The sequence below is a fragment of the Rutidosis leptorrhynchoides genome, chromosome 4, assembly GCF_046630445.1.
Source record: "Rutidosis leptorrhynchoides isolate AG116_Rl617_1_P2 chromosome 4, CSIRO_AGI_Rlap_v1, whole genome shotgun sequence".
In the NCBI taxonomy this organism is placed as follows: Eukaryota; Viridiplantae; Streptophyta; class Magnoliopsida; order Asterales; family Asteraceae; genus Rutidosis; species Rutidosis leptorrhynchoides.
This window is the reverse complement of record NC_092336.1, coordinates 561,642,960-561,715,048: the sequence shown is the minus strand read 5'-3', so window position 1 is coordinate 561,715,048 and position 72,089 is coordinate 561,642,960. Positions and strand designations below refer to the sequence as shown.

The 72,089-nt window shown below is 32.5% G+C and overlaps 2 protein-coding genes across 2 annotated transcripts; one reads left to right on the top strand and one right to left on the bottom strand.

Annotated features, from left to right (window-relative positions):
- The first annotated feature begins 26,412 nt into the window (after positions 1-26,412).
- Positions 26,413-41,005, top strand: LOC139845310 (MADS-box transcription factor 23-like). Its single transcript, XM_071835565.1, has 8 exons — positions 26,413-26,594; positions 27,141-27,219; positions 38,312-38,373; positions 39,210-39,309; positions 39,688-39,729; positions 40,472-40,555; positions 40,668-40,792; positions 40,875-41,005. Exons 1-8 carry the CDS (start codon positions 26,413-26,415, stop codon positions 40,900-40,902), a joined length of 702 nt encoding a protein of 233 aa, XP_071691666.1. The 3' UTR covers positions 40,903-41,005.
- Positions 41,006-42,287: 1,282 nt separating this feature from the next.
- On the bottom strand, positions 42,288-48,472 carry LOC139845311 (meiosis-specific protein ASY1-like). The gene is made up of 22 exons (XM_071835566.1): positions 48,426-48,472; positions 48,275-48,331; positions 47,268-47,364; positions 47,105-47,173; positions 46,916-47,008; positions 46,632-46,758; positions 46,441-46,510; positions 46,284-46,325; positions 45,818-45,944; positions 45,648-45,742; positions 45,320-45,359; positions 45,179-45,220; positions 44,943-45,067; positions 44,824-44,836; positions 44,638-44,714; positions 44,454-44,558; positions 44,132-44,282; positions 43,707-43,783; positions 43,559-43,613; positions 43,323-43,480; positions 43,086-43,223; positions 42,288-42,538 (listed from the first exon to the last, which is right to left on the bottom strand). The coding sequence occupies exons 1-22, from the start codon at positions 48,426-48,428 to the stop codon at positions 42,491-42,493; spliced, it is 1,809 nt and encodes a 602-aa protein (XP_071691667.1). The 5' UTR covers positions 48,429-48,472; the 3' UTR covers positions 42,288-42,490.
- Between the last annotated feature and the right edge of the window lie 23,617 nt (positions 48,473-72,089).

The following is a 72,089-nucleotide window of genomic DNA, read 5'->3' as shown; positions in this document are numbered from 1 at the left end:
ACCTATGGTGGCCGTGATTTTGAGGGGAGGGGGAGGGAGACATAACTTTACTTTATGGATAATGGTTGTCTAAAGTGTGTACTAATGCTAGAATCCCATGTGACAAATAGATAATCCTTATCCATTATGCTAGTATGACTCATTAATTAATTAATTAATTAATTTATTTATTTATTATTATGGGTCACTAGTAATAATACTTGGGCTAATTAATTGGGTCACTAGCTAGAGTAGGGTGGGCTTGAGCCCAACAAGGTAGAAAGTCCAACAAGACTAACTATTGGGCTTTAGCAATTAAATAAATAAAATTAAGCATCCAAAGGCCCAAGTAATTATTATTATAAAATAATAATTAATATTTCGCTGTCCAAATATTCCGGTTCCGACAAAAGTCAAACGTGCGCGCAGTCCGCGGTTTATTCGTAACGGCAAGTAACACCAACGGTTATAAAGCATCCGGTGGACAAGTTAAGCATTCTACATACACCAAGGCATGTTTTAAAGTATATATGAATATAAAACACATGTGCCAAGGTTCCAGAGTAATAAAGTAACACAGTACGCACAAATACGCAGTTTCGCAAAAATACAAGGCATAAAAGCAAGTCGAAAAAGCCGGGTCGTTACAGTCAATCTCTAGGATTGAGTAATATCAGGCTTAAAAGCTGATTTTTAATCTTTAAGGAGATTATCCTTTTCTGGGGGTCTGATTCATTAGTCTTATCAAGCTAATTTGCACGGCGCCCTCCCCATTTTACGAGACAGATCCTCTCATGGTTAGGATAAGTCTGACCACTTGGCGACCCTGTTTGATGCTAAGGTCTATGGATTTCCTGCTGATTTTAGAGATGACTTTTCTAGATTTTTCATCAACCTACAGCTGGTCTGGACGACAACTTCTTGACCTAAATCAAGAAGCGCGTGTCGTTTTCGGAAGACTTTACTTCCTTTTAATGATGGAATTGATTCATCGTGTAGATCCATCTTTTCTTTTCTTTCATCGGGTAAAACAGTTAATTTAGTCCAAAACAAAAGCATCTTCAGTTATTTGTACAAAAATATGTGATATATGTTTTAAATAACTTGGCAAATTTTTCCACACTTGGCTTTTATTTTCATTTCTTTGTCTTTTTATTGTCCTCTATTCCATTTTGAATGAATTCTAACATTTTGGTTTGTTTCTCAATTTATGTCCTTTCTGAGGTAACAATAATTTCGGTGTTAACACCTAGTTTTATCGTTCATAAATATGTATAAACATGATTTTGAGTTCATTTAATTGAAAATTTTAAAAATTTTTACTAGAATTGGGTAGTCAGTATATAAGACTAGGGCTGTTCTTTATTATCAGAGAGCACTAGATTCTAATACAACTACTGCGTTACTAGTATTTTTAATGGTAACCAAGTGTTTAAATTAATTTTTTTTAAAAAATTCTGAAAGAATTTAACCTCTTCTCACACTTAAGATATTGCAATGCCCTCATTTGCAAGAAATCAGTAACAATTTAAATTATTGAGGGTGATTGGCGTAGAAAAATGATTAAATTTTACCAAAGTTTCCAAACATATTGTTGTTTGTTTGTTGAATGATAAATGGTGCACATCATTTGTTCATTCCGTTTGTTATTTCATCACATTTATTTTGCATCTTGTCTTCAAAATTAGTAGCTTTTGCTGAACTTAATGCCAGTCTTTGAAAATGCGTTGTTTTACCCTGTTGTGTACATAAGATAAACTGCAAACATATATACATATTTTTGAAGTTTGGTATATTACCCCACATTCAAAAATTATTAAAATATAATAATAAAAGTTAGAAAATTATAAAAACTAATACAATACCAACATAAGTATTAAATATAGCAACATTACAAATAAATAAGATAAATAAGACTAAGTAAACTAGGGTTGATTCTGAAACCAGTAGGGGTTCCATGGTTCATTGTATCTATCTTGATATGCTTGAAATGGGTCATAGGTAGGAAAAGGTGGTCTCGTATCCTCGATCCACGGAGGAAAATAGACTGGCTCAGTAGGAATGTAGTTCCTACCTTGGGAGGCTAAATAGGCTTTGATATATTCTTGATGATATTGCCAAGTCTGAAACTCTTGTTGCATAGCCCGTTGGTATTCAGTTTGGGACATTATTCTTTGTATATCGGTCATTTGGTTTCCTCCTCCCATATTACCTTGTTGTTGACCTCTTTCTACCTGTGGATGATTCCCTTGATATAGAAGTGCAACATTATTTCTTTTCAACAAAACCTTTGTATCAGCATATACCCGCATATCAATCCGATCACGAGGAATGGGTACTTGTACTAACTCCCTTCCCCGAGTAATATCCACACCGAGGTACTCGGCAATTAAAGTCACAAAAATATCACCTCCTATAATACTATTGTTTCGCATTCCCTTTATCATATCTGATAAATAATAGCCCACACAATAAGGAATATTTACAAAGCTCTGTGGGTCTCTAATACACATCAGATAAAATAAATCATCTTCAGTCACTTTATCTTTATTTCTACCCCTTTGTGTAATAGAGTTGGAAATGAATCTATGGATTACCCTAAGCTCAGCTCTATGTATATCAGTATAAGAATAATGACCTCCACGAAAACGATTATGGCTAGTCATTATACTCCACAACTCATTCTTATCAAAATCATAATCAACCCTTCTACCATTACTTATCAACTGTCTACAATCATCAGTTAATAATTCTTCAGCCGTATAAATACACAAAGCTTCAGCCATATCTAATAAAGACATACGGCGCATCACACCTCCTAATAGAAATCTAATAAAACTTCTATCCGTTAAACTAGTTACTTCATCATTTAGTTCAATAGTACTTACTAACTCAACGCACCATTCCTTATACACAGGTCTACGTATAGTGAATAGATTAATCCAATCATTGAAAGTAGAATTATCATACCTTTGTGTAAGTAATTCTCTTGTTGGCTCGGCCAATCCCACTGTCTCTAATCGTGCCCAATCTATCACCCTGGACACTTCAACATCTTTGGGATAAAGAATGCTCAAGTTCCTCTGATATTTTGGATAGTCTATCCAAAATCTGTCAAATCGTAACTTAGGGTGTAGATTTGCTTCAACTGCTCGCGACAATGAAATAAAAGGGTGCGGTTGATTCTGTTTGTATTGTTCACTGAGATCTTGATCCTCGTCACTTTCATTATAAGTATTCAAATTTTGTGGCGCGGATGAAGATTCACCTCGTTCATTCTGCTAAACACATTAAACAAAAAGGAATTGTGCATCCAAAAATGCATTGGTAATAGCAAAATAACAATTAAAAATAACTAACATGATATGTTTAATCCATATTAAACTCATGCTCATTTTCATATTTTTTACAATTCTACACTTTTTCAAATAAGCATATATGAAAATGTTTACCAAGTTTATAAGCTTTCTACTCAATTAACATGTCAAAATAATCATTACTAGCAATTAAACAAGTTTCAAATGGCTTTTATATCAAATTAATCAAGTTCATGAATTTTAGACTTAAAAAGTCCACTTTAATTCTCAAAAATCATGTTTAGGATCAAAGTTTTGATCATTTAGCTACCTAAACATGTTACACTACTTAATTTAGCAATAATTCATGATAAAAATCGGCCATAACCTGTTTATATCAAAAAGCCCCAAATTGCTCAAAAACACAAACCCTAGATTCCTAAAAATTTTGAAGTTTTTGGCTTCAAATCATGTTAAATAGCATCAATCTAGGTTATATATGCATAATATATCAACAATTTAACACTAATTACACTAAAAATTAACAAAAATCAAATTAAAAAATTAGCTCAAGAACACAAAAAAAATTCGAATTTAAGAGTGTTAGGGGTGTAGAAATTACCATTCTTCTTGAAAGAGATCTAGGTAGGAATCTTCACATCAATTTTTAGCAACAAATTTGATGAAAAACGGTGCAAAATGGCGATTTGTGTGTGTTTTTTTGTGGATTTTTTGCAGAAATATAATGAATTGGGGATGGAGACTGGTCTGTCTCGACCAGTTTATCCTTTCTGATTTTTCTATGCTCCGCGATCTCGAAGGAGGACACCCTCCTGGCTCCGCGATCTCGAAACCCCTTTTTTTTTAAAAAAAAAACCTTTAACTTTTAAAATAGAAATTACATAATTTAAAATTTTTATTTTTCTTGTTATTTAGGACGAGGTCGTTTCGGATCGTTGTCCTAGTCCGTCCCTCGATAAAATTTTAAAATTTGTCTTTTTGAAGCGATTGTTTTAAAAACTAAGATTTTTGGGTTTTTTAATTTTTTTGGCATACTTTAAGTCAATAAGATTAAAAATAATGATAATAAAATTCTCGTCCCTCCCTTGGGTAGAGCAATTTCGGTTCAACGACCTAGTTTTCAACTCACGACGAATTTTAAAAATCACATTTTTAACTTAACGAAATAAAGTAAATTTTTGCTTTTAAATTCACACCAAACTTAAATTTAAAATGCATAAAATTAAAAATTCATATTATTAAAATTCACACCAAACTTAAATTATATTTTTGTTTTTAAAACATACAAATTTATATTAAAAATATTAATTTTTCAAATATTTACAAACTTAAATATATATTAATTTAAAAAGTTTACAATAATAATTTAATATTAATATATTAATTTTAAAAATAAAGTAAAAATTAAAAATTAAAAATCTTTTTGGTCTTTTATCCCACTTTAATCAATCAAATATTATCAAAAAATATACACCCCTCTTTTCGGTAAAGTAATTTCAGCTATATTACCTAGTTTTACTCCTGACGAATTTCTGAAATATTTTGGGTTGATTGATTAAAGATATTTATACCTTAAGAATAAACGGTAAATTTCGCAGTGATGTAATAAATTTTTGTATGATATCAATAATTTCGGTCGCAAAACCTAATTTTATTGAGTATCAATTTAATACTTTATAGCGAACAATTTAGCGTTTATTATCAAAAGGTTAAAAGCAATAAAATAAAAATAAAAATAAAAACTGTACGTACTTACCTGTGAAATAGAATTTTCAGTGACCTGCTTTAGCCCACTCATAAGATAGTCGGACTAATTGGTTTTTCATAGCTACATAGGCATAACCTCAAGCATTCAACGATTTTTCTTCGAAACATATGAATGGTCCTTCTCTGCATAAAGTAACAAATTCGGTATTTGAATATGTTTGATTCGTCGAGCATTTTCCTTCGTGTGACCATTTTCCACATTTGTGACATCTTTCAAGGTGTCGTGCTCTTCTTTTCGCTGCGGATTTTGATTTTCCTTTACCAAAATGTAACTTATTATGATCGTTTCTGAGTTCTTTTCTTACTCCGTCCAATTTGGCTCTTATTACTGATACCAGGTCATTCGGGAGTGTATCATTGTTACGTTTAGTGATCAAAGCGTGTAGCATTAGACTATGGTTCAGTTCACAAGAATTCTTCATCTCGTAAAACCTAAAAAAAATAAAAATTCAGAATGGGGGGAGAAGACTAGTTTTTTAGGGTCTGCTAGGGAAAGACCATTCGGATTCCATTCTCGGAAACTACATGAAAACAGAATATTTAACTCTAACAGAAATATATATTACCCTAAAAAGATTCGAACCTCCCCACACTTAGTTAGATGTGGTGTTGAAATTGTGATTAACGTTATTTTCAATTGGATCATCAACAATTTGTATATCTCTGAATTTTGCTTCAATCCATTTGTTGATTTCCTCTGTAGCTTTCAAAAATTCAACTAACATCGCCTTTTCTTTTGGCGATAAATTGGATACTAATCGGTTACATAACTTAAGGTTTCCCTTAATCTTAGCATCGTGAATCTGTTTATAAAGTTTCATCGTTGAACTGTTAAAAACGGGTTCATCTAATTTCTTATCATCAACGGGGTTCTTTGTGATCGGATCATCATTAAGTGTTTCTTCATCTTCCCTGCACTTATGCATTTTTATTGGTTTAACAGTTTTAGTTGGTGGAGATCTAAACTTTCGGTTCACAAAGGTGATCGATTTATCACCATCCCTAAGTGTCATTCTACCTTCTCTTACATCAATGAATGCCTCGGTGGTTGCTAAAAATGGGCGACCTAAAATTAGAGGAATATCAAGGTTTTCCTCCATATTAATCACTATGAAGTTTGCAACAAAGGTCAAACTTCCCACGTTAACAAGTAAATTACTTGCTATTCCAACCGGTTGTTTAATGGTTAGGTCAAATGATTGAACACCTATTTTGGTTGGTTTTAATTTACCCATACCTAATCTTTTGTATAAGGAAAGAGGCATAATATTTGCACTTGCTCCTAAATCTGCGAGTCCATTATATACAGCACCATCATTAAGCAAGCAAGAAATGATAAATTCACCCGGGTCTCCTGCTTTAGTAAGTCGAGTTGGTTTGTAAACCTTTTTCGGTTGTTCTTTTCTTGGTTCTTTCACTTCTATTTGAACTTCTTGTTCACATTTTTCTTCGTTTCTTGGAATGGGAGGTTTGTATAAGAATTCTTCTTCATCACTCCAATTTGAATCCTCCCTATTTTCCAATTTTGATTTTTCATATGTTGTTGATAACATATTTATGTTTTCATTTTGAAGGTTTTCTTGGGTGGTGAAATTATGATTGACTTCATTGTCAACTTCCATTGGACCATGTATGTAATGTTTAACTCTGTGACCATTAATTTTAAATTCAATCCCATTTGAATTTATTAACTCTATTGTTCCGTATGAGAAAACTCTTTTGACTATGAAGGGTCCACACCATCTTGATTTCAATTTTCCAGGAAATAGCTTGAATCGTGAATTGAAAAGAAGAACTCTGTCTCCTTCTTTAAATTCTTTTGAACTTCTGATTCTTTTATCATGCCATTTCTTTGTTCTTTCTTTATAGATTAACAGATTTTCGTATGCTTCATGTCTTAATTCTTCTAATTCGTTTAATTGACTTAACCGTAAATGTCCGGCTTCATGTAAATCAAGATTACATGCCTTCAAAGCCCAAAATGCTTTGTGCTCAATTTCTACTGAAAGGTGACATGCTTTTTCGTAAACGAGTTTAAAAGGTGTGGTACCAATTGGAGTTTTGTAGGCTGTTCTAAAAGCCCAGAGTGCATCCTCCAATTTAATGGACCATTCCTTCGGATTTGATCCTACGGTTTTCTCTAGAATACGTTTTAAAGCTCGGTTGGTATTTTCAACTTGTCCACTTGTTTGTGGATGATAAGCGGTTGAGATTTTATGAGTTACTCCATATCTTTTGAGAACTTTCTCAAGTTGATTATTACAGAAATGAGTACCCCGATCACTTATTAAAGCTTTCGGTGTTCCGAACCTTGCAAAAAGACGTTTTAAGAAGTTGACTACAACTCGTGCATCGTTAGTCAGGAGAGCTTGTGCTTCCGCCCATTTAGATACATAATCAATGGCAACGAGAATGTAGAGATTATTATGAGATTTTGGAAATGGACCCATAAATTCAATACCCCAAATGTCAAATACTTCACATACTTGAATGACATTTTGTGGCATTTCATCACGTTGACTTATTTTTCTGGCCCTTTGACAAGCATCACAGGATTTGCAAAGAAGGTGTGCGTCTTTGAAAATTGTAGGTCAATAGAATCCAGCATAGTAAACTTTTCTTGCTGTGAGCTGAGGCCCATAATGCCCTCCTGTTGGCCCTGTGTGACAATGGTTTAAGATTTGACTAGCTTCATCTCCGAATACACATCGGCGTATTATTCCATCGGGACAACCTTTAAACAAATGTGGATCTTCCCAAAAATAGTGTTTTATATCACTAAAGAATTTCTTTCGTTTTTGGTACGACAATCCTTTTTCAAGAAATCCACATACTAAGTAGTTTGCATAGTCTGCAAACCATGGAATTTCATTATAATCTATCTTCGATAGATATTCATCAGGAAAGTTGTCTTGTATGGCCGATTCATTTAGAACTTCTAATTCAGGATTTTCAAGACGAGAAAGATGATCAGCGGCGAGATTTTCTGCTCCCTTTTTATCTCGGATTTCAATATCGAACTCTTGTAAGAGTAAGATCCAACGGATTAATCGTGGTTTAGCATCTTGTTTCAAAAATAGGTATCTAAGAGCAGAATGGTCGGTATAGACCACCGTTTTTGCTAGAACGAGATATGAACGAAATTTGTCAAAAGCAAAGACAATAGCAAGGAGTTCTTTTTCAGTAGTTGTGTAATTCGTTTGTGCTCCTTGTAACGTCTTACTAGCATAATATATAGGTTGAAATCGTTTTTCAATCCTTTGTCCTAAAACGGCTCCCATTGCAAAATCACTTGCATCGCACATAAGTTCAAACGGTAGATTCCAATTTGGAGTTATCATGATCGGCGCATTAGTGAGTTTTTCTTTAAGAATATTAAAAGATTTGATACATTCATTTGAAAAGATGAATGGAGCATCCTTTTCTAGGAGTTTATTCATAGGAGTGGCAATTTTAGAAAAATCTTTTATGAAACGTCGGTAAAAACCGGCATGCCCTAGAAAACTCCTAACTCCTCTAACATTGGTGGGATGTGGAAGTTTAGCAATTACATCTACTTTAGCTCTATCCACTTCAATTCCTTCATTTGAAATTTAATGTCCAAGAACGATGCCTTCTTTAACCATGAAGTGGCATTTCTCCCAATTAAGTACTAGATTTGATTGTTCGCATCTAATAAGCATTCGTTTAAGATTAACTAGACATGATTCAAAAGTATCACCGAAGACTGAAAAGTCATCCATGAAAACTTTCATGCATTCTTCTATCATGTCGTGAAAAATCGCCATCATGCACCTTTGAAAGGTTGCAGGGGCATTGCAAAGTCCAAATGGCATGCGTTTATAAGCAAAAGTACCATAAGGGCACGTGAATGTGATTTTCTCTTGGTCCTCGGGTGCTATTGGAATTTGAAAATATCCGGAAAAACCATCAAGAAAACAATAGTAACTATTTCCGGCTAATCTTTCTAACATTTGATCAATGAAAGGTAAGGGAAAGTAATCTTTTCTGGTGGCGTCATTTAATTTTCTATAATCAATACAAACATGCCATCCTGTTACAGTCCTAGTAAGAATAAGCTCATTTTTTTCATTTGTGATGACAGTCATGCCACCCTTCTTAGGTACGCATTGAACTGGGCTTACCCATGGACTATCAGAGATTGGATAATTAAACCTGCATCTAGCAGTTTAATAATTTCTTTCTTAACAACATCTTGCATATTCGGATTTAGTCTTCGTTGGCATTGCACATACGTTTTATGACCTTCTTCTATAAGGATTTTATGTGTGCAATACGAAGGACTTATTCCTTTAATATCATGAATCTTCCATGCAATAGCTGGTTTATGAGCTTTTAGCACAGAAATAAGTTGAGATTTTTCATTTTCAGTAAGAGAAGACGATATTATTACAGGTAATTCAGATTTACCATGTAAATAAGCATATTCCAAATAGTTTGGAAGTGGCTTTAATTCTAATGTCGGTGGTTCTTCTATCGATGACTTATATCGATATCTGTCTTCTTCTTTTAGCATTTGAATTTCTTCTGTTTTTGATTCATATCCATTAGCCATAAGTGTAGCTAACATTTCAGTTTCATCAATTGGTTCAGTTCCTTCTCCTAAAGAACATTCTCCTGTTCCTTGAAATTCTGGAAATTCTTCTAACAATTCTGCATGTGATTCTATAGTTTGAATATAATAACATGTATCATCTGCAGATTGCGGTTGTTGCATTGCTCTATCAACAAAAAAGGTAATACTCTCGTCCTCTATACTTAGGGTCAGTTTCTTACCAAACACGTCTATTATTGCTTTAGTCGTGTTTAAGAATGGTCTTCCTAATATGAGAGGAACTCGAGAATCTTCTTTCATGTCCAGAATAACAAAATCTACTAGAAATACTAAAGTACCAACTTTAACTAGCATGTTCTCCATTATCCCTCTAGGATATTTTACTGATCTATCGGCTAGTTGTATACTTATTCGTGTTGGTTTCAATTCTCCAACGTCTAGTTTAGCGTATAGTGAATATGGCATTAGATTTAAACTAGCACCTAAGTCTGCCAATGCTTCTATTGAACTAAGACTACCTAGAAAACATGGAATTGTGAAACTTCCTGGATCAGATAATTTTTCTGGTATCTTACTCAATAGCACTGCAGAACAATTAGCATTCATAGTAACAACCGAGAGTTCTTCCATTTTCTTTCTATTTGTGATTAAATCTTTCAATAATTTAGCATATCTAGGCATTCCTGAATTACATCAATGAAAGGAAGATTGACATTTATCTGTTTAAACATATCCAAGAATTTGGATTGCTCGGCTTCAAGTCTCTCTTTTTTTATTTTACTCGGGTAAGGAAGTGGTGGTTGGTATGGTTTAACAAAGGTTTAGCCTTAACTGTGTTATCTTCATTAACCTTTTCAACTATCGGTTCTTTTTCCTTATCTTGATTAGATTGTGGTTCTTGTGGAGTAGGAATAGCTTCATCAGAAATTACAGGTATTTCAGGTGGTTTAAGTGTAATACCACTTCTTGTGGTAATGGCTTTAGCTGTTTCATTCCGGGGGTTAGCATTTGTATTACTAGGTAGACTTCCCGGTTTTCTTTCACCTATCAACCTTGCTAGGTTACTTACTTCTTGTTCCAAATTTTGAATAGAAGCTTGTTGATTTCTAAATGCTTGAGCATTTTGTTTATTGGTTTGTTTCTGAGATGTGAAAAACTGTGTTTGAGATTCAACTAGCTTTGACATCATATCTTCTAAATTTGGCTTTTTATCATCGGTTTATGGTGGTTTGTTTTGAAAATTAGGTCTTTGCTGATTGTAAGTATTATTGAATACTTGTTGATTGCTAGGACCTTGTTGGTTGTTGTATGGAACATTTCGGTTATAATTCTGGTTTTGATTGTACATTGGTCTTGGCGGTTGATAATTATTCTGATAATTATTTCCAGGCCTTTGGTTTATGTATGAAACATTCTCTCTTTGTTCCATTGTTAGTTCAATACTGAGACAATCTTTTGTCTCCACACTGCTCACTACTAATTCGTATTGAGTGAATATCTTTAGTCATCTTTTCCATTCGTCTCTCGACAGCATCTATCTTTGCGGAAATGGAATCTAAGTCATGGCTAGAATCGGCTCTAGCTGCTTTAGATGATCTAACGATATCTTTTTCTTGGTGCCACTCATGTGAGTGGGAAGCAGTTTTATCAATAATTTTATAAGTGTCAGTTGCTGTTTTCTTCATAATGGAATCACCAGCTACTATATCGATATCTTTTCGTGTAGTGATGTCGTATCCTTGGTAGAATATTTGTACTATTTGACAAGTGTCTAAACCATGTTGCGGACATCCTCTCAATAACTTTCCAAATCTTGTCCATGCCTCATATAGAGTTTCATTTGGCTTTTGTGTGAACGTAACAATTTCTCCTTGAAGTCTCACGGCTTTAGATGCCGGAAAGAATTGTTTAAGAAAATTTTCAACTAAAACATCCCATGTATCAATCGCCCCTTCAGGTAACGATTCTAACCAATCTTTGGCTTCTCCCTTTAAAGTCCAGGGAAATAACATGAGATATATCTGTTCATCCTCAACTTCTCTTATTTTAAATAGAGTGCAGATCCTATTAAATGTACGAAGATGTTCATTTGGATCTTCCTTCGGTGCACCATTAATTTGGCATTGATTAGTCACCATGTGTAGGATTTGTCCTTTGATTTCATAATCTGGCGCATTAATGTCAGGTTGAGTAATTGCATGACCTTGGCCAGTGCGCTTAGCTCTCATTCGGTCTTCCATACTTAGAGGTTCCAGATTCTCCATGATTGAATTTGTTGAATCTGAATCACTAGAGGATTCTGATTTAATGGTTGGTTCCTCTACAATCTCTGTTTGAATGGTTGGTGGTTCCGGAGGAAAAATTAATGGTTCAGGATCTCTGAATTGTCCCTGAATATCCTACGGGTTCTCAATTGTGAGGTCGGGTTCAAAAAATGGATTATCGGAAATTTGAATTGGAGTACTTGGTCGACTGGATGACGATTCTAAAGAAAAATCAACGGCGACAATATTGGCTAGATGTCTTGATCTGGTTACAGGTGGTGAACGTACAAAAGGTGGTGAACGTTTTGCTCGGTGCATTCACTGAATATCCTATTAGTTATAAAAATAAGAAAAATTATATAAGTTATCAAATTAATAGACTTTTCTGATTTTGCCCACGTTTCGAATAGCCAAAAGATGCAGCAGAGGGGCAGGATTCGTTTGGTCTCAATATAATTGAGTACTGTTTGGCTCCAATAACCCGGTCCACGTACAAATCCAACTATTACTACGAACCAGAAAATTTTGATGTCTATCAATTTAACCACTTAAAATAATTTTTCGTTTGAAATTTTAGAGAAGAAATAGAAAAAATTCTATGTCCTATAAACTAGAGCATCGAGAAATAAGAAAGAAAAAGATTGCGCGTCCAAAAAAAATGTCGAAAAATAAAATGTTGAAAAATAAAAAGAAAGTAGCGTGTCGTAACTTAAAAGGCACTAAAATTTTAAAACGGCGTAGCAAAATTCTAAAGCACCTAAATTTTAGTCTAAAGAAATAGCACTTAAGGGATTTTACGGCAAAGCATAAAAATCTAGAAATAAAAATAAGCTACGGCTAAATACTAAATTTAAAACTAATTACGAACGACAAATATTACGAATTGAACAATATACAATTTATAAAAAGAAGCTAAAAAAGATAAGATTATTTATTTTTATAAAAATATTATCTTTATATTGATTTTATAAAAGTATTAATTTTTATATTTAATAAAACTAATTACAACTTAAAATACAAATTAATTTAAAAAATAAACTAAATTATTATAATAATAAACCTAATTAGGGTTTAGAAATAATAATAATAATTAATACACCGTAATTAATGCGATTTCAGGCCAAACCAGGCGTGTCAGGGTGTGCTACGCGATCTCGTAACTTTGTGGCTTGTCTCCTCCGAGATTACGGAGTGCAATTTTACCAGATTAAAAACTGGGCTAAAACAGTTCGGCCCAATTTAATATTTAAATAAAAACAGTGTTGGGCTTCGACGGGTTTCGGCCCAATTCATAGTTTTAATTATTATTTTTTTAATGATTTTAAGTTTTATAAAATATTAGATATATAAAAATAAAAATATATTTTAAAAACTTAAAATAAAAATACTTATTAATTTTATAAATAAAAATCTTAAAAATAAGTTTATATATATTATTTTTTTTATTTTTGATATTTAAAAATGTATTTTTTTACAAAAAATAATTAAAATTTAATAAAAATCTTTTTTTTTATATATAGCGTTTCGCTTCGGCTGTTCCCCGGCAGCGGCGCCAAAAATACTTGATGTTATGCGAGGGGTATATGAAATAGTATTAATTTTACAAGGATATACTATTAAATACGATACAATTTTACACAAGTGATTTATTTATTTATAGAGTGGATATACCTAAACCTTGCTACAACACTTATAGGCAGTGTACCTAATCGTACAGTAGTGTAGTTTTTAGTAAGTCCGGTTCGTTCCACAGGGATCTTTTAAACAAGCTTAACGCTATATTTTTAACTTATAATTGTAAAAAATACAAAAATATATATAAGTAGTATTATTATTATAAAAGAGGGTTTTTACCGTTTAATGACCGGTTTGTCGATTTTAAAACTTTAGTCACAGTTAAAACCTAATGTAAAATATTAAAAATAAATATAACTTAATTTAAAGCGTAAAGTAAATAACGATAATGAAATTGCGATAAATAAAATTGCAATAATTAAAAAGTACGATAATTAAAAGTGCAATTAAATAAAATGACAGTAAATAAAAGTGCGATAATTAAAAGTGCAATTAAATATGAAATATATAAATTATGCTTATTTAAACTTCCGTAATCATGATGTTTGACGTGTTGATTTTAGTTTTATTATCATGGGTTAATTGTCCTTTGTCCTGGATTATTCGATATGTCCATACGGATTTGTCCATAATAGTCCATCAGTCATAATCATAAAGTGCGAAAGTCTTCGTCAAATTATTCTTATTACCGAAGTCAAATATTCCGACTAATTGGGGATTCGAATTGTAACAAGGTCTTAATACTTTGTTTAATGAATACACCAGGTTATCGACTGCGTGTAAACCAAGGTTTTACTACTTTGTTAACAGTTACACCAATTACCCTTGAATGTAATCCACCCCTGTTTCAACAAGTCTATTAACTATTAATCCAGTTCCGTGTCCGGTAAAATGAACAATTATTGGTATTTATAGATATCCCGCCCACCGTGCCCAGTCAAGCATATGTGGTTATTTATAAATACGTCAAATTATAAGTCTATATATTAAATTAACGAGGTATCATTTAGTTAATATAAAGCCCATTAATAGCCCATAGTCTAATTTCCACAAGTGTCGTTCTTTTATCCAAACCCCAATTATGGTACAAAGTCCAATTACCCAATCTTAATTTTTAGCCCAACATCACGATTACTTCGGCATTAAATAAGCATAATAATAACTTAGCTACGAGACATTAATGAAAATAATTTAAACATAACTTACAGTGATTTATTAATAGCGTAGTGTTACACGGACAGAGTTTCGACTTAAAACCTTAAAACATTCGTTAACATAACCTTATTATTATTAATCTTAAATTAAAATTATAAATTATATATATATATATATATATATATATATATATATATATATATATATATATATATATATATATATATATATATATATCTTTTACGTATATGAAATGGAAAGAAGGTGTTAAAATATCGATAGAATGCGTTGCCTTTTATAGGCCCCATTTCAGTTTTGGTGTGCTCCGCGATCTCGAAGGGTTTCTCCTTCACAGCTCCGCGATCGCGGAGTGGTGGATTACAGCTCATCCAAGTTTGGCTCCTAGCTTGCCGACGGATTTTTAATAAATAAATATAATATATATATAATTTTAAGAATTATTTATATATTATATTATATTTATATGCATAGTTGACTTGTTGGTGTATAAAATTTCTACGCACATCAAGCGTCTGCCTATAAGTGTTGTAGCAAGGTTTAGGTATATCCACTCTATTTTATAATGCTAAAAACGAACATATATTTCACAGCATTATTCCTCAAGAAAGACAAGCTTTTAGTTGCAATTGTTCTATTTACAAGTAATATTCGTTTAAATAATAAAAGGTGAAGATAAAAGGCAGATTCGACGATTTAAAGACGCAAATGACCAAAAAGCTCAAAAGTACAAAGTACGATCCAAGAGGTTCAATTTATTGATGAGAAACGTCTAAAAATGACAAGAGTACAAGTTGTGAAACGCAAAGTACAAGATATTAAATTGTACGAAAGGACGTTCGAAAATCCGGAACCGGGACTTGAGCCAACTATCAACACCCGACGCAATGGACTAAAAATTATGAGTCAACTATGCACAAGAATAAAATATAATATATAAATAATTATATAAATTATTTATATATTATATATATTTAATAAATATGTCGACAAATAAAAATCCAAAAATGGTGAGCTGGATCTGCGAAACTCTGCGATAGCGGAGCTGTAAAGGGTAAAATCTAAGCGATAGCGGAGCAGCCGAAATCAGAAAAGGCCTATAAAAGCTCGAGCAGTCTGCACTCTTTACGTACCCAATTCTATCTATCTATCTCGGTTTATATTTATATTTATATTTTATAATTATAATTATAATTTTAAGTTAATAATAATAAGGTTATTGTAAGAATGTTTTATGGGTTTTAAGTTGGAACTCTGTCCGTGTAACGCTACGCGATAAATAATCACTGTAAGCTATGTTTAAATTATTTAAATTAATGTCTCGTAACTAAGTTATTATTATGCTTATTTGAGCCGAAGTAATCGTGATGTTAGACTAAAAATTAAGATTGGGTTATTAAATTTTGTACCATAATTAGGGTATGGACAAAAGACCGACACTTGTGGACATTGGACCATGAACCATTAATAGATGGGGGGTATTGTCTAATTGAATAAAAATTCTTTGGTGCCTGTCGAACCTATCTTCAAATTAGTTAATCTAATAATTATTAAATGATTATGCATGTCCTATTTAGTGAATCATTTAATTAATTATTAGATTAACTAATTTGAAGATAGGTTCGACAGGCTCCAAAGAATTTTTATTCAATTAGACAATACCCCCCATCTATTAATGGTTCATGGTCCAATGTCCACAAGTGTCGGTCTTTTGACCATACCCTAATTATGGTACAAAATTTAATAACCCAATCTTAATTTTTAGTCTAACATCACGATTACTTCGGCTCAAATAAGCATAATAATAACTTAGTTACGAGACATTAATTTAAATAATTTAAACATAGCTTACAATGATTATTTATCGCGTAGCGTTACACGGACAGAGTTCCGACTTAAAACCCGTAAAACATTCTTACAATAACCTTATTATTATTAACTTAAAATTAAAATTATAATTATAAAATATAAATATAAATATAAACTGAGATAGATAGATAGAATTGGGTACGTAAAGAGTGCAGACTGCTCGAGCTTTTATAGGCCTTTTCTGATTTCGGCTGCTCCGCTATCGCTTATATTTTACCCTTTACAGCTCCGCTATCGAGGAGTTTCGCAGATCCAGCTCACCATTTTTGGATTTTTATTTGTCGACATATTTATTAAATATATATAATATATAAATAATTTATATAATTATTTATATATTATATTTTATTCTTGTGCATAGTTGACTCATAATTTTTAGTCCATTGCGTCTGGCGTTGATAGTTGGCTCAAGTCCCGGTTCCGGATTTTCGAACGTCCTTTCGTACAATTTAATATCTTGTACTTTGTGTTTCACAACTTGTACTCTTGTCATTTTTAGACGTTTCTCATTAATAAATTGAACCTCTTGGATCGTACTTTGTACTTTTGAGCTTTTTGGTCATTTGCATCTTCAAATCGTCGAATCTGCCTTTTGTCTTCACCTTTTATTAATTAAACGAATATTACTTGTAAATAGAACAATTGCAACTAAAAGTTTGTCTTTCTTGAGGGATAATGCTGTGAAATATATGTTCGTTTTTAGCATTATCAAATATTCTCACACTTGAGCGTTGCTTGTCCTCAAGCAATATAGTCTTGAAATAAAAACACTAGAATCACTTCTTTATTCTTCACACTTTGTACATCAGTGATTTCTATACGGCGTTATGAACAACGATAGTAACATTGTGGTTTACAGTCCCACATGACTATAAAAATTTAGATCCTTTAGGAAATTGGATCTTTATGAAAACTTTTGATCTTTTTGAAAATTTAAGCTAGATTTTACCCTAGACAAGTTTTCCGGAATAACCCTTCACCGGTGTTGCAAATTGTTTTTGTGGGTTTTGTGGGTTTCAGATTTGAAAATTTTAGCTCAAAACTTATGGTTTTGTGTCACCCACTTGCTAACCTTGTATTAGGAAAACAACACATCCAGTTTACTTGCTCCGTATATTACCTTTCAGTAAACTACCGTCCGGTTGTAAAGGAAAGCGTTGAACAAGCAACTGTTAAGGCAATGTCCCCTGACATGCTTTTAATTATGGTCTATAACGTGTAGGATGCAATTACTATCCTTGGTAGGAGCAATAGTAAATCTCACGCTATAGTTTTTTGGTCTGGCACAAGGTCCTGTCTTCGACCATGCTATGCAACGACCATTCTTACGGTTGACACCCGATTTGGTTCAGGTGACCTAATGAATTCCAGGTGAATTCCTAGGATTTTACGTTCAATGGTAATAAACGCATTGAAAATGGATTTTCAGAAAATAAATCGGTTTGTAATTTGATCAAAATATTTTCTCGTTCAAGCTCGAGTTTAGATATCATCGAATTCCATGAGTTTGTAATTCTCAATCTTTAAGGTCAATCTCTAGGATTGAGTAATATCAGGCTTAAAAGCTGATTTTTAATCTTTAAGGAGATTATCCTTTTCTGGGGGTCGGATTCATTAGTCTTATCAAGATAATTTGCACGGCGCCCTCCCCATTTTACGAGACAGATCCTCTCATGGTTAGGATAAGTCTGACCACTTAGCGACCCTGTTTGATGCTGAGGTCCGTGGATTTCCTGCTGATTTTAGAGATGACTTTTCTAGATTTTTCGTCAACCTACAGCTGGTCTGGACGACAACTTCTTGACCTAAATCAAGAAGCGCGTGTCTTTTTCGGAAGACTTTACTTCCTTTTAATGATGGAATTGATTCATCGTGTAGATCCATCTTTTCTTTTCTTTCATCGGGTAAAACAGTTAATTTAGTCCAAAACAAAAGCATCTTCAGTTATTTGTACAAAAATATGTGATATATGTTTTAAATAACTTGGCAAATTTTCCCACACTTGGCTTTTATTTTCATTTCTTTGTCTTTTTATTGTCCTCTATTCCATTTTGAATGAATTCTAACATTTTGGTTTGTTTCTCAATTTATGTCCTTTCTGAGGTAACAATAATTTCGGTGTTAACACCTAGTTTTATCGTTCATAAATATGTATAAACATGATTTTGAGTTCATTTAATTGAAAATTTTGAAAAATTTTACTAGAATTGGGTAGTCAGTATATAAGACTAGGGTTGTTCTTTATTATCAGAGAGCACTAGATTCTAATACAACTACTGCGTTACTAGTATTTTTAATGGTAACCAAGTATTTAAATTAAATTTTTTTTAAAATTCCGAAAGAATTTAACCTCTTCCCACACTTAAGATCTTGCAATGCCCTCATTTGCAAGAAATCAGTAACAATTTAAATTATTGAGGGTGATTAGCGTAGAAAAACGATTAAATTTTACCAAAGTTTCCAAACATATTGTTGTTTGTTTGTTGAATGATAAATGGTGCACATCATTTGTTCATTCCGTTTGTTGTTTCATCACATTTATTTTGCACCGTTTAGTTTCCAAACATACTTGACGTTTATACGACATCTTTAACAATCATTTAATTAATCAATTAGGTTGGGTAATTGATTATTCATTCTGATCAAGTGGCTTATCATACTAAGCAGCGGCGCCAAAAATACTTGATGTGTGCGAGGTGGTGTATAAAATAGTTATATTTTTACAAGGAAATACTATTAAATACGATAAAATTTTACACAAGTGATTTATTTATTTATAGAGTGGATATACCTAAACCTTGCAACAACACTTATAGGCAGTGTACCTAATCGTACAGTAGTGTAGTTTTTAGTAAGTCCGGTTCGTTCCACAGGGATCTTTTAAACAAGCTTAACACTATATTTTTAAAAACTATATTTGTAAAAATACAAAAATATATAAGTAATATTATTATTATAAAACGGGGGTTTTTACCGTTTAATGACCGATTTGTCGATTTTAAAACTTTAGTCGCAGTTAAAATCTAATGTAAAATATTAAAAATAAATATAACTTAATTTAAAGCGTAAAGTTAATAACGATAATGAAATTGCGATAAATAAAAGTGCGATAAAATAAAATTGCGATAATTAAAGAGAATGATAATTAAAAGTGTAATTAAATACGATGACAGTAAATAAAAGTGCGATAATTAAAAGTGCAATTAAATATGAAAATAAAGGAATTATGCTTATTTAAACTTCCGTAATCATGATGTTCGACGTGTTGTTTTTAGTTTATTCCCATGAGTTAATTGTCCTTTGTCCTGGATTATTCGATATGTCCATACGGATTTGTCCATAATAGTCCATCAGTCATAATCATAAAGTGCGAAAGTCTTCGTCAAATTATTCTTATTCCCGAAGTCAAATATTCCAACTAATTGGGGATTCGAATTGTAACAAGGTATTAATACTTTGTTTAATGAATACACCAGGTTATCGACTGTGTGTAAACCAAGGTTTTACTACTTTGTTAACAATTACACCAATTACCCTTGAATGTAATCCACCCCTGTTTCAACAAGTGTATTAACTATTAATCCAGTTCCGTGTCCGGTAAAATGAACAATTATTGGTATTTATAGATATCCCGCCCACCGTGCCCAGTCAAGCGTATGTGGTTATTTATAAATACGTCAAATTATAAGTCTGTATATTAAATTAACGAAATATCATTTGGTTAATATAAAGCCCATTAATAGCCCATAGTCTAATTTTCACAAATGTCGTTCTTTTAAACAAACCCCAATTATGGTACAAAGCCCAATTGCCCAATCTTAATTTTTAGCCCAACATCACGATTACTTCGGCTTAAATAAGCATAATAATAACTTAGCTACGAGACATTAATGAAAATAATTTAAACATAACTTACAGTGATTTATTAATAGCGTAGTGTTACACGGACAGAGTTTCGACTTAAAACCTTAAAACATTCGCTAACATAACCTTATTATTATTAATCTTAAATTAAAATATTAAATTATAAATATATATATATATATATATATATATATATATATCTTTACGTATGATGAAAAGAAAAAGAAGGTGTAAAAATATCGATCGAATGCGTTGCCTTTTATAGGCCCCATTTTAGTTTTGGTGTGCTCCGCGATCTCGAAGGGTTTCTCCTTCACAGCTCTGCGATCGCGGAGTGGTGGATTACAGCTAATCCAAGTTTGGCTCCTAGCTTGCCGACAGATTTTTTAATAAATAAATATAATATATATATATAATTTTAAGAATTATTTATATATTATATTATATTTATATGCATAGTTGACTTGTAATTTTCGCTCCGTTACGTCGTGCGTTGAAAGTTGACTTAGGTCCAGGTTCCGGATTTTCGAACGTCCTTGCGTACAATTTAATATCTTATACTTTGTGTTTTGTAACTTGTACTTTTGTCATTTCTAGACGCTTCTCATCAATAAATTGAACCACTTTAATTGTACTTTGTACTTTTTAGCTTTTTGGTCATTTGCGTCTTCAATTCGTCGAATCTGCCTTTTGTCTTCACCTTTTAATATTTAAACGAATATCACTTGTAAATAGAACAATTGCAACTAAAAGCTTGTCTTTCTTGAGGGATAATGCTATGAAATATATGTTCGTTTTTAGCATTATCAAATATTCTCACACTTGAGCGTTGCTTGTCCTCAAGCAATATAGTCTTGAAATAAAAATACTAGAATCACTTCTTTATTCTTCACACTTTGTACATCAGTGATTTCAATACGGCGGTATGAACAATGATAGTAACGATGTGGTTTACAGTCCCACATGACTATGAAAATTTAGATCCTTTAGGAAGTTGGATCTTTATGAAAACATTTGATCTTTTTGAAAATTAAATCTAGCTTTTACCCTAGATAAGTTTTCTGGAATAACCCTTCACCGGTGTTTGCAAATTGTTTTTGTGGGTTTGGCGGGTTTCAGATTTTAAAATTTTTGCTCAAAACTTGCGGTTTTGTGTCACCCACTTGCTAACCTTGTATTGGGAAAGCAACACGTCCAGTATACTTGCTCCGTATATTACCTTTCGGTAAACTACCGTCCGGTTGTAAAGGAAAGCGTTGAACAAGCAACTGTTAAGGCAATGTCCCGTGACATGCTTTTGATTATGGTCTATAACGTGTCGGATGCAATTACTATCCTTGGTAGGAGCAATAGTAAAGCTCACCCTATAGTTTTTCGGTCTGGAACAAGGTTCTATCTTTGACCATGCTATGCAACCACCGTTCTTATGGTTGACACCCGATTTGGTTCAGGTGACCTAATGAATTCCAGGTGAATTCCTAGGATTTTACGTTCAATGGTAATGAACGCATTAAAATGGGTTTTTCAAAAAACAAATCGGTTTGTAATTTTGATTAAAATATTTTCTCGTTCAAGCTCGAGTTTAGATATCATCGAATTCCATGAGTTTGTAATTCTCAATCTTTAAAAGTCAATCTCAAGGATTGAGTAATATCAGTCTTAAAAGCTGATTTTTGATCTTTTAAGGAGATTATCCTTTCTGGGGATCTGATTCATTAGTCTTATCAAGCTAATTTGCACGGCGCCCTCCCCATTTTACGAGATAAATCCTTCTCATGGTTAGGATAAATCTGACCACTTGGCGACCCTGTTTGATGCTGAGGTCCGTGGATTTTCTGCTGATTTTAGTGATGACTTTTCTAGATTTTTCGTCAACCTACAGCTGGTCTGGACGACAACTTCCTGACCTAAATCAAGAAGCGCGTTTCTTTTCGGAAGACTTTACTTCCTTTTAATGATGGAATTGATTCATCGTGTAGATCCATCTTTTCTTTCAAATATATTATAAGAGATTGGGTAAAACTGATAAAATTGTCCAAAACAAAAGTATCTTCAATTATTTGTACAAAAATATGTGACATATGTTCTAAATAACTTGGTAAATTTTTCCCACACTTGGCTTTTATTTTCCTTTCTTTGTCTTTTTATTGTCCTCTATTCCATTGGAAATGAATTCTAACATTTTGGGTTGTTTCTCAATTTATGTCCTTTCCAAGGTAACAATAATTTCGGTGTTAATACCTAGTTTTATCGTTCATAAATATGTATAAACATGATTTTGAATTCATTTAGTTGACAATTTTGAAAAATTTTACTAGAATTGGGTAGTCAGTATATAAGACTATGGCTGTTCTTTATTATCAGAGAGCACTAGATTCTAATACAACTACTGCGTTACTAGTATTTTTAATGGTAACCAAGTGTTCAAATTAAATTTTTTAAAATTCCGAAAGAATTTATCCTCTTCCCACACTTAAGATCTTGCAATGCCCTCATTTGCAAGAAATCAGTAACAATTTAAATTATTGAGGGTGATTAGCGTAGAAAAACGATTAAATTTTTACCAAAGTTTCCAAACATATTGTTGTTTGTTTGTTGAATGATAAATGGTGCACATCATTTGTTCATTCCGTTTGTTGTTTCTTCACATTTATTTTGCATCTTGTCGTCAAAATTAGTAGCTTTTGCTGAACTTAATGCCAGTCTTTGAAAATGCGTTGTTTTACCATGTTGTGTACATAAGATAAACTGCAAACATATATACATATTTTTGAAGTTTGGTATATTACCCCACATTCAAAAATTATTAAAATATAATAATAAAAGTTAAAAAATTATAAAAACAAATACAATACCAACATAAGTATTAAATATAGCAACATTACAAATAAATAAGGTAAATAAGACTAAGTAAACTAGGGTTGATTCTGAAACCAGTATGGGTTCCATGGTTCATTGTATCTATCTTGATATGCTTGAAATGGGTCATAGGTAGAAAAAGGTGGTCTCGTATCCTCGGTCCACGGAGGAAAATAGACTGGCTCAGTAGGAATGTAGTTCCTACCATGCATAGTTTGATCCCGGCAGCGACGCCAAAAATACTTGATGTTATGCGAGGGGTATATGAAATAGTATTAATTTTACAAGGATATACTATTAAATACGATACAATTTTACACAAGTGATTTATTTATTTATAGAGTGGATATACCTAAACCTTGCTACAACACTTATAGGCAGTGTACCTAATCGTACAGTAGTGTAGTTTTTAGTAAGTCCGGTTCGTTCCACAGGGATCTTTTAAACAAGCTTAACGCTATATTTTTAACTTATAAATGTAAAAATACAAAAATATATATAAGTAGTATTATTATTATAAAAGGGGGTTTTTACCGTTTAATGACCGGTTTGTCGATTTTAAAACTTTAGTCGCAGTTAAAATCTAATGTAAAATATTAAAAATAAATAAAACTTAATTTAAAGCGTAAAGTAAATAACGATAATGAAATTGCGATAAATGAAATTGCGATAATTAAAAAGTACGATAATTAAAAGTGCAATTAAATAAAATGACAGTAAATAAAAGTGCGATAATTAAAAGTGCAATTAAATATGAAATATATAAATTATGCTTATTTAAACTTCCGTAATCATGATGTTTGACGTGTTGATTTTAGTTTTATTACCATGGGTTAATTGTCCTTTGTCCTGGATTATTCGATATGTCCATACGGATTTGTCCATAATAGTCCATCAGTCATAATCATAAAGTGCGAAAGTCTTCGTCAAATTATTCTTATTACCGAAGTCAAATATTTCGACTAATTGGGGATTCGAATTGTAACAAGGTCTTAATACTTTGTTTAATGAATACACCAGGTTATCGACTGCGTGTAAACCAAGGTTTTACTACTTTGTTAACAGTTACACCAATTACCCTTGAATGTAATCCACCCCTGTTTCAACAAGTCTATTAACTATTAATCCAGTTCCGTGTCCGGTAAAATGAACAATTATTGGTATTTATAGATATCCCGCCCACCGTGCCCAGTCAAGCGTATGTGGTTATTTATAAATACGTCAAATTATAAGTCTATATATTAAATTAACGAGGTATCATTTAGTTAATATAAAGCCCATTAATAGCCCATAGTCTAATTTCCACAAGTGTCGTTCTTTTATCCAAACCCCAATTATGGTACAAAGCCCAATTACCCAATCTTAATTTTTAGCCCAACATCACGATTACTTCGGCATTAAATAAGCATAATAATAACTTAGCTACGAGACATTAATGAAAATAATTTGAACATAACTTACAGTGATTTATTAATAGCGTAGTGTTACACGGACAGAGTTTCGACTTAAAACCTTAAAACATTCGCTAACATAACCTTAATATTATTAATCTTAAATTAAAATTATAAATTATAAATATATATATATATATATATATATATATATATATATATATATATATATATATATATATATATATATATATATCTTTTACGTATATGAAATGGAAAGAAGGTGTTAAGATATCGATCGAATGCGGTGCCTTTTATAGGCCCCATTTCAGTTTTGGTGTGCTCCGCGATCTCGAAGGGTTTCTCCTTCACAGCTTCGCGATCACGGAGTGGTGGATTACAGCTCATCCAAGTTTGGCTCCTAGCTTGCCGACGGATTTTTTAATAAATAAATATAATATATATATAATTTTAAGAATTATTTATATATTATATTATATTTATATGCATAGTTGACTTGTAATTTTTGCTCTGTTGCGTCGTGCTTTGAAAGTTGACTTAGGTCCCGGTTCCGGATTTTCGAACGTCCTTGCGTACAATTTAATATCTTGTACTTTGCGTTTTGTAACTTGTACTTTTGTCATTTCTAGACGCTTCTCATCAATAAATTGAACCTCTTGGATCGTACTTTGTACTTTTGAGCTTTTTGGTCGTTTGCGTCTTCAAATCGTCGAATCTGCGTTTTGTCTTCACCTTTTATTATTTAAACGAATATTACTTGTAAATAGAACAATTGCAACTAAAAGCTTGTCTTTCTTGAGGGATAATGCTGTGAAATATATGTTTGTTTTTAGCATTATCAACGAGCCAAAAATGTGAAATTCGAGCAAAAAAGTTAAAATTCGAGCAAAAAACGTGAAATTCGAACAAAAATGGCGGGCGAATAAAAACGTGATATTCGAACAAAAATTGTGATATTCGAACAAAAATGTGTTCTACATTTTTGAAATTCGAACAAAAAATGTAGAACACGCGTGTAGTCGAATAAAAATATTGAAATTCGAACAAAAATGTGTTCTATATTTTTGTAATTCGAACAAAAAAAAATTTGTTCGTCCATGTTTGTTTTTTTGCCTGAATTTCGTCTTTTTTGCTCGCCCGTCAACTTTTTTTACTCGAATTTCAGTGTATTTTTGAGTTTCTAGAGTTCTCACACTAAAAAAGTTCTCACTGATATATATATATATATATATATATATATATATATATATATTATTAAAATAACTGAAAGCATCTACTATATATTTTCACATAAAATATAAAAATATACATATTTATATGTATTGTTGAGTTGTCCACCTTCCTTGAATAGAACACCTAGCTAGTCTCAAATAAGAACTCTTTCTCTCCCACAAATCAATCTTCCTCTAAGTCATTAAGCTCAAATTAGTAAGCTTTATTAGTATCTGTAATCCGCACACTTTATTTTCGTCGTTATTATTTCTTTGTCTTATTGATTAGTGATACTCAAGACATCGATTTGAAAATATCACGCGGCTTAATTGGAACAAATAACTATCTAATTTTAGAACTACGTCATTTTTCTTAATTTGTTCTTGCCATAACATGATAATTTGACTGCTTTGATTCGTCAACTATATATCATTTCATCATGAATACTCGATCAACACTTTCCCTAAGTCTATTTAATTTATTTTTCGATTCATCTAAATCTAATCTATAAATTGAAGGATCGAGTTGCTTTGAAACCCTTTACAATGGGAAGAGGAAAGATTGAAATTCGAAGGATCGATAACACAACAAGCCGACAAGTAACTTTCTCTAAAAGAAAGAATGGGATTTTGAAGAAGGCTAAGGAGCTGGCTATTTTATGTGATTCGGAAGTTGGACTGATTGTTTTCTCTAGTACTGGAAAACTGCATGAATTCGCTAGCTCGAGGTTTGTTTAACGCTCTAATTTAATCTCATGATCAGTTGGCATATGATCTGCTTTAGGCATCAAAATTATATTTAGTTCAAGTAAGAAATCCTAGGGCATATATATGGTTCTTTTTGGAGACTAAATTTATATCTTCTGTTTTGACCTATATTTAAAAGTTAGCCATTAATGATGAGAAATTGGTTTGAACACTTCTAATCATAGGTGTTTGACTAATGATCGAATATGATGTTAATACATAACAGTTCATGGTTGATATTTATTTATATCATATATTGACCTTAGTGTATGTGCGTGACCAATTTATTGATTTGATCGTGTTAGTTATTAATCAACAATATGTACGAACCTAGCTTGTATCATGTTATTCTACATATAAATTATTATATTAATTTGATATTGTTACACATTTTCACAAATGTGTGTCGAATCACACTATATATATATATGCCTATGCATTTTAAGTCATATAAGACAATAACATACCTGCAATGGCCGCCATTAATTATTAATTGGCCTTTAATAAATTGTTACTTCAATTTACAGCATGAGAACTGTGATAGAGCGATACAACAAAGTGAAGGATGAACATCGTCAACTGATGAATCCTACTTCAGAAGCCAAGGTATTATTTTACTAGCTTTTCTTTTAGAAAAAAAAACAAAAAATTATTATTTTATTAGCTAGCTTCAACTTGATAATTTTCAAATATCAGTAGGAAATATATTTCTAATTAGTTGCAACTTTTATTTAACTGCATGCATGAGGTGACATAGCATAAATCACTACTATATAATTAAGATGGTAAAACCAATAAGTTACTTTTTGAAGATTTATAGATTCAAAGAATATATAAGGACAATCTCAAAAATACATTAATGATGATTGATTAAATCAATAAGTCGAATTAAATATGAAAAACATAATCTATAATCTTCAAATTAATGATATGTTTGAGCTTTGAAGATTAAATAGCTACTGGTGAACAATTTGTAAAAAAACCTTAAAATTATGAACGATAGAGAATAATTAAGATGTTTGGGGGTGTAAAAAATGACATAATAATCTCATTAAAACATTAATTAATGTGGTACTACTTTTTTTTCGGCGAAAATATTAATATATATATATAGAAGATCATAAAGATCCGCTGGTATACGCATACGATAATAATTGAAAGGTCTCGCTCAGATCGTCTTACAAACAAATGACGATAGCATTGGAATAGAGCGAACACATTGAAAATGATTGAAAATGAAATTGGCAGTACAAACGAACAAACCACCTAATCTAAATCTAAAATATATATAAAACCGATCTCGTATCTAACTCCACCATCGTTACTAAACAGAAGTCGCACATCACAAATGAACGTCAGGCACTCCAGCAACACCTAACCCGAGGCCTGCAAACCGAAGTAATCAAAGCCTGTGAATAATTAATGTGGTACTACTATTTACATTTTTTTTGAAAATCCTACATATTGCACAAAAGCCCTTGATCTTCATTTCTTGATATGACAGCCACCAAAGCTTCTACACAGCAATACCAAACTTCAAGCTTTCACACTTTGTCCACCAAAACTCTAAACAACAACAATGCAAAAATTCTAAACAACACAATGCAAGATTCCTATTCGACTACATGATCAACAACCTATTCCACAACCTGCATTTGCTAAAAAACTAGTTTCTTCACACACACTTAAAGTGCAAGTGTTACTCAATTTCTTTTATTTCTCAAATCTTTGCTATAAAAAAGTACAAAGTATACCAAAGGGTCATTGGCCTAGCGGTATCAAGGTGACCCTTTCAACCTATTGGTTTGGGGTTCGAGTCCCGGGGTGGGCATGTATATATTCGTGTTTAAATTCGTGTATGGGTGTGTGTGTGTGTTTGCCTTTAAAAAAAAGTACAAAAGTATTGGTATGGAAAATCTTAAACAGTCATAAAATACCGCCACAAACAGTCGTGGAAACAGTAGGGTGATAAGTTGATGCTCTACCACCCCCAACTCGTCCATTTAAAATGAGAAAATGAAAGGAAACGAAGCAAAAATAAAAGGAAATAACTTAAAGGTAATAATGTGAGCCTTTTAAAAAAAAGATAATGAAAGAAAAACGAGAGGAAATGAAAAGAAAACAACAAAAAATGAAAGGAAAACAAGATACTATGTTAGAATATACATGCTCTACCCCAGACAACAAGATAGAGCCTTTCAACTGTGGCAAAGGCTCCAAGTGCCTTAGAGAAAATTATATATTATTGCTCAAGTTTTGTATTCATATTTACGGTTATAGATTGAAAATGGAGATTACTTTTACCTTCTCAAGTATGTTTCTTCTGCTAGAAATATGGAATTGGTACGGCTACCATTAGGGGTTGAATGTCATCACAAATACTGGACCCCTATCTCTCATTTTTATGCCTTGGACATTATACCCTACACCTGAACATATTATGCTCTGCATCAAGTGTTAATAAAATTAGATGGGTCAAACGTGCAAGTTTATATCTTTATATTCTTTTGACGCGCAAGTTTTAGATATTGTACAGATTAATAAAAAAAATCAATTCAATAGATATTAGAATTCCTTACGCTGTAAGCTATCGCTAGAAGGGTGGCATCCACTTTACAGACCAAGTCGGTGTATTCCCCCGCTCCATCACCAGAGTTACAAGTGCACCTTCAACCGTCGCCAACAAGCATACCAACGTACTTACAGTTAACTCAGTTGGATAAGTCTCTACACTACCTACATATCATGTGGAAAAAAACACACACACACACAAGTTAATGATGCATCATTATATGAGATTATAATTATACAAATGTCATAAAGTCGAAAGTTCTTACTTGCAAAATCATGAACACCGACCAACAGAAGCATCCAATTGTAATCATAAAGGCACCCATGAGGGTATGATATAGATCTACCCCATTATTGATTACATGACCGTTATATTGTATCTTGAACTTTGTATCTTGCAATCCTGTATCTCGCACTCTTGTATCTGTATCTCGATGTCTTCTTCGTCCATTATCTCATCTTCAACTATCTTTCCATCAATGTGTCCCTCCCTTGTTTCTCCCTCGGCAACTCTCTGATTATCCATGCTTCTACCCTAGACAACCGAATAAAGTCCTGCAACTATGACAAGGGCTTCAAGTAGCATGTGAGAAAATATTTTACTTGTTAGTTCATGTTTTAGATTATAAATTGAGAAGCGGAGATTATTTTTACCTTCCTAGGTATGTTTCTTCTTTCAGATGAAAGAATTATAGAATTGGCAACAACTACTATTGCCAAGTCGTCACAAATACAAGACTCATATCTCTAGTGGTGGAGAGAGTAGGCTGGCTAGTGGGTGCTCTGTCACCCCTACTTATCCATTTAAAAGGAGGAAATGAAAGAAAACGAAAGAAAAGCAAAAGGAAATGACTAAAATTAATAATGTATCTTTTTTGAAAAGATCATGAAAGTAAAACAAGAGGAAATGAAAAGAAAATAAGAGGAAACAAAAAGAAAACAACAAACTAAAAAAAAAAAAAAGTAATAGAAATTAACTACGTCTTGATTGATATACTTAACATCAAAATCTAAATATAAGTAGATTAGAAATGAATTTATGCTATTTTATTATAACATCATATATCTATATTTATCTAACCGTCGATCTACATAATTCATGACGGTTAACGTCTCTTTCTCTTCCCGGTCGATTATTTACTCACCAGCTAACTACCTACTATCTGAAAACCCCAATCCCTCTTTTTCCCTAATCACATTTTACAACATTTCAATATTACTGTATTGAGATGATTAATAATGTGAAAGTATTAAGAGTTTGGCTAACTCATGCCCTAAGTGCAGACAATAACGATCAGTAAATATACTCAAAGTTTCCTTTTATAACATAAAATTAATTTATTAAACTCATTCATTTCTATATATAAATAATTATTAATTATGATTTACGTTAATTTTGGAAAATTTTTAATTCATTGAATGTGCTTAACATGTGCCCTAAGGGCACATGTTAGCTTTCCTCCAGTATTAATGTTTTGTGGTGATGGGTATAAAATATTAGTACTTTACATACACATAAGTAAAATCATTTGATTAAGTTACACTATTTTTACCTTCAAAGTTCAAATGATAAATTCTACACCGCTTATCTTCGTGCTTTGAAACTTGTGGCAGTAGATTGCTTTGAGTGTGCTCGATTGGCAGTGTTATCACCTCGTCGGTGATTTCTTCCACCTGTCGTTCCAAATCATCTAAATTCCACTCACTAATTTTATTCTTCTTTTTATTTTTATTTCTTTTGTATTTTTTTTTTATTTTTTTTTTTGTATGATCTAATGTCAAGTATATCATGGTATACTTTACCTCTTAAGTATGAAAGATTAACATTTTGCTACTCAAGGCAAAAAAAATGGGCCCAGTTATATATAATTGAGTTTTTGAGAAAAATGATTATACATATGACATTGAATATTTACACACTGATACAATTTTAGGGAATGTCCCACATCTTTATCTATCTATTCTATTTTTTCTATTATGTTTTATCTATGATAATTTATCATCATTATTGTATAAAATCTAGATGTCAATCCGGTAGCTCTTGAATGATGAATTAAGTTTATTCTTGTTGCACCTAAAGTTGGTAGGATTCATTCTAATAGTACCTACCTTACCAACTACACTGCTTATCTTCCAGCTCTGAAACTTGTGGCAGTAGATTGCTTTGAGTTTGCTCGATTGACATTGTTATCACCTCGTCGGTAATTTCTTCCATCCTTCGTTCCAAATCATCGAAATTACACTCTCATTTTCTTCTTTTCTTCTTTTTTTTTTAATTTTTGTATGATTCAATGTCAAGTATATCATGATATACTTTTGCTCTTAATTATAAAAGATTAGCATTTGCTACTCTCGAGAGCAAATGGGTTCAGGTATATATATATATATATATATATATATATATATATATATATATATATATATATATATATATATATATATATATATATATATATATATATATATATATATATATATAATTTAGTTTTTGAGGAAATTTTGTTATACATATGACAATTGATTTTATATACACAGATACAATTTTAGGGAATGTCCCACATCTTCTTTATCTATCTATTCTGTTTTATCGATGATAATTTATCAGCATTTTGCAGAAAATCTAGGTGTCAATCTCATAGTTCTTGGATGATGAATTATGTTTATTCTTGCTGCATCCCAAGTTGGTGGTATTAATGCTAATAGTACCTATCCTGCTAACTAAACTACTTATCTTCCTACTCTGAAACTTGTGGCAGTAGGTTGCTTTGAGTTTTATTGGCAATGTTATCACCTCGTCGATGATTTCCTCCATCCGTCGTTCCAAATCATCTGAATTTCAGTCACTCATTTTTTCCTTCTTTATTTTTTTGTATGATCTAATATCAAGTATATCATGATATACTTTACCTCTTAAGTATGAAAGATTAGCATTTTGCTACTTTGAAACTTTGTTGTACTTATCATAATTGAGTTTTTACACATGGATATAATTTTAAGAAATGTCCCACGTCTTCTTTATCTATCTATTATGTATTATCTATGATAATTTATCAGCATCTTGCAGAAAATCTAGGTGTCAATCCCATAGTTCTTGGATGATGAATTAAATTTATTCTTGATGCAGCTTAAGTTGATGGTATTCATGCTAATAGTACATACCCTGCCAACTAAACTACTTATCTTTCTGCTCTGAAACTTGTGGCATTGACTTGCTTTGAGTTTGCTCAATTGGCAATGTTATCACCTCGTCGGTGATTTCCTCCATCCGTCGTTCAAATCATCTGAATTCCACTCACCCATTTTATTCTTCTTTATTTTCTTGTATGATCTAATATCAAGTATATCATGATATACTTTACCTCTTAAGTATGAAAGATTAGCATTTTGCTACTTTGAAACTTGGTTGTACTTATGACAATTGGGTTTTTACACACGGATATAATTTTAGGGAATGTTCCACATCTTCTTTATCTATTTATTCTGTTTTATCTATGATAATTTATCAGCATTAATGCAGAAAATCTAGGTGTCAATCCCACAGTTCTTGGATGATGAATTAAGTTTATTCTTGCTGCAACCAAAGTTGGTGGGATTCATGCTAATAGTACCTACCCTGCCAACTACACTGCTTATCTTCCTGCTCTGAAACTTGTGGCAGTAGATTGCTTTGAGTTTGCTCGAATGACAATGTTATACATATGACAATTGAATTTTTACACACGAATACAATTCACAGAAACATAAATCCGATCAAAAAATTTGGTGGGTTTTGTTGGTGAGTTTTTATTAAATAGAGAAATTATGTTTTATACTCATAAATCTAACTTTTACATCCCTGAAAGTTTACATTTCGTACCCAAATGTGAGGGGGGTAAACTGTAAATTAGAAGAAAAAAAATTACAAAATGTCGTTTTAGTCTAGAGGAAACGACACATTTTAAGGTCTCTAATCTAACTTTTACATCCCTGAAAGTTTACATTTCGTACCCAAATGTGAGGGGGGTAAACTGTAAATTAGAAGAAAAAAAAATTACAAAATGTCGTTTTAGTCTAGAGGAAACGACACATTTTAAGGTCTCTATTAGTAAATAAGTAAATAAATCGCATAAGAAACGATGACACAACTAAGACATAGATTGACAAATATACTATATTATTTAAACATTCCCTCTCAATCTGATTATAATTATGAGCCAAATCATTTAGACCAAGTTTAAAACACAAAATTTATATTTACTTACACTCAAACCCTTTGTAAAAATGTAAGAAAATTGGTTATTGGAATCAATAAAAATAATTTTAATTACACCAAAAGCATACTTCTCTCTAACCAAATGACAACATCAATTCAAATTGTTAATCTGTTAGCACAAAATAACTTTAGTGGTAACAAGTTATTGTTATGGACCCCAAATAACAATCACCAATCAAATATGGTGATCTCACAATCGACAAACGGACAAAGTTACAAAAGAAAAGTAAACGAGATATTACATGGTTATATGCAACCGTTGTGATTGTTTTTTAGTCCACGGCCAACCAGAGAGCCTTTTTATTGATTTTTCGTGCTTAGAGTTACAATGAGGTTGTGGATCTATTTATAGGGAAGCATTAGACCTAAAACCTTGTTGCAAAAGTTTAACTTAGCCTTCAAATACAAGAAACATTTCATAAAAAATCAACTCCTTGTTCCTTAAGTAAACTTGTCTTCCAAGCTTGACTTGTCTTCCAAGCTTGACTTGTCCTTCAAGCTTGATTTGTCCTTCAAGCTTAACTTAATCTCCAAGCTAATTTTATTCTGTTCCTTTTTTAATCTATTTCACACATCCAACAATCTCCCACTTGAAAAATACTTTAAACAAACCCAATCTTGTCAACCCGTCAACCATCCATTCCAACCAAGAACGTGGAACCACCTTTTATACCGCCAATCAAACTTGGGATACGCAAACTCAACATCGTTGGAAGAGCATACTTTTGACACAAGGTCTTCAACACTACTTGTCAAAATCGAATCAATAACCCTTAAACTTTCTAGTTGACGTCTTCTCTCATCAATTCATAAGATGACCAGTTGAAGCTATGTAAAGCTTCAACTTTCCGATCGTAAGCACCTTAGTATGCATATCAGCAGGATTCTCCGTACTAGGAACTCTAGCAACAACTAGATTACTATATTTATGAGTTCTCGAATAAAATGATACCTTAGTTTGATGTGTTTCGTACAACTATGAAACAGTGGGTTCTTCTCTAAGTGACTAACACTTTGATTATCACAGTACAAGACACAATCTTCTTGAACTCTTCCTAACTCCACCAAGAAACTCTTCAACCATATTAGTTCTTTGCTTGCTTCAGCTGCGACCATATATTCGGCCTCCATTGTTGACAACGCAACACTCTTTTGAAGTCTCGATATCCAACTAATCGTCGTCTTTCCAGCCTTGAAAACATAACCAGTAGTGCTTTTCCCCTGACCTACCAGGAGCTCATCTCTCTCGCCCCTAACAGCAGTAAGCTCCTTGGCTAGAGATTCCTTCTCGGACGCCACATAAGAGGCATCTGCTTGTGCTTTCTGCGCAAACTCTAGCCGATCCCTCAGCTCATTTAATCTATCCCGAGCCTCGCGAGCGATTAACGACTCCTGCGCCAAGCTGCTTTCTACAATTAGCGTCGCATGCTTGGCTTTAATCCGGTGAAAGTCGCGCATAAATCTCACTCAAGTCGTTCGGATATCCATATGCAAGTCTGCTTGCGGGTCCATGTCAAAATAAGAAAGCGCACCAGTAGGCGCGCACCTAGACATGAAGTTGAAGTTTGACGCAGCGACATTGCTAGACACGTTCAAAAACTCCAGAACCTGGCTGAACTGCAAGATATTGTCAGCTTGTACTAGGGGATCAAGAGTCGGTGAACGATTTTCCTCACCATTACCCTTCAGCATTGTCCAAAACTGCAAATAAAGCAGACAAAATCAATACTTCAAGTAGTAAGTTATAGCGCAATGAAAAACGAATTAATAAATGTGTATACAATGACTACCCAAAGTTCTTTTTCCTACGGAACTTTCCCTTTCCTTTATCCACGTTCTTGCGCTTCTTTTTCTTCTTGAGAATGCTTAAACCAGATGGGTTCTCAGTATCAACACCTGAAGGAGTGAGGATCTCTGTACCTCAATTACCAGTTACACCATGATCGCCAGGATCCTCGCTAAGGGGGTTGCCCCTTTCTACGTTGTCGCTTCCACCTTCAGCGCCAAGAGGAATGTCAACACCAACGCCATCACCGCTACCGGTGTTGGTGTCACCTACATGCTCAGCAACAATTTCCTCAAGCTCCTTGTCATCCAAGAGGTCAATAATCGGCATAACTACAAAGCAAGATCAAACTAAAGTTAGCGCAAAATGGCTTATACATGCCTAAATATGGGAAACACATATCGATCCACTTTATTACATACCACGTTGGTGCTGCTTTAGAAGGGTGCAATGCGCGGGTAGGAGGAGACACGGCCGACCCTCAATATATCGTTTTCATATATACGAACAGTAAGCTCCCTACCAACGCAAAGGTTGTACAGCAGATGTCATTGCTGGCTTCTTATCCAATTTTTTATTAACGCCAAAATACTAACTTCGCGCCTCGGCCCAAGAGTCAAGGATGAAAGAATTATCAATAAAGAAAAATGAATTCTTCCATTATTCGCGCAGTGGGAGCCACAAACATTACGCGCTCGCGAAAAGAATACCAACCGTTTTCATACGCTGTATAAAGATAGACGTTTTGAAATAAATGGAGTGTAGGAGAAAAGTAGTGACCGTTACACCACGTTTCAAAAAAGAAATGCGGCAAACGCTATACGGGTGCAATTGCCCAGTGCCAATACCGTAGTAATTAAGAACGGTCAAGAAAAAGTCGGAAGAAGGATAACGCACGTTTCCATATTGTATAACTTTTTCGTAAACCGCAATCTTCTTCGAAGGTTGATTATTGGTGCGCTGATTACAACGAGGTGCCAAAGGGTTCAGCGCGCCAAGAGAAGGATACCAGATAAGACCCCTAATGTCGTCATCCGTAATGACAAAATAAATCTCTTCAACATTTTTACTCTCAGCAACGGAGGTAGATGGAGACATTGTTTTTCACAATAGATAAACAGTTAAAATCTTAAAGAAAAGTGGGAGAACGAATGCTAAACTGACGATGATGAAAGCTGATGAAACCGAATTTGTCGAAAAGGGAAAGGCGCTACATGAATACTAGAGAGAAGTAGGCTTGAATTTGTAAATGGTAAAATTTTTATGAAGAAAGTTATGGGGTATTTATAGGAAGAATAAATATGAAATGGCGTCTCAAAAAAGATAAAAGGGGAGGTTAAGAGAAGGATACATCACAACCGCACACGTACGTGTCGAAATTATGGTGGAAGTAGATACAACAGTAGGCAGAGAAGGGAAGGGCGACGGTTGAGTTGACGGTTTGTCATTCTGGCATGCAGACACAAGCCAAAAAAGTAACATCGCATTAACTGTTCCCCAGTCCCCACCATTTACGCTCATTTCTTTTTCATTTCTTCGATATTTATAAATTTAGTTGAGTTCGACACCATGCGCAATACTTGCGCATAATATCGAACTGGGGGCCTTAATGATGCGCATACTCGCATACACTATGTACACGCGTCACACGTAGATAGCACGTGACTGAAATGGTGAATTAACTAAGTGGTCAACATAAAACATGAACATAATACCAATCCAGTAACACTCTTGAGCGCCACATTCGATAGTGCGCATACGTAGTCAGAAATAGAAATGGTGCAACTGTTGTCGGTGCATACGTAACGCCAACATGCTTACAGGAATCCACTTGGCGCATACGTAACAAAGGTTGATTGGAAGAGCATAAACAGACAAAAGAACACCCCAAGTAGTTGGCACGATCTCAACACTGTATAACGGCCAGATAGTGCTGCAGGCTGCCAGATGGCAGCGGCAAGCCGTTAGGAGAACAACATTAGGGGATAGGCCGTACCTTTTCCAGCTTTATGGAATAAGGTGGCAAAATGATGTTCCATTTGTCTTATTATTTATCTTATTACGTGGCGCTAAAGGACAAAGACATCCACCTATAAATAGGACGATGCATACACACATTCATGAGATGGAAAAAGATATTACAAGAATCATTAACGATTATATCATCTTCATTCTCATCTTCATCAATTAAACCCACGCTACCGGACTCTAAACAGCATCTTAATCTCCACTTACGGTTATCGATAACATTCTATGAACATGAGCCATCAATTACCGGCCAACCCGATTATGGTGGGTCGACATTTAACGACCCCGGTGAGATCATCATCTCACATTGGGGTTATTCACGGTACACAGGACCGGAGAGTTAAACTCGAATGACCGTTAAATCTCCCTCATTTGCTGATCGAGTGTAGGCCGAACCCCTTGGACTAATCTATGATTGATCAAAAACGATTCCACAAATATTCAAAATAATCATCAAACCCTTAATTCCTCGCCCTTGAGCCGAAAGTCATTGATCTTAAGACTGTAGTGCTTAAAACTTTATCCTCGATCCATTTTCTTCATATTCTCATGTTGGTCACAAAATGTGAAATATAGTACTTCAAATTTGAGTTTATATTATCTACATATTCATTATTATTGATCAAAGCTAATTATACATAGAGTACTAGGTTGCAACGTACAAGCGGATCAAAAATCATATATATCAGATAGTAAAGTAGTAAAAAACACTTGACCGAAACAAAAGTTTAATCTGTACTTGTAAGACTTCATGTAAAGCATAATATTAATTATGTGTTTCAATAAATGCATACTAGACTTCATCACCAAATGCCGAATGACACTTTATAGTGGTAATTAGGGACAACACCTCACCTTCAGAATTAAATGGATATTCAGCTTAAATATGTGCAAGGTTTCTAACTTCTTAAGCTCATATGGGGATCCCCTTAACATGTAGTTTAATTAGTTAACTACAGATGTATACACCTGGCATGCCTTACTTAAACTGTACAGAAATGCATGATAATTCATAACTTCATATAGTTTATATGTAACCATATCTTTTGTTCACTCACTAGTATTGGCAAGGAGAGGCAGTGCAGTTGAGGCAACAACTTCAGTATTTGCAACAAAACCACAGGTAAAGGTCTCCAGTCTTTCTTTCCCTTTCCCATTAAACCAAAATATGAAAGCAATCAGTTCTAATTTATGCCCTACTTAAAGAGATATATTGTAAGCAAAATTTGACCATTCGTGAGAAGCAACACAATGAAAACTCGAAAAAATGTGAATAGTGTCTTACGAGTAGCTTCTAAGTCATGAGTGTGTTTGGATTAAACTAGCTAGAGCTTGAGCTTATAGCTGGAGCTGAAGCTTCTGGGCAGAGCTGGAGCTGGAGCTTATTTTTAAAGGCTGATAGCCGGAGCTTATTTTTTTTTTATAAGTGTTTGGTAAACTAGTTGGAGCTTATTTTCCAGTTCATAAGCTCTAATTTTTTCATAAGCTACTAGAAGTAGCTTATTTTTTAAGAGCTTATGATTTTCATAAGCTCCACTTTTTATGTCTACCAAACAAAACTTATGACTTGAAACTTATTAAAATCATAAGCTCAAACTCCAATAAGCTCCCATAAGCTCCAAGAAGTTGTGTGTCAAACACACCCATGCAACTTATAGAAACATCAAATAAATGATAACACAGAATGGTATTTAAACTTCTATCATACAGCCAAAATCACCTAAAGATTTGATCATTAATCTTGAATATTATAACTTAGATCTATGCTCGAAATTAGTATTATACGGTTGTCTATTTGTACTTTTCTCATTCTATATTTGCAGTTAACACTCAGTATCTGACTGTGTTCTTTTTCATTACATTCTGTTGTACTTAAAGTATCCAATCAAAAAAGTCACGAGTAACTGAGAAAGGGCATTAATCATAAGAAAAATTATTTTTTCGACACTATTCTTGCAGGCAGCTTTTAGGAGAAGAACTTTCTGGTTTGAATGCCAATGATCTGCAAAAGCTGGAATCCAAACTGGAAATGAGTCTAAAAGGCGTCAGAATAAAGAAGGTAGGATTTCTTCCACTATTTCTCATGTTACTGTCACCCACAAAATAAACAAAGATCAAATGTTATGAGAGTATGGGAAGATAGATAGCCTTATTTTTTTAATGAAACATTTTTATATCATTCCTATGGAGTAATTGACTGACAACTGCAGGTCAAACAGTCCATCTGACCAAAACTTTAAATGAAGTGATCGAATAACAGATAAACATCTAAGAGGCTGCTTGCAAGTAGCCTATATGATACATAATAGAAATGTGCAAAATCTTGTTTCCAAACCCAAAATCTGGTTGCATATATTATTGACTGGTTTAGACTTAAGATAAACTAACATACTTGGTGTCAGTGATGCTAACCATGTGACGCATATTTCTGCTGCAGGAACGAGTTTTAACAGATGAAATAAAAGAATTACACCGCAAGGTATGGAACTTGTTTCCTTAGATTTTGCACGAATCGGGTTCTGATTATACCTGGAAAACGGGTCAGGTTGGGTCGGTTTGAGTAACGGGTCAAAACGGTTTTGGGTTGAAATGTGTCATGGTTCAAACGGATAAAAATTTTAAACGGGTCCAAACGATTCAGGTTGGGTCGGTTTGGGTAACAGGTCGAAACGTTAACAGGTCAAATGGGTCAAATAGGTCCAACAGGTAATATACTTTTACATTTGATTTTTTACATTTATTATATCGTTTTTTAGTTATTATAAATATTTATTTATTATATGTATAAGAAAATGTTAAAATATTAATATATATATATATATATATATATATATATATATATATATATATATATATATATATATATATATATATATATATATATATATATATATATATATAACCATTTTAGCTTTCATAAATTTTTGACGGATGAATCTTGTTATACTTGACCCATTTGACCCATTCACAAGAACCATTAGACCTGTTCTCTATTTGTTGAACTTAGGATTTGATACCTGTTTGCCCCGTTCTTTTATATGTTGTGTAAGACTCAATAGGTTGAAGAAAAACTTATTGGACCTTTTTTTAGGTTTTAGTTTACATTGTCAGGCCTAATTTTTTTCAAGACCCAATTGACCCGAAAGCTTGACCCATTTGACCCAAATTTAAGAGAATATGTCTCAATTGCCCGGTATAGTTCTGATTAATATTCTTTGCAGGAGAGTTTTGTTGGTCAAGAAAATAAAGAACTGCACAAGAAAGTTGGCCTCATGGTTCAAGAAAACGCAGATCTGCACAAAAAGGTATCAACTTACAAAATAATGCAACATAGGAAAATGCTTTTCAAAAAAAAAAAAAAAATGCAACATAGGAAAATTTTATATTCTAACTTTATTACACCGAACTTCATCTCAGCTTTATGGATCTACTCACATGTATCGTGATGGTAACGAGTTGCATGCACCCATATGCCTCCAGCTATACCAGCCACAACCACAACCACTGAAGAGCTATTTACCAACAGAAACAGTGAAACTGGGGTAAGCACTTTACAGAGACTTTTAATTTCATCGATTATACATTTAGGCAAGACTACAATTATGTTTTGAACATGTATGCTAGGTTACAGTTGAACTCTAAAGCAAGTTGAAACTTGGTGTATATCTGAAGATCATCGTATCAACTCATTCACAAGAGGAAGTATTACAACATGAATTGATCCGAGATATGATGGTTATTGTAAAAGAGTCGACCCTATACCAGTTTTATGACAATGTTGTATTGATTGAAGATGTAAAATTTAATAATTGGAAGTATAGGTAGAGGTTTGACACAAGATGTACTATAATTCTAATGTTCCTCAAAGTAATTAGGTTTGTGTTGTGATATTTATCAGCAATGTATACATTCAAACTACATGGTATACAAATAAGTGGAACACTATAGTATGGTCTGAATAAATTGCTTGACTTTCAACATGATGTTTGAGCAGATTGTGCACAGTAAAGTGAGATACTTTATGATTAGCTAATAACCTAAACTAATATGCACTAAAACTGCACTTCAATATCCATAATTTGCTTTCCAGCTTTCAATTTCCAGCTCCAATTCTAGTCATATAATCGGCAAGGAATTAAGCAAGAAGATTAAGGCGGCTGGTTTTATTTCATGTTTTAAACTTTCAATTCAAGTTTTAAAGTGACAATATATGTTATATACGCAACTTACAGGCTAATTAAAATAGGGGCACAAAAAAGATTTTATGTTATAAAGAGCCTTATATATTTATAAATCTCAATACTATATTGGCAATAGAACGGTAAATTTTCTAGACTCGATTTGCTGCATATATTACGGTGATAACGTGATATATATCTAACTAAGAATCTCAGGCCTTTCGTAGCAGTTGTTTATAAGCAAGGAAAAAATCTCAAACTGTGCCCAAGTACAGATAGCTCTACTGATACATCTGCAATTACAAAGGTATGCATGAAAATCAAACATCTGTTTATTTCCGTACACATTGTCTGATATCTTCGATAATAAGCCTGTTCATGATTTTTATATGTTTGACTTCTGTCAATACACAGGTGTATAGCAGAGGAGCTTATAATCAGTGGATATCTGGTGCAATTCTAAAAATCCGTATAAGGCATACACCATCATCTTGTGTGTATCATAGCAAGGTCATTAGTTAGTTTATAGGTTTGTATTACTTACTGTATTATTATGTTATGCAACTCGACCACATTACTAGTTTTTATGATACTCTCTGTCGTCTTAAAGCATCTAAATTGTGTGTACAAATCAGTGAGCTTCTCTAATTTGTTATTCAGCCCGTACAAAGTTAATAATAAAATAGAAACAAGGGCATTTAAAATAATCAAGTGCAGTACAAATTGTTCCCTAACTTGATGATTTATTTAGGTGAATGGATTCCTAAATCAACATTAAGTCAGTTTTAACATATAATAAAAATGATACTGTAGCCTCCTTTTCTATCAATATAAGCCAGTTATGACAAATGAGCTCTACTGTATCAAACAAGTTTTAATAAACATGACAGAAAGTCATCAACAACATTATGTAACATCAATAGTTCAGAAGTCACTGTAAATAATAAAGAACTTAACTGGTAAAAGGTTAATATACTACCTCTCTCTACCATAATCCTCTAAACATGACATACAAAATACTGCTAAAGTCTTGCAAGCTGTGATCACATTAATTCAGGTTCTTCATTGAGCTTTCTGGCGCTTCATGTACTGAAGAATAGGCTCCTTCACCTACAAATAAGAATAGAGGTTTTAATTCAGACCTTATAATTGAGTTAGCTACTTTATTAGAATTTAGGAGTAATCTATCACTCATCACGACTTATTTATCTGAATGGGTCAATTTGTGTTGTGTTTTAATATCTGATCTTAACTCTAATGGGTTAAATGAGTTACGGAGTAAATGAGAAGATGTAACAAAAAGGGTGTAAGATATGTCAAACTAGCAGACAGGTCATTTGAACTTTGAAGTGTATTTAAGGTTTATTTGCATAAAGCCTCAAAATTTGATTGATCAAAAGAAATCTAGGTTAGATTGTAATGATAATATTTTTGAAAACATATATAAGACATTAATTATTCATTAAATCTATAAAAAAATGGATTAAATGTGTTCTTTGCTGATCAGCTCAGCCAATAACAGTTTTGACCAACAATAAGAAGAGTTTGGGCCAACAATAAGAAGTTACCCAATTGGACTCGTAAACAACTCATCTGACCCAACGACCCGCCCATTTATGATGAACCATTTTTTAATTAATAGGATGCATGTATGTACCGTGCTTGCTTTGCGGGGACGTTTTTCAAGGGAGGACCGGCCACTACAGACGACATCATCCATTTTATCATCCTGATTGACATTTCCATGTCTACCATTATTGATCCCTGCTACATAGCTCTCTGTTGAAGCTATTGGCTGTAAAACAAATAATAATTTAAGAAATTAAACAGAAGTCGATACACTACGTATATAAATGAAGATAGACATGTACTTTATGAGCAAGATGATAAGCACCTGAGTGTTGCTTGTGGGAGTATTGTGCCCATTGTCTCTCACCCTTGACATTGTGGTTTCACTGTTGTTGGAACCATCAGATGTAACTTTCATACGTGTGAGATCTGATCCAATGGAATGAAGTGCACCCAAAGTTGATGTGTCCCAGCGATTAGTCCCTGATCAATTTTCCAATAAGCTAGTTTATTGTACTGGTAGAAAATCAATACCCGAATTGAGTTAGATAATGTGCACACCTGTTTGGTTATTTGTATCATTAAATTTGTTATCTGTTTCATTTGTGTCCTCCACCTGATCGAATTGATAACAAAATTACAATCAGAAAAGAACTTGAAAAGCTCAACAGGACAACTAAAAGAAAAAGAAAGGTTATTAATTTAGTACCATAGGATCCACATCCAAGGCTTTTCGAACTTCAGCAAGTTTCTTCATGGTGAGATCAGAATGGACTACCCGCTTTCCTGTATGATTATAAATGTTAATAGGATGATCTTATAAGGCAGAAAGATGACCACATTGGGTAACAGATCAAAACAGGCATGGAGTTAAAAGGTCACTTTTAGTAAGGGTTGAAATAGTCATTCTGATTTATTTTCGATCTGTTTGACATGTTCCATATCACTTTTTTTTTTTTTTTTTAATTTGATATGTGAGATGAACAAAACCCGAGTCGTCCCCTATATCCCTAAAGGAAAATGGATCAAATGGGCTCTTCATAAGTGTATCGTTCAAAATTGCCTCCTATAGTTCATGGTAAACAGAAATGAGAAATTAATTATGGAACCAAATATGTTCAATTTGAGCATTACCTAGCCTACGGTTGTTTGTGGATTCAATATATCCTTCTTTTGTCATTTTATCCATTAGCTTGCGAACCGTATTTTCATTAACCTCTCCACCAAGCTGGCTTTGAAGCTTAGAAACAGTAATGTAGTTCATTGGAAGAACGTGATAAAGTGCCTGCAGTTATAGAAGCTACATATCAATGGCATCCTAATATAATATATGGTTTACTTGAAAATCAGCTTTGAAATACCAAACATCAAATATGCTAAACCAAATATAAAAATATACATACAAAAAGAAAAAGAAAAAAAATGAGAACCAACTGAAGATGTTAAAAGTGCTCACTTTCATGTACATTTGAAGTTCACTCACAGCGGGTGGACTTTTCTTGCTGATGGTAACATGGTGATCAGCTTCCTCTTTCACAGCATCAAACTCATACTCTGGCTCCTATAATTGACAATATAAATCTAATAAGTGAGTTTAGTTAATGATTATAAGGGTACCTCAAAGAAGTATAGAAGTTGACCCTCAGCCTCCTGATGTTGAAGTTGTCATTTCCAGCTTTTAGTAGTATGCCTTCATTTACAAGCTTGTTCATAATTTCTAAAAAAACCCAAATAAAAAACAAATACAGAACAATTACAACAACGCGATTATTATTCATAAAAGTTAAATTTAGCTTTATTGTTGTCCAATCAGAAACTCTGGTTACCTTCAATCAAAACCTGCAAAATATAAGTGACCATTATGTCATTGTTGCATTTAGAAAATGAATGAATAATAAACATAGTAATTTAATGTTAGTTAAATAGATTTTTTTATATATTGTACCAGTGAGATGTCAGGAAAGTTTGAGAGAGCATCGGTGACATCAACATTGTCTAGATGATAGACATTGATCCAATCCCTCACACGGTTTAGTTGCAGTTCATCTTCAGCCAAATCCTGAGTATCATCTGCATATTTTACATGACATATTTGATCTTAGTGTATCATCCAATCATACATACATCTCTCTGTATGAATGATTTGTATTTATGGGTCACAAGATTGAGCTTAGCAAGAACCTTCATCAACCATGGTACCATCATCTTTCTCTTCTTTCTTATCTGACAAAATAAATATGCTTATCAGTAACTTTTGTTAATTTATAAGGATAATTGGAATAAGTAGCATACATTAAAACATATTGACATGAATATTATTACCCACTGGCGCGACAATGTAGTCATCATCAGACATGCTGGCCTGCGACGGTTGTAGACGTTATCATCCAAGTGTTTAAAGAGATATAAATGCATAAACCTTTTAAAATTATCATGTAAAGGGGAATGGGAAATGGGTGATAATTGGTGATCATAATTTATGCATTTCAAGTGTTTAATAAGATATAAATCCAAGTGTTTATTCGAAGATATAAAAAAAATATTACAATAGTAATTGGTGAAATCATAAATTACGCATTAACTTTTGGTAACTGGCTGTTTGTACCCGGCACCCACTCGTGTCTAGCTTTAGTAATAACATTAGTATCACCTCACTATCAGATTCACTATCTTCATTTCCCTGCATTGAATCAGCTCCCAAACTGACATTATCGTCCTCACAAGGATCAAGCATACTTTTAACCTGTAATTTCAAGAAACTGAAGAATTATAATAATGAACCATAGAATCTAGTTTGCTATTATTCCAAATTCCTCATCTTTAAAGATAGTACAAAATGTTTGCTGTTGACATTGCCAACATCCATTTTCAAAGGATTTTTTGTCCATGCATTATGTGTTTCTTCCAATGTGCAACCTCTGAAGAATGGGGGCTCGTAATCAGCAGGCTACAAAATAAATGAACAAATTTCCACATTACTTATGTGCTAATCAAATCAAGACGTAAAGATCGTGAGTCGTGTTATATGGAAAAATATAGCCCTATCACTTGGTACATATAAAAGAAATGCTGAAAATAAATTTACTTCATTTATGCAAGATAATAACATATATTTCAAGAGGAGATTATGTGATTAACATGGATAACTTATTGCATAATACCACTTACGAATTATTACTACTTTAACAAAAAGTGGAAGTGCAGGCTCGTTAAATAATGTAAAGAACAGTATCTACGCAAACAGGAGAACCTAAGCTATAGAAGGAAAAGGTTATCAAGATCATACCGTGACATCGTCATAATAGAGGAGTTTCATCAAAATGGTGCGCTGAAACATCACTTTAAAAAGTCAATGAGGATCCAAAATTCATACAAATACATCCATTTTAAGATGGATAACTATATGCAGATACATAAATAATCATTGACCAATATTGCATTACCTCTTCTGGCATCTTATCTAGGGTTCTCATCAGTTGAATCAGTGTACGAACCATTTTACAAGCAGAGCTCCTAGAATGACATTTGTATAATAAGATCATAATGTTCGAAATTCATCTTTAGTTTTAGGAACAAATTAATAAGCCTAGAAACAGTAGACCAAGCAAGACAATTCATGTGTGAATATTAGTACTTCATTTGAGTTGGGGTTATCTCTGTAGTGGAGTTACACTTGAATGTTTCCCCCTGCTTCTTGTTTCCAATTCGATTGACATTCATGGAAACCTCCTGACTCTCAGAATTTGAGTAACTGAAAGAAACTGTAGAAGAATATATATTTTAATAAAGTCAACTGTCAAAATGCGATCAACAGAAAATCAAACACAATAAACGTGCAGTCATTGCTATGTAACAAATCATTTTTTATCTGGATACTATTCATATAACTTCATTCATATTGCAACAGTGACATCTTACAGGCATATTCCTCAATCATTGATCCTTCGACTGTCTCACACACACAGAACATTAGTGTCCTCAAATATTTCTTCTGCAAAGCATCATATACACCTGCAACAAAATGACGCTGCTTATCAACAAGAAGAATTAAGTAGCAAAAGAAATCAACTAGAGTTCAAAAGCACATAACAATATATAATCATATGCCTTTCTCCATCCAGTCAATTAGTCTTCTAGACTCTGCATCCATAGGCATAAGCTTTTTGATCTTCATCTCTGTAGATCAAACATAGGAAAAAAAATTCATTCCATATGGTCAAACCTTTCAGCTACAATGAAGGTTTTTTCAAGAAAGACCATTGGCAATTACCTAAGGCTGGCACGCCCTTATCACTGAAGTATTTCTCCGGGAACAAGCCTCTGATATAACTGATATTGAATATTGCTATGCGTAGCAGATTCCTTGTCTATTTGGAAGAAAAATAAATTATGAGATGCGAAAACTGACCAATTCCAAACAAAGGCCAAACCATCAACAGTGACCACTTTTAATGGTTTACAGATCATTGAAGGCTGAAAGCCTGAAACAAAATGAGTTTAGCTCTATATACTTGGTGATTTGAGCTGTATAACTAGTTCACTAAATTTTAGGGGATTATTCTTATCTTAACATTTCAGATGAATTACTTAAACTTAATTGTAATTTAGAACAAACATTCTCCAAATCTTAGCATCCTTCAGGAATTCTAATAATCTAAAGTTAATAAACAAATATGCAGGGAGTACTGATAATCTACACCTTACTGATTATTACATACTCTGCATCCTCTAAAATTGCGTCAGAATTTTTTTTACCATATGAACCGGTAAATATATTACAATATCTGCATCTGCATATCACACTTCTACACTCAACAATTTTTATCTAGCTTCGAAATGAAACAAAATTCGGTAGAAGGAATATAACAACAAAGTTTTATAATCTCTTGTCAGCAAGTACAAATTTAGCTGAAAACTAACCCTAAATTGCACATAACTTGTCATGAATCCAATAGAAGCAAGCTTCTAGTCTATATTACTATCTAGTTTACTGATCCAGGTCAAAATTTATTAAAATTATACATCCACAACCAATCAAACAATCATATAGAGTCAAACTTCGCTTCAGTAACTACTTTCATCTTCATAGCGTAACCTTGAATAATTTATTTCATGCGATTATTAATTACAAAATATATAAAGCGTAAATCACAATAACGATCAAATAATGACGATGATATGTACGGAGTCTAACATGTGCAACAGAATGTATCAGAAAATTGTAGCTAATAAAATAAAATTATCACGAGCAAATAAAATTTAAGCTAAATTACTTACTAATAGAAGCGAATCCTGTTCCGTGATCTCCGATTCCTTCAATTTCTGAGCAACAACCTTTAACGAAACACGGAGATTAAATTACGGAGCATTAAAATAGTAGAAAATAGATCGAGTGTTAAATTACTAAAACTGCAGTTCAAATCGTTACCATTTTCAGAGGTTTGGAAGATAGAACTCGAAATGTGGTAAAATGAAATGAAGTGACGCGCGAATAGAGATGACGGTGAAGCTCTGAAGCTGTATATATTGGACGTTAGAAATTGACTTAACCATGATTAGATTAGGGTTTAACTCTGGTTAATAGTAAACATGCATAAGGTGATGTCGTTACATGACGCCGTTACACGTTAAGAAAAGGAGGATTTGGTGGTTTTATTTTTCTTTTGTAATTTTTTTTTTTTTCTTGGCAAAAAACTATAACTATAATTAAGTTTCTTTTGTAAATTGTCCGTTGAACTTTTAGATCGCTTTATTACTTTGTGGTAACAAGTAATACGAATTAAGTTTTTAATATACTTTTGTTAAATATGATGATGTATAGAGTATAGACAGAGGCTAACCTAACATGTAAGCCGTGGGATCTGTGACACCACTATTTGCAAAAAAAAATCAGAAACGATAATTCCAAATTGTACAGACACCACTAAATAAAATTGTAGGACCCCATAATTTTTTAAATTTATAATTTTATAGTATAGACTACTAATATTAGTACCTTATTTTATAGTATGAGTCACTAATATAATACGGAGTAAATAAATAAATAAACATACCCACCACACCACCACACCACCACACACGTGCACTTGTAATTTAATTTTACTTCTTATTTTTTTTACATACTCATTACCCATTACCCAACAAGTAGCTTCTTTTTTCACTTTTAGTTCACCACTAAGCTAGAGTCCAAGAAACTTGCAGCTTACATTTCTTCTTCAAAAAATTTTCTTTAGCAAATTGAAAATCTCAATTCTAACGATCGTTGTTTATAAGGTATGCTATAATTTTAAAATTCTCATTCTTAAGAATAATTTATTGTTTTAGAATATTTAGATAATCATTTAGTTAGAGTTTACATTTACACTCTCCTAAGTCCTAAAGGCCTAATATGATTTTGGATTAGAATTAAAAATTGTGGTCTTGTAGATGATAAATATATGGTAGGTGTAACAATATCATTATATCAATAGCTTATTGCTCTGTATGTATGTACGGTAGTAATTTTACTTATTTCATAGTAAATGAAATTTGATAAATAGTCTTACCTCTTAAGTAATACTAGTACCAAATTGACAAATTTTACAATACAAATATGGTGGAACGTACCTTCTCAGCAATGAAGTTAATAAAAAGCGATTTGCGAAATAAAATAGGAGATCAATTTATGAATGATTGTCTAATTACATATATTGAGAAAGATGTGTTAGATAGTATTAGCGATGATGCAATTATGGATGAATTTTATCATATGAAACCTTGTAGACAAAAGTATGTGTGTATTATAAGAAAATGTATTGTATTATTATGTATTTACGGCTGTGTTTGTTAGCCTTTGAATGGGATGATTCAGAGCCTCAACTCTGATTCGGTTAGAGATGTGCATGTTTGATTTGGAATTTTGTGAATACTGAATTGAATGGTAGGCCCAGAATCATTCAGAATCATAGCACACTCTTGACCATTCATAGGATGAGTGTTTCCATATTTACCCTCAATTACATTTAAAGTTTATTTTACAATACATCTTCCAAATTTATCATTATCTCCGCCTATATATTTACTTTCAATTAATAATTACTTACCTTTTTTATTTTCCGTTTTACAAGTCAAATATTTCAATATGTAATTTGTACTCCGTATTATATTTATATTTAATTTATATTATTTATTTATTTATATTTTGGCTAACTTACGTTAAAAGTACATTTCGATTAACATCCCAGTTAGAGTACACATCGATTAACAAACGAGTTAACGTACGCTTTAATCTTTTGGCGTTAAACGATTATTGGTTTGAGCTTTTGGACAATATGTATTACTTACGAAATAACATATTTTACGTACTTGGTTAAATTGTTATAATCATTAAATGTTTCTTCATGTTAATATTCTTAATTATACTTTTACTTTATCTATATAATATATAAATATAAATATAAATATACTTAGATAAATCAAAGCGGTTTAAATCAAACTTGTTTAATTCGATACTAAGTTATACAGAAGGTTAAAATGGTAATTTTATATCGTTCAGAGTAGCGATTCGGAAAAATTATCAAACAGTCAATTTTCATTCAGAACCATACTGATTCAGAGTCTCTGAACCATTCAGATATTTGAATCATTCAGCACTGAATCATTCAGTTTTATCAAACACACCCTACGTGTCAGTTTGAACATCTGTAATTTTCCTCTCGCTCCAACAGTGAGAGAATATTAAAATATTAGGATTGATCCAATTAGAGTTTAATATTAGGGTTTCTATGTACATGTAATCTATAAATACCAAGCAATAAAATAATACATCTCACGGGGTTTTTATTTTTCTACAAGTCTATCATAAGTTTTTCAATGCTCGAGCAAGTTGGTTAAAAATGCTATTATATATATATATATATATATATATATATATATATATATATATATATATATATATATATATATATATATATATATATATATATATATATATATATATATATATATATATATATATATATATCTGTGTGTGTGTGTGTGTGTGTACCGTCTTGCAACTTTGAAAAAGGAGTTTGAAAGTTTGCGCATCAAGGAGGAAGAAACCGGTGATGATTTTTGTACAAAATTGACCGGTTTACCATCAGGAACCACCAATACGGGTTGCAACCAACGAAACCCATCTTGCCTCGTTACCGTACTACTTCTTATTTTCTCCAAACCACTTCGAATCGTCACCTTCATCACCTCAATATATATAGATATATACGCATGCTTTACATATGTATATCACCACCATCACGACTACTAACAGAAGCTGCAAGTGTGCTGTTTAAAAACTTCGATGCCCAATTAGACAACCTATATTGCTCGATCAACCTAACATATCACCTTCACACGTACGTGACCCCTGCCACAGCTGTACTTTGTTTCTGATTCTCTTCATCAAAACACCAAGAATCATCCAATTCGCCACTACTGCTACTTATTTTCATAATTTTTTTTTTTGAAAACCGTCACCTTTCACCACACAAGAATACCCGCCTGCATATTTTCGTTGTTTCGTTCATACTGCTTATGCTTCGGTTTGTATGGAACCAAAATTTTTAAAAAGTAGCATGTCACACTCAATTATGGAGTATTGAGACAAATTGGAACTTACGCTACAGGAATATATATGATGCAGTAACAATTATGATGGTTAGTGGTTTGATTGTGGTGATGATTTCAATAAAAAGAAAAAAAATAAGAACGAGATATTTAGAGAGAGAGAGAGAGAAGAGAAAAGAAAGCGAGTGATGGCGGTTTGATGGTGTTCCTTGGTGATCGAAGAAGTACAACAATGGCTAGTTGATGAGGTTGTAATGGTGGTGGAAGTGAAGATCGTGAGGTGGTGTTCTTAGGTGATGGTGTGTTGTTACTGAATTCGAACAGAAACTGTAGCAATAGAGATGTTCATATGGTTGTGATAGGTTAAAGAGATTGATGAAGGTGATAATTGATAATGTAACTCAATTCGTTTTCTTTTAACACTGAATGTGATGGACTTAAATATGAATTGTAGTTTGACAATTTTATTTCATCAGGTACAAAAATAATAAAAAAATAATAAAAAGGAGAAGTTGATTGATAAAAAAACTGGTACGATCGTTTATCATTAGAGAGACAGAAACAAAAATCGTTTATAGTATGAAAATGATGTGAAACAGACTTTGGCTTATTCAGATGTATAGATATACTCTATATTTTAATTATTTACATTAATTATATTTATAGATTATAATTAACCCTATTATTTATTACTAATGATAATGATATTAATAAAATAAATGAGTAATCATAATAACAATGATAATGATTTTAATAATTTTTGTAATAATTAATGATAATAATAATAAAAATTATAATAACAATATTATTAGTGATAATACTAAATTGTATTATTTTCTAACTATAATAATAATGATTTTAAAATAATAATAACATTAATATCACAAATTACATGTATTAAATTTTATATCTATATATATTAACATATAACATTTATTTTTTTATATATATATTCCAATATATATATGATAATAAATATTTATAGAATTCATACACATTTATATATAGTTTTATTTTAATTATCAATTTATTATCTTTTATATTATTTTACATACTTAATCTTAATGACCTATTGTATTTTATTATTTAAATTTATTATACATACGTTTATTTATATTTATATATATATATATATATATATATATATATATATATATATATATATATATATATATATATATATATATATATATATATATATATATATATATTTACAAACATTTGTTCATGAATCGTCGGGAATAGTCAAGGGTAATTGAATACATGAATATAGTTCTAAAATATTTGAGATTCAACTTAATAGACTTTGCTCATCGTGTCGAAATCAAATAAAGATCAAGTTAAAATTTGGTCGAAAATTTCCGGGTCGTCACAGTACCTACCCATTAAAGAAATTTCATCCTGAAATTTGATCGAGATCGTCATGGCTAACAGTAAGAATGTTTTCCTGACGAATATGAGCTGATAAATAGAGTTTTATTACTGTTGAGTAATATGGATAAGATAATTCAATTACTCGAAGAGTATAAGCGAAGCTATTGCAAAAGAGTGAAATAAGAAAATAACGTTTCGTCATATCTTTTGACATAGACAGAGTTGATTTTCGAAATTTAAGGGATTTAGAGAAAATCGTTGAGATCTGAAAGATTTGGTTCTTTGGTGAATAAAATCTCTTTAATTAAATGCGATTATCTGCCTTGATTTCTTTATCAGATATTTCACTATAAATTAACTTCTTCCGTTCCATTACTTTTATCACTCTTATACTCAATTCCCAAATACAAAAGATTGTGAAAATGCTTAATCCAGTTCTAATTCTTGTCCTTATCATTATTATCGCAACAGTCATTCTCATTTTTCAACTTTCACCGGAGGAATCTGTTTTCTTCTACTTCGCCCTTATGGTTATAGTGTTTTTAATTCTCCCGTGTCTTCATGTTGCGATAAACATTGATATACATGGTTTGTAATTTATGTGTTATTATCGGGCTTTATATTCTCTCTTATATTTCGGAGCTCTTTGCCTTTTTATTCTCTTCTCTACCTCTAGTAATGCGAGTAATGGTCCAGAATTCGTAAGTATGGAGTTTCGAATGAACTTCATATTCTAAACAAGAAAAAACGTAATAGCACGATTTGATTTGTCAACTTACCAGAATCACTGAGAATAGAACTATCAAGAATATACTTTCTTGATATGTTCAGAAGTTAAGTAGAATGAAAGAGTTATGTAACATGGCACATGATGACGTTATGATCTGTGAATCATCACGTTCCATTAGAAACTCAGCATGACTTACTGTAATATAATCACGTTGATCAAGTGTCATTATATTATACTAATTCATGCATCAATTTCTTTACATTTCTCCAGGATTCATTCATAAATTAAACTTAGATTTTACAGAAATTTCCAATATAATGAAATACACGAAGCACGAAGAGGTATATAATTTCGGACGAGAATATTTATGAAAATATCCTCAGAAATATCGAAGATATTTATGATGATATTTTGGAATTTTTTGTGACGACCCGGAAATTTCCGATCAAATTTAAACTTAATCTTATAATGATTCCGACACAGTAAGCAAAGTCTATTAAACCGAGTCTCAAAATATTAGAACTATTTTTCAAGAATGCATTTGACCTTGACTATTCCCGACGATTCACGAATAAATGTTTGTAAATAAATATGTGAATAAATATATATAGGTAAGTGTATATATTAATTTGAATTAAATATGAAGAGTAATCTACAAAATAATTAAGATAATATTAAAATAAGTATATATAAATATAGATATATATATATATATATATATATATATATATATATATATATATATATATATATATATATATATATATATATATATATAAATTCGGTACACAATTAATATTATAGGCAAGTTGTAATATATACAAAATATATAGATGTTAAATATTCAAATGTGTTATTATATAATATGAGTACTATATAATTAATAATATGTAACATTAATATATCAAAAATGACTACAAGTTAAAATATAGTTATTTCTTTCATTATGACATAATTAATAGTAAAATTTAATTATTATGATTATTATTTTTATAATCACCATTATTATCATAAATAATACAAATAGTATTATCATTATGAATAAAAGTAATACTATCAGTTTTATAGTTAATATCATTATTATTACTTATTAATATTATAGATACTATAAAAATAATTATTATTAATATTAGTATTATGATTACCATTAATAATATTATTATTATCAATCACACTAAAAATTATTATTATGACATTATTATTATTTATATTATATTATTACTTTTATTATCATTTACAATATTAAGTGTAATATTAATACAATTATATAAAAAGACTAATTATAGTATATAAGCATTGAAATATATACATACTATTAGATATCCATATATAGATACAGATTAACAATATATATAGATAAGAACAGATAGATATATACGATTACAGATGTATAAAATATATGAATATACAATTACAAATACAGAATGGAATGTATTTAGCTTTCAATCACTTTCAAGATTAAAGGTAATCTGTTTTCTAACAAAAACCAGTACGATTTGATTCTAAATTAAACACAAGACTTCAAATTCTGTTTCTAATCACTTTCTCCTTTTTATTTATTTATAATTTTGAGTGTACTGGATCATGAACCTGTCAATTTCAATCCTTTACATAATTGATAAAGTCCAGTGTTATTCCATCGATACAACTGCACATTATCAAATACAAAAGCACATAAACCATTTAACAAATCAACCATCACCTTCCATATTCTTTCTTCTCTTCCTTGTTTGTGAACAACCATCACCCTACATCTTCTAACATCACAACCAACCATCGATCACCACTGCTGCTGCAGCTATTTATTTCTGTTGCGTTACTAGGACCAAAAGCAAACTCAAACCTTCATTAAGTCGCTTATATTGCTGCCAATACACTAGCTGCTACTGCATCATTTATGCTGCTATTTTACTCGTTAAAAATTGAAGAACACCACGACCACCAAACAATTCCACCTCGGTTATACTTCCACTGATTGCTGCAGTTTCTTCCACTTATCGAGCAGTCCAAGTAAGCTAACAATTCATGTGACCTAGTTAAAACTACATCATACCTGTTTCTGTTTTCGTTTTCCTGCTCACCATCACCATGTAATCTGCGAATGTTTCAGACAATCACCAAACCGAAACCCAAGATGGTTTCTTGTTCTCCTTCGTGAACCCATGACACAACAAGAACCAAAACACTATTATATTTTTTTTCTCTCTTCGCATTGTTGATGCTACAGCCATCTTACCACTTGGTTAAAAGTTCAATGATAGAGGAATATTATAAATACATAGTGCTTTATCAAATGATGCAAAAAGGATTAGTTGGCCGACACCCACTGACTTGCATTAATATATATATATATATATATATATATATATATATATATATATTCTTTACATTCTGTTCGCCACACCATTTGTGAAAACATTGAATACCGAAAACTTTTTTTAACGTGGGCTATTACTTTCTATTAGAGTCGTTACATTTTTTTCCCTAGTTGGGTCGATGAGTTATTACTTGTTGGGCCGCAAGATACTAGTGTTTGAGTTGGGCAGTGAAGATCTAGCAAATTAAATTGGGCCACGGTTTCAAAACTCATCAATTCAGTTTCCTGGTTCGATGGCTTGATTCAAAACTATGATAATAATAAGTCTAGACATAAGTAAATTAAATTGATGATGATATAGGTGACGAGCTGAAACGATTAAGAATGATGATGAGATAATCGAATGATGTTATAATTATGGTGATGCCTTCGTGATCAGGACATGTATATGATCTTGTGATCATGGTTATTAGACGAGTGACGAGATGATAATTATCATGGAATAATAATTGAATTGCATAACGAATATGATCATAATTGTAACCGATGAGGATTCGAATGATGATGGTGTTAAAGATGATTATGATGAGGTGATATGTATGATATTGATGATGATCACGTTGATAACGGGTTATGATATATTGATGATGGACCGAAAGGATTGATGGAGGTTCATTGCTATGATTAGGGTTAATATCTAGAAAATATACCGAATAGGTTACAGTGTTAATGGATAGGCAGTTTAAATGGGATCATATAGTTTAGTTCATGAATTAATCAGAAAGGTAAACAAGACAGAACAAACGGTTAGGGGCATATGTGTTAAGCGAGAGGTCTCAAGTTCGAACTCAGTCTAGAGCATTCATTTTTGAAAAGACTTTTCAAAGGTAGTTTTATTAGTTTTATTATTATTATTATTATTATTATTATTATTATTATTATTAATATCATGATTAATATCATTATTAGTAAAAATATTATTTTTATAGATATTATAGTTATTATTGTTATTACTATTATTAAAAGAACCATTATTTTTAAAATTATCATTTTTATTAAAAATTACATTTCTATTTTCATAAAAATTATTAGTATTATCAAAGGTATCATTATTATTAAAATTTTCATTATCTAAAACTACCTTTTTATTTAAAATTTCATTATCATTATTATTATTATATTATTATAACAAATAAATATTGTGTAAATAAAAATATATTTATAATATAACTATATTAATATTACCTATAATTATATATTAAAAATATTAAAATTTCTATTATATATATATATACATACATATATATATATATATATATATATATATATATATATATATATATATATATACAAAATAAATACACATATAACATAAGATATATAAATATAAATAAAATATATATTAAGAAATTAATACAAATTATATATAAAGTACAACAATAAATATATAAATATTATATAATTAATAGATGGAATAATTTGAATTACGATTATATGTGTTAATATATTTAACTGATATAGGTTCGTGAATCCGAGGCCAACCCTGCATTGTTCAGTGTCGTCATATGTATTTTTACTACAAAATACAATATTGTGAGTTTCATTACTCCCTTTTTAAATGCTTTTGCAATATATATTTTTGGGACTGAGAATACATGCGCTTTTATAAATGTTTTACGAAATAGACAAAAGTAATCGAAACTACATTATATGGTTGAATGATCGAAGCCGAATATGTCCCTTTTGCTTGGTAGCCTAAGAATTAGTAAACCAGTCTACTAATTGACGCGAATCCTAAAGATAGATCTATTGGACCTAACAAACCCCATCCGTTGTAGCGGATGCTTTAGTACTTCGATGTTGTTTTATCATGTCCGATGGATGTCCCGGAATGATAGGGGATATTCTTATATGCATCTTGTAAATGTCGGTTACCAGGTGTTCAATCCATATGAATGATTTTTGTCTCTATGCATGGGACGTATATTTATGAGAAATGAAAATGAAAATCTTGTGGTCTATTAAAATGATGGAAATGATTATTTATGTTAAACTAATGAACTCACCAACCTTTTGGTTGACACTTTAAAGTATGTTTATTCTCAGGTATGAAAGAAATCTTCCGCTGTGCATTTGCTCATTTTATAAATATTACTTGGAGTCATTCATGACGTATTTCAAAAGACGTTGCATTCGAGTCGTTGAGTTCATCAAGATTATTATTAAGTCAATTATAGTTGGATTTATTTATGAAATGGTATGCATGCCGTTAACTTTCGATGAAATGAAAGTTTGTCTTTTAAAAACGAATGTAATGTTTGTAAAATGTATCATATAGAGGTCAAGTACCTCGCGATGAAACCAAATGTAATGTATTCGTCCAGATGGATTAGGACCGGTCATTATAGGTGGTATCAGAGCGGTGGTCTTAACGAGCCAGGTCTTGCATTAGTGTGTCTAACTGATAGTTGTTTAGATGCATTAGTGGATCTGGACTTCGACCGTGTCTGCATGTCAAAAGTTTTGCTTATCATTTCTAGTCGAAAATCACCTGCTTATCATCCTTAGAAAATTACCTGCTTATCATTCTTAGGCAATTACTTGCTTATCATTCTTAATCTAGACGTATCTTACTGCCTGAATTGCATGAATAGTGTACAGAAAAAAGTTTATATCTTAGCATATCTGTTACTGTAAGCTTTGCGTGACATATTCTGTAAATTCCTCCGTAATCTACGAAATCTTTTGTTCTATATAAATAGATATTCTATGTAATTAGAATACCATCTGATAGCCGGAAATCATTTCATATTGAAAAATCCTTTATTCAAAAGTACGAAATGGAACTCGTTACTAGTTCAAATTCCTCGGATTCCGACATGGATGTTCACCTAAGCTCCGAAAACAGCGTCACCGGAATAAATCAGCCAATTAGCCATCCCCAATTCATCTGATGAGTTCGTAGTCGACTTAACCAATGGAAATGAGAAGAAGGTGATCCTTTCTATCAACCGAAATCACCTCTTGGTGAAGAACCTGAAGCACTTACCGGCGAACCTATTCGTAATACCATTTTCTCTCTCATTTTCGGAGTATCTCGCCAAGACTATATCACAAGTCAGATTCTAAACCTTATTCATTCGCTCGTTCCGACCGACAATCATCCTGGAGTAATGGAAGAAGTGAACAAGCTTCGCGCTAGAGTAATAAATTCGGAGAATATGGTGCAAAATTTAGCAAATTCATCAACATCACCGGCACCAACAGTACCATCAGTAACAGCACCAGTACCATCAACAATCCATGCCTCAACATCTCATTCTGTACCTCGAGTATAATCTTCATTCTACATGACGTTCTACATCATTTATCTTCGTTCGACATGGCGATTATGTAATCTCTAATATTTTAGAGACTATATACTCTTGTTCTAACGGTAAATCAAATGAGATTAATATTATATTAACTCATTAAATCCATGATTACATCTGAAGAAAATATATATGTATATATATTTTCATAAGGATTGTAATTAAAAATTCTTTTGTACAAACTGTTAATGGTGAAAATATTTTAACGGGTAGGTAATACCCGAGGAATTTTTAAATTTCACATTAATAAGTTACACTGTACATTCTTCAAATCTGATTCAGCATTCATTTACTATCCTACTTACATCTACAAAGATACGAATCCGTTCACCGCAGAATAACCATTTTCATTCAATTTTATATTTAGATTTTGACCTATCAGAATTCAACAAGTGGCATAATGAATAAAACATTGGACAAAATAAAATTTGTTAGAAACAAACAAATTAACTATGAAAAATTTTGTTAAGAATCCACGCTAACTGTTCCTAGCTAACTGTTCCTAGCTAACTGATTACATTTTATTTATCGCAATTTAATTAATGCAATTTATATTCTCGCAATTTTATTTATCGTCATTTAATTTCTGTTATTTATTTTACGCACTTTAAATATCGGGACACGTATACAAGGTTTTGACATATCATATCGACGCATCTATATATATTATTTGGAATAACCATAGACACTCTATATGCAGTAATGATCGAGTTAGCTATACAGGGTTGAGGTTGATTCTATAATAATATATATACTTTGAGTTGTGATCGAGTCTGAGACATGTACACGGGTCACGACACGTATTAATTAATTTTAATATAATATATTAAACTATATATGAATTATTGAATAGTGGTAACAAGTAATACGAATTAAGTTTTTAATATACTTTTGTTAAATATGATGATGTATAGACACAGGCTAACCTAACATGTAAGCCGCGAGGTCCGTGACACTACTAATTGCAACAAAAAAAATTAGAAACGATAATTCAAAATTGTACAGGACACCACTAAATAAAATTGTAGAACCCCATAATTTTTTAAATTTATAATTTTATAGTATAGACCACTAGTATTAATACCTTATTTTATAGTATGAGTCACTAATATAATACGGAGTAAATCAATAAATAAACATATCCACCACACCAACGTGCACTTGTTATTTTATTTTACTTCTTATTTTTTTACATACCCATTACCCAACAAATAGCTTCTTTTTTCACTTTTAGTTCACCACCAAGCTAGAGTCCAAGAAACTTGCAGCTTACATTTCTTTTTCAAAATTTTTTCTTCAACAAACTGAAAGTCTCAATTCTAACGATCGCTGTTTATAAGGTATGCTATAGTTTTAAAATTCCCATTCTCAAGAATAACTTATTGTTTTAGAATATTTAGATAATCATTTAGTTAGGGTTTACATTTACACTCTCCTAAGTCCTAAAGGCCTAATATGATTTTGGATTAGAATTAAAAATTGTGGTCTTGTAGATGATAAATATATGGTAGATGTAACAATATCATTATATCAATAGCTTATTGCTCTGTATGTATGTACAGTAGTAATTTTACTTATTTCATGGTAAATGAAATTTGATAAATAGTCTTACCTCTCAAGTAATACTAGTACTAAATTGACAAATTTTACAATATAAATATGGTGGAACGTGCCTTCTCGGCAATGAAGTTAATAAAGAGCGATTTGCGAAACAAAATAGGAGATTAATTTATGAATGATTGTCTAATTACATATATTGAGAAAGATGTGTTAGATAATATTAGCGATGATGCAATTATGGATGAATTATATAGTATAAAACATTGTAGACAAAAGTATGTATGTATTATAAGAAAATGTATTGCATTATTATGTATGTACGTGTCAGTTTGAATATATGTAATTTTCCTCTCGCTACAACAGTGAGAGGATATTAAAATATTAGGATTGATTTAATCTAATTGTATAGACGGGTTCGGTCTATTAGAATTTAAATATTAGGGTTTTTATGTACATGTAATCTATAAATACCAAACAATAAAATAATACATCTCACGGGGTTTTTATTTTTCTACAAGTCTATCATAAGTTTTTCAATGCTCGAGCAAGTTGGTTAAAAATGCTATTATATATATATATATATATATATATATATATATATATATATATATATATATATATATATATATATATATGTGTGTGTGTGTGTGTGTGTGTGTGTGTGTGTGTACCGTCTTGCAACTTTGAAAAAGGAGTTTGAAAGTTTGCGCATGAAGGAGGAAGAAAACGGTGATGATTTTTGTACAAAATTGACGTTTAGCATCAAAAGCAAGGAGTCTTGTGTAGTGACCCGAACTTTTCCATGTTTATATATATTAATTGAGATTGATATTTACATGATTAAATATTTCCAACATGTTAAGCAATCAAACTTGTTAAGACTTGATTAATTGAAATATGTTTCATATAGACAATTGACCACCCAAGTTGACCGGCGATTCACGAACGTTAAAACTTGTAAAAACGACATGACGATATATATATGGATATACATATGGTTAACATGAGATTATGATAAGTAAGTATCTCCATAAGTATATTAACAATGAGTTATATACATATAAACAAGACTACTAACTTAAGGATTTCGAAACGAGACATATATGTAACGATTATCGTTGTAACGACATTTAAATGTATATATATCATATTAAGATATATTAATATATCATAATATCATGATAATATAATAATTTAACATCTCATTAGATATAATAAACAATGGGTTAACAACATTAATTGAGATCGTTAACTTAAAGGTTTCAAAACAACACTTACATGTAACGACTAACGATGACTTAACGACTCAGTTAAAATGTATATACATGTAGTGTATTTAGATGTATTAAAATACTTTTGGAAGACTTCAAGACATATATCAAAACACTCATACTTAACGAAAATGGTTACAGTTACTTTCCCATTCTTTTTCTTTCATCAAGAATTCTAGTCGTATTCTTACCCGTATTATACACAGCTTCAAAACGTACTTACTATGGGTATATACCAATAGGAACTAGCATGGGATTCCACTCTTGATTATGTCATGTATGACTAATCAATTTTAACTTCTACCATGAGCTAGTCAACTAACTAGAACTCCTTTTAACCCCACTCACCACTCACCAATTACCACTCATCATTCACTCCATTTCACTTCCAATTCTCTTTCTAATTCTCTCTCAACACACACACACTATTATGAACGTATTTTTCCAGTATTTAATCATCTTCATCAAAAATCACTTCAAGAATCAAGCTATAATCATCATAGGAAGAACACTTCAAGAACACTTCAAAAATCCCTTCAAGTTTACTAATTTACTTCCAAGCTTTCTAATCCATTCCAAGTAATCATCTAAGATCAAGAAACTTTTGTTATATACAGTAGGTTATCTTTCTTATTCAAGGTAATATTCATATTCAAACTTTGATTCAATTTCTATAACTATAAACTATCTTAATTCGAGTAAAAATCTTACTTGAACTTATTTTTGTGTCATGATCCTACTTCAAGAACTTTCAAGCCATCCAAGATCCTTTGAAGCTAGATCATTTCTTGTCACTTCCAATAGGTTTACCTACTAAACTTGAGGTAGTAATGATGTTCATAACATCATTCGATTCATATATATAAAACTATCTTATTCGAAGGTTTAAACTCGTAATCACTAGAACATAGTTTAGTTAATTCTAAACTTGTTCGCAAACAAAAGTTAATCCTTCTAACTTGACTTTTAAAATCAACTAAACACATGTTCTATATCTATATTATATGCTAACTTAATGATTTAAAACCTGGAAACACGAAAAACACCGTAAAACCGGATTTACGCCGTCGTAGTAACACCGCGGGCTGTTTTGGGTTAGTTAATTAAAAACTATGATAATATTTGATTTAAAAGGTTTTATTCTGAGAAAATGATTTTTATTATGAACATGAAACTATATCCAAAAATTATGGTTAAACTCAAAGTGGAAGTATGTTTTCTAAAATGGTCATCTAGACGTCGTTCTTTCGACTGAAATGACTACCTTTACAAAAACGACTTGTAACTTATTTTTCCGACTATAAACCTATACTTTTTCTATTTAGATTCATAAAATAGAGTTCAATATGAAACCATAGCAATTTGATTCACTCAAAACGGATTTAAAATGAAGAAGTTATGGGTAAAACAAGATTGGATAATTTTCCTCATTTTAACTACGTGAAAATTGGTAACAAATCTATTCCAACCATAACTTAATCAACTTGTATTGTATATTATGTAATCTTGAGATACCATAGACACGTATACAATGTTTCGACCTATCATGTCGACACATCTATATATATTTCGGAACAACCATAGACACTCTATATGTTAATGTTGGAGTTAGCTATACAGGGTTGAGGTTGATTCCAAAATATAGATAGTTTGAGTTGTGATCAATACTGAGATACGTATACACTGGGTCGTGGATTGATTCAAGATAATATTTATCGATTTATTTTTGTACATCTAACTGTGGACAACTAGTTGTAGGTTACTAACGAGGACAGCTGACTTAATAAACTTAAAACATCAAAATATATTAAAAGTGTTGTAAATATATTTTGAACATACTTTGATATATATGTATATATTGTTATAGGTTCGTGAATCAACCAGTGGCCAAGTCTTACTTCCCGACGAAGTAAAAATCTGTGAAAGTGAGTTATAGTCCCACTTTTAAAATCTAATATTTTTGGGATGAGAATACATGCAGGTTTTATAAATGATTTACAAAATAGACACAAGTACGTGAAACTACATTCTATGGTTGAATTATCGAAATCGAATATGCCCCTTTTTATTAAGTCTGGTAATCTAAGAATTAGGGAACAGACACCCTAATTGATGCGAATCCTAAAGATAGATCTATTGGGCCTAACAAACCCCATTCAAAGTACCGGATGCTTTAGTACTTCGAAATTTATATCATATCCGAAGGGTGTCCCGGAATGATGGGGATATTCTTAAATATGCATCTTGTTAATGTCGGTTACCAGGTGTTCACCATATGAATGATTTTTATCTCTATGTATGGTATGTGTATTGAAATATGAAATCTTGTGGTCTATTGTTACGATTTGATATATATAGGTTAAACCTATAACTCACCAACATTTTTGTTGACGTTTAAAGCATGTTTATTCTCAGGTGAATATTAAGAGCTTCCGCTATTGCATACTAAAATAAGGACAAGATTTGGAGTCCATGTTTGTATGATATTGTGTAAAAACTGCATTCAAGAAACTGATTTCGATGTAACATATTTGTATTGTAAACCATTATGTAATGGTCGTGTGTAAACAGGATATTTTAGATTATCATTATTTGATAATCTACGTAAAGCTTTTAAACCTTTATTTATGAAATAAAGGTTATGGTTTGTTTTAAAAATGAATGCAGTCTTTGAAAAACGTCTCATATAGAGGTCAAAACCTCGCAACGAAATCAATTAATATGGAACGTTTTTAATCAATAAGAACGGGACATTTCAGTTGGTATCCGAGCGTTGGTCTTAGAGAACCAGAATTTTGCATTAGTGTGTCTTATTGAGTTTGTTATGATGCATTAGTGAGTCTGGACTTCGACCGTGTTTACTTGAAAAATGATTGCTTAACAAATTTTGTTGGAAACTATATATTTTTAACATGTGAATATTATGTGATATATTAATCTCTTAACGCGTTTGATATTATGTGATAGATGTCTACCTCTAGAACAAGTCCCATTGACTCACCTAATAATAATGAAGAGTCAAATGTAAATTGGAATGATTCGTGGACTGATTCACAAGTTCCCGAAGAGGAACCGGAAGAAGAGTCGGAACCAGAAGAAGAATCGGAACCGAAAGAAGAATCAGAACCGGATGAAGAAATAGAACCGGTGGGGGAAATAATAAAACGGTTAAGTAAAAGAAAATCCTCAACCAACCGACCAAGGTTAATTATGGTCAATGGTGTTTCCGCTAAGGAAGCAAAATATTGGGAGGATTACCAATTCTCCGATGAATCGGATTCTGACGAGAATTCCGATGATGTTATAGAAATTACCCCAACTGAATTTAAAAAGGCAAAAGAAAATAATAAGGGAAAGGGCATAAAAATAGAGAAATCTAATTCCAACCCCGATGAACTTTATATGTATCGTCAACCCCCGAAGTCCTTAAGTTGTAACAATGACCCGGGAACCTCTAAACCACCAGGTTTTTCTAAACCAATGTGGAAAACGACGGCTCGTATTAGGGGAACAACATATATCCCTAGAAACTTGGCAAAACGAACCAAAACCGAAGAAAAAGAAATAAGCGAGTCGGAATAAGATAGTTGTATTCGTGTGGTTTAATATATGTAATATAGTGTGCTTATGCTTTATGATATATGTAAAAATTGCTTGTATTAATAAGTATTTTTTTTTATGAATCTAACTCTTGTCTATTTTACAGTATAAAAACACAAAATGGATAGACAACCCAATATTTTAAGAGACCTACCCGGAGACATGATTGATGAAATCTTGTCTAGAGTCGGTCAGAATTCTTGCACAACTATTTAAGGCGAGATCAGTTTGTAAGACATTCGAAGAACGTTCCAAGAATGCCTTGGTTTATAAAAGGCTTTCGTTCGAAAGATGGGGGATATCACATTGGGAAATCCATAAGTTACGATGTGTTTACTTTGACGCATATATTGCGGGGAACCCAAATGCTATTTTACGCAATGGGTTAAGAAATTATTTTGACTCAATATATCCGAATATTGGACTTCGTGATTTAGAAAAAGCGGCTAACATGCAACATAAAGAAGCATGTTATGCTTACGGATTAGTAATGTTCGCTTCTCACCAAAGTGAGAACAAGAACATCGGCCTACAACTATTAAACAAAACGTTCCCATAAGTGACGGAGTCGGTAATTGGGGTAAGAAATGAGGTTTTTAGATTGTTACGGGACTGTTGGACATTACGTAACCCTCGTCCCTTTGACGACGTTACAACACGCTGTCTTATCAACGGCCATAACGGTTATGTTCCATAAGACCAAGGATGGGAAGTAGTCCTAGTAAAACCAGAATGCATGACTTGTTTCTGGACGTATGAATTACGTGTCTTTATTGTCTTTGCTGAACGACTTGTGTACTAGCTAGAATTATCTTCACAACTATCTTGTATCAAAGTTATTGTGTGCTATATTTCATGCTTTATGTAAAATAAGAGGTATTGTAAGTTTGTAAAATATTGTATAAAAGTTTGAACGCGAAATATTATTATAATCAGTTTTTCATATAGAATTGTAGTAGTTGAATTGTATATTAGCTACTAAGTATGAACTTAACGGGTACGTACTACCCGAATTTAAACTTATAAAACGCTAATATGAAGAAAAAGCTTTTATAAATGAGTTCATATTATGCTACGAAATACTATTAACTACTCTTAATATTCTGTATGATTAACATGTTCCATTTGACTATTTTGAAGGAAATGGCACCGACTACTCGACACACCGTGAATATGAATGAAGAGGAATTCCGTAATTTTCTAGCTTCAAACATAGCCGCAGTACAGGCTGCGCTACATACCAACAATAACCTTAGATCTAGCAGTACAGGAAATCGTGTAGGATGCACCTACAAAGAATTCACTGCCTGCAAACCTTTAGAATTTGATGGAACCGAAGGACCGATCGGATTGAAACGGTGGACCGAGAAGGTCGAATCGGTGTTTGCCATAAGTAAGTGTACTGAAGAGGACAAAGTAAAGTACGCTACGCATACCTTCACAGGTTCTGCGTTAACATGGTGGAATACCTATCTAGAGCAAGTGGGACAAGACGACGCGTACGCACTACCGTGGTCAGCATTCAAGCACTTGATGAACGAGAAGTACCGTCCCAGAACCGAGGTCAATAAGCTCAAGACAGAACTTAGAGGGTTACGAACCCAAGGATTTGATATTACCACGTACGAAAGACGATTCACAGAATTGTGCCTATTGTGTCCGGGAGCATTCGAAGATGAGGAAGAGAAGATCGACGCGTTTGTGAAAGGATTACCGGAAAGAATCCAAGAAGATATAAGTTCACACGAGCCCGCCTCCATACAACATGCATGTAGAATGGCTCACAAACTAGTGAACCAGATTGAAGAAAGAATTAAAGAACAGACTGCTGAAGAGGCCAATGTGAAGCAAGTCAAAAGAAAGTGGGAGGAAAACGGTGATAAGAATCACCAATACAACAACAACAGCAATTACAACAATAATCGCAACAATTATCCCAACAATCGCAACATCAATCGCAACTACAACAAACGGCCCAACAACAACAACAACAACAACAACAGCAACAACAACAACAGCAACTACAACAATCATCCCAACAACAATAATAACCGCAACAACAACAACAATCAGAAGCAGCTATGCCAAAGGTGTGAAAAGTATCACTCGGGGTTCTGCACCAAATTTTGCAACAAGTGTAAAAGAAATGGTCATAGCGCGGCGAAGTGTGAGGTCTACGGACCAGGGGTTAATAGAACGAAAGGAACAAATGGTGTCGGAACGTGTAATGGCGGAGCAAGTAGTGTCGGAGCAAGTTATGCCAATGTAGTTTGTTATAAATGTGGAAAACCGGGCCACATTATTAGAAATTGCCCGAACCAGGAGAACACGAATGGACAAGGCCGCGGAAGAGTTTTCAATATTAATGCGGCACAGGCACAGGAAGACCCGGAGCTTGTTACGGGTACGTTTCTTATTGACAATAAATCTGCTTACGTTTTATTTGATTCGGGTGCGGATAGAAGCTATATGAGTAGAGATTTTTGTGCTAAATTAAGTTGTCCATTGACGCCTTTGGATAGTAAATTTTTACTCGAATTAGCAAATGGTAAATTAATTTCAGCAGATAATATATGTCGGAATCGAGAAATTAAACTGGTTAGCGAAACATTTAAGATTGATTTGATACCAGTAGAGTTAGGGAGTTTTGATGTGATAATCGGTATGGACTGGTTGAAAGAAGTGAAAGCGGAGATCGTTTGTTACAAAAATGCAATTCGCATTATACGAGAAAAAGAAAAACCCTTAATGGTGTACGGAGAAAAGGGCAACACGAAGCTACATCTTATTAGTAATTTGAAGGCACAAAAACTAATAAGAAAAGGTTGATATGCTGTTCTAGCACACGTCGAGAAAGTACAAACTGAAGAAAAGAGCATCAATGATGTTCCCATTGCAAAAGAATTTCCCGATGTATTTTTGAAAGAATTACCGGGATTACCCCCACATCAATCCGTTGAATTTCAAATAGATCTTGTACCAGGAGATGCACCAATAGCTCGTGCTCCTTACAGACTCGCACCCAGCGAGATGAAAGAACTGCAAAGCCAATTACAAGAACTTTTAGAGCATGGTTTCATTCGACCAAGCACATCACCGTGGGGAGCTCCTGTTTTGTTTGTCAAGAAGAAAGATGGTACATTCAGGTTGTGTATCGACTACCGAGAGTTGAACAAACTTACCATCAAGAACCGCTACCCACTACCGAGAATCGATGACTTATTTGATCAACTACAAGGCTCGTCTGTTTATTCAAATATTGACTTACGTTCCGGGTATCATCAAATGCGGGTGAAAGAAGATGATATTCCAAAGACTGCTTTCAGAACACGTTACGGTCATTATGAGTTTATGGTCATGCCATTTGGTTTAACTAATGCACCAGCTGTGTTCATGGACCTTATGAACCGAGTGTGTGGACCATACCTTGACAAGTTTGTCATTGTTTTCATTGATGACATACTTATTTACTCAAAGAATGACCAAGAACACGGTGAACATTTGAGAAAGGTGTTAGAAGTATTGAGGAAGGAATAATTGTACGCTAAATTTTCAAAGTGTGCATTTTGGTTGGAAGAAGTTCAATTCCTCGGTCACATAGTGAACAAAAAAGGTATTAAGGTGGATCCGGCAAAGATAGAAACTGTTGAAAAGTGGAAAACCCCGAAAACTCCGAAACACATACGCCAGTTTTTAGGACTAGCTGGTTACTACAGAAGGTTCATCCAAGACTTTTCCAGAATAGCAAACCCCTTGACTGCATTAACGCATAAAGGGAAGAAATTTGAATGGAAGGATGAACAAGAGAAAGCGTTTCAGTTATTGAAGAAAAAGCTAACTACGACACCTATATTGTCATTGCCTGAAGGGAATGATGATTTTGTGATTTATTGTGACGGATCAAAGCAAGGTCTCGGTTGTATATTAATGTAACGAACGAAGGTGATTGCTTATGCGTCTAGACAATTGAAAATTCACGAGCAAAATTATACGACGCATGATTTGGAATTAGGCGCGGTTGTTTTTGCATTAAAGACTTGGAGGCACTACTTATATGGGGTCAAAAGTATTATATATACCGACCACAAAAGTCTTCAACACATATTTAATCAGAAACAACTGAATATGAGGCAGCGTAGGTGGATTGAATTGTTGAATGATTACTACTTTGAGATTCGTTACCACCCGGGGAAGGCAAATGTGGTAGCCGATGCCTTGAGCAGGAAGGACAGAGAACCCATTCGAGTAAAATCTATGGATATAATGATTCATAATAACCTTACTACTCAAATAAAGGAGGCGCAACAAGGAGTTTTAAAAGAAGGAAATTTAAAGGATGAAATACCCAAAGGATCGGAGCAGCATCTTAATATTCGGGATGACGGAACCCGGTATAGGGCTGAAAGGATTTGGGTACCAAAATTTGGAGATATGAGAGAAATGGTACTTAGAGAAGCTCATAAAACCAGATACTCAATACATCCTGGAACGGGGAAGATGTACAAGGATCTCAAGAAACATTTTTGGTAGCCGGGTATGAAAGCCGATGTTGCTAAATACGTAGGAGAATGTTTGACGTGTTCTAAGGTCAAAGCTGAGCATCAGAAACCATCAGGTCTACTTCAACAACCCGAAATCCCAGAATGGAAATGGGAAAACATTACCATAGATTTCATCACTAAATTGCCAAGGACTGCAAGTGGTTTTGATACTATTTGGGTAATAGTTGATCGTCTCACCAAATCAGCACACTTCCTGCCAATAAGAGAAGATGACAAGATGGAGAAGTTAGCACGACTGTATTTGAAGGAAGTCGTCTCCAGACATGGAATACCAATCTCTATTATCTCTGATAGGGATGGCAGATTTATTTCAAGATTCTTACAGACATTACAGCAAGCATTAGGAACTCGTCTAGACATGAGTACTGCCTATCATCCACAAACTGATGGGCAGAGCGAAAGGACGATACAAACGCTTGAAGACATGCTACGAGCATGTGTTATTGATTTCGGAAACAGTTGGGATCGACATCTACCGTTAGCAGAATTTTCCTACAACAACAGCTACCATTCAAGCATTGAGATGGAGCCGTTTGAAACACTTTATGGTAGAAAGTGCAGGTCTCCGATTTGTTGGAGTGAAGTGGGGGATAGACAGATTACGGGTCCGGAGATTATACAAGAAACTACCGAGAAGATCATCCAAATTCAACAACGGTTGAAAACCGCCCAAAGTCGACAAAAGAGCTACGCTGACATCAAAATAAAAGATATAGAATTTGAAATTGGAGAGATGGTCATGCTTAAAGTTGCACCTTGGAAAGGCGTTGTTCGATTTGGTAAACGAGGGAAATTAAATCCAAGGTATATTGGACCATTCAAGATTATTGATCATGTCGGACTAGTAGCTTACCGACTTGAGTTACCTCAACAACTCGCGGCGGTACATAACACTTTCCATGTCTCGAATTTGAAGAAATGTTTTGCTAAAGAAGATCTCACTATTCCGTTAGATGAAATCCAAATCAACGAAAAACTCCAATTCATCGAAGAACCCGTCGAAATAATGGATCGTGAGGTTAAAAGACTTAAGCAAAACAAGATACCAATTGTTAAGGTTCGATGGAATGCTCATAGAGGACCCGAGTTCACCTGGGAGCGTGAAGATCAGATGAAGAAGAAATACCCGCATCTATTTCCAGAAGATTCGTCAACACCTTCAACAGCTTAAAATTTCGGGATGAAATTTATTTAACGGGTAGGTACTGTAATGACCCGAACTTTTCCATGTTTATATATATTAATTGAGATTGATATTTACATGACTAAATGTTTCCAACATGTTAAGCAATCAAACTTGTTAAGACTTGATTAATTGAAATATGTTTCATATAGACAATTGACCACCCAAGTTGACCGGCGATTCACGAACTTTAAAACTTGTAAAAACGACATGACGATATATATATGGATATACATATGGTTAACATGAGATTTTGATAAGTAAGTATCTCCATAAGTATATTAACAATGAGTTATTGATAATGCTAAAAACGAACATATATTTCATAGCATTATTCCTCAAGAAAGACAAGCTTTTAGTTGCAATTGTTCTATTTAAAAGTGATATTCGTTTAAATAATAAAAGGTGAAGACAAAAGACAGATTCGACGAATTGAAGACGCAAACGACCAAAAAGCTCAAAAGTACAAAATACAATCAAAGAGGTTCCAATTATTGATAAGAAACGTCTCGAAATTACAAGAGTACAAGATTCAAAA

Coding starts and splice junctions, on each gene's coding strand:
- LOC139845311 (XM_071835566.1), bottom strand. Junction 45,945..46,283: donor TCTATTATGACGATGTCACG/GTATGATCTTGA, acceptor TTTATTTTGTAG/CCTGCTGATTACGAGCCCCC. Junction 43,784..44,131: donor CACAAACAACCGTAGGCTAG/GTAATGCTCAAA, acceptor ATAATCATACAG/GAAAGCGGGTAGTCCATTCT.
- LOC139845310 (XM_071835565.1), top strand. CDS start 26,413: ATGGGAAGAGGAAAGATTGAAATTCGAAGGATCGATAACACAACAAGC. Junction 27,220..38,311: donor ATCCTACTTCAGAAGCCAAG/GTATTATTTTAC, acceptor TTCACTCACTAG/TATTGGCAAGGAGAGGCAGT. Junction 40,793..40,874: donor ACAGAAACAGTGAAACTGGG/GTAAGCACTTTA, acceptor CATGTATGCTAG/GTTACAGTTGAACTCTAAAG.